A 70,423-nucleotide genomic window follows, 5' to 3' on the forward strand; every position below is an offset into this window, starting at 1 on the left:
GACCCATGCAGACTGCAGACCTTCTCTTATCTGACCTCTCAGTGCTAGCCCTACCCATCACCCCATGAACACGTGCAACCATCAGCTCACTCTACGCTTCTGTCACCTACCACTCCTCCCTGTCCATTGTGAACCCTCCCACTAGATTTTAGTCTACAAGGTGTGTTTCATAAATTTTACTGAATGACTAAATGGTGACTCAGGCTTGGACCTAGAGTAGGGGCTCCTAAAAAACAAAAATCCAGGACTGGAGAGATGACTCAGAGATTAGGAACACTGGCTGCTCTTCCAGAGGTCCCGAGTTCAATTCCCAGCAACCATATGGTGGCTGACTGCCATCTAGTAATGAGATCTGGCGCCCTCTTCTGGCCTGCAGACATATGTACAGGCAGAACGCTGTATTCATAAAACAATAATCTTAGCCCCCTCCCAAAAAAGCTAGGTGGAGGAAGATGCAGGCGGATCTCTCTTTGAGTTCGAGGCTAGCCTGTTCTACAAGAACTGGTTTCCAGGACAGGCTCCAAAGCTACAGGAAAACTCTGTCTCGAAAAAACAAACAAACAAAACAAAAAAGCAACAAAAAACAGGAAAAAAAAACCCTTTAGCTCAAAAGGGCACCCCTCAGGTTATGGGGATGTAACTTAGCTGATGGAGGGCTTGCCTAGCATGCAAGAAGCCCTGAATTCCATCTCAGAACCTCATAAAGAGGGTGTTGTGGCCAGTGTCTATGATCCCATCACTTGGGAGGTAGAGACAGTAGGATCGGAAGTTCAAGGTCATCCTCAGCTACGTGGTGAATTCCTGGCCAGCCTTGGCTACATGAGACCCTCTTTCAGGGTGGGGGGTGGATGGCTCAGCAGTTAAGAGCACTGGCTGTTCTTCCAAAGGACCTGGGTTCAATTCCCAGCACCCACATGGCAGCTCACAACTGTGTGTGACTCCAAGATCTGACACCCTCATGCAGCGCATGCAGACATACATGCAGGCAAAACACCAATGCACAGAAAATAAGTAGATAAATAAATAATAAAAAGAGAGAGATCCTCTCTCGGCAAACTACAAGACGCTCCCTTCAGTTCCTGCTTCCTAGACACCCATGCCCCTCAGTGCCAGCGTCTTCCTACGCCTGACTCAGTTTCCACCCTAGCTCAACCTCCTAGCTACAAGCCAGTCTCAGCTATCCACTGGCCTCTGGCCCCTGAAGCTGGGGAAATTCCACAAGCTTCATCCAGGGCTGGCCACTTAGAGGACATTTCTCAACCCCCTTGGGGACCCGAGGCAGAATCTGCAGCCAGCTGGGTGGACAAGTGTGAAGGGCACGAGGCAAAGGGACTTTTCTCTTTCTACGGGGTGAAGTTCCTCTGGCAACTCTCCTAAGTCTATCTGGGCCTCAGTTTCCCTTTTGAGGAAAGAGTTCGCGGGGGCTGCCCAACTTGGGAAGGAAACTTACTGGTGCCTTCTGTTCTCTTCCGTTTTTACCTGAAGTGTTCCTTCCTCAAGTGTTTCTACCTATCCGTCAGTATTGCTTTTCTTCTCTCTTCTTCCTCCCTTCTTAGGATTGAACCTAAGGACTCCTGCGTACCAGGGAGACATCTTCCACAGGCCTTCATCCTTGGCCCGCAGTTTATTCTTTCTTTTTTGTTGTCTTTGTTTTATTTCAAGACAGGGTTTCTCTGTGGTTTTGGAGCCTGTCCTGGATCTTGCTCTATAGACCAGGTTGGTCTCGAACTCACAGAGATCCACCTGTCTCTGCCTCCCAAGTGCTGGGATTAAAGATGTGCGCCACCACCTCCCTGCTCTCTGTTTATTCTTAATATCGAGACCGAGTCTTACCATAAGTTGCCCAGGCTGGCACTGAACTCATGATGCTCTTGCTTCAGCTTCCCATAGAGCTGGGAGGACAAACTGCTGACACCAGGCCCTACCATGTCTACTTTTTTCTCTCTGTTGCTTCCTCTTTGTCTCCGGGTCTGCCCTCCTGTCCCCATTTCCAGCTCTTCCCGCCTCTTCAGTGTCCCGTGGGGGCCCATAGCTCCTCCCCATCCCACAGATGTCCTGGAACTGGCGTGAGGTTATTTTGGGAGTGTTGGTGGCTCCCCTGGGTCTTTCCCAAGCGCCTTGGCGGGATGAGGCACTTTGGAAGCCAGTGGACTCTGCTGTTGCCTAAGCAGGCAGGCTGTGCTGCCTGAGGCTGAGGGGAGTGTGGTTCAGGGACACAGCCCAGACTTCCTGGTGACAGAGGCTCAGGCAGTGGCCAGAGCCTGTCCCTAAGGATTCCAGGGAAGGGCTCATTCCCAACCACGGGTCCAATATAAAATTTATTTTCTTTCCCTTTATCTTTTTGTTACATTTTATTTTTTGAGACAGGATCTCATGTAACCTAGGCTGACTTCCAACTTGCTACATAGCCAAGGATGACCTTGACCTTCAAGTCTTCCTGCCTCTACCTCCCGAGTACAGGAAGGATGGGTGAGCCCCAATCAGGCCCAATTTATGCAGTTTCGGGAATGGGACTCAGGGCTTTAGCCTTGTTAGGTTTCACTCTGTTAGACTTCCAAGCTGTCTACCAACCAAACCACACCCTCAATCCCATTTCTTTTGTTTGTCTTAAATACGACTGTATAACCTAGATAGACACGGACCTCAAAGTCTGCCCTGCCTCTGTCTCCCAACTGCAGGAACTGAGGATGTGAACTGTTACAACCGTCACGTACATTTTTTTCTAATGTTTAAAAAAAAAAAAAGATCTGCAAGTGCAAGAGAGACACCCCGGTGGGCAAAGTGCTTGTCGTGCAAGCATGAGTGCCTGAGTTCGATTCCCCAGTGCCCCTCTAAAAGCCAGCACGACACACCTGTAACCTCAGTGCTGGGGTGGGGATGGGCAGAACCCCGAAGCTCCCCAGCTCACCGTGTTAGCCAATTGGTGAGCTTCAGTTTCAGTGAGATTCCCTGCCTCAAAAACAAAAGCACGAGGAAGGCAGAAAGTGACAAAGGAAGTCACCCGACATGGGCAACTTCAGACATGGACACACACACATGTATATACCACACATCCATGAACACACACTTAAAAATTTTTAAATATTTTTTTATTTTATTTTACATGCATAAGCATTTTGTCTGGTCACCATGTGCATGCGCGGTACCTGCAGAGACCAGATGAGGGCATCGGATCCCCTGGAGCCGGAGTTACAGACAGTTGTGAACTGTCATGCGGGTGCCGGGATCTGTGCTAGAGTCCTCTGCAAGAGCAGCCAGGGCTCTAAACCACTGAGCCATCTCTCTAGCTTCCTCCCCCAACATTTTGTAAGTGCACAGGATAGATTTTAATTATATACTTCGCCTAATGCAGTATGTCAAAACTTACCATTTAAACATGTCATCAATATAAAGATCATTACTGAGATAATTACCGGAAGATAGTAACTGCACAAATCCGTGGGTGTTACTGGGACATTTCCGTTCATGCATGTGTCATGGGCTGATCTCGCCTACCTTCCCATCAAACTCACTTCCTATCCCATCCCCAGCTCTTACCATCCTCAATGTCCCCTTCTTTATGCTTTTTGGTCTTTCTTGTTTTTGAGGCTTCCATATTTTTATTTGTTTGTTTTTGTTTTTTGAGATAGGGTTTCTCTGTGTAACAGCCCTAGCTGTCCTGGAACTTTCTTTTGTAGACTAGGCTGGCCTCAGAGTCACAGAGATCCGCCTGACTCTGCCTCCCGAATGTGGGGATTAAAGGCGTGCGCCACCACCACCCAGTAAGGTTTTCATGTTTGAAAGAATTTTTTTTAAATTTTCCTTTGTTTTTTTTTTTGTTTTGTTTTGTTTTGTTTTTTCGAGACAGGGTTTCTCTGTGGTTTTGGAGCCTGTCCTGGAACTAGCTCTTGTAGACCAGGCTAGTCTCGAACTCACAGAGATCCGCCTGCCTCTGCCTCCCGAGTGCTGGGATTAATGGCGTGTGCCATCACTGCACGGCTTTCCTTTGTTTTTGAGACAAGGTTACACGTAGCTGAAGCTGGCCTTGAACTGCTGATTCTCAGGTGTGGTGATCAGTCAGGCCTAGTGATACATGACTGTGATCTCAGCACTCCAGAGACTGAGGCAGGAGGATATCAGAGAACTAGCTTGGGCTGAAGAATGAGACCAACCTTGTCTCAAAAAAGGGAGGAGAGGGCTGGCCATGTGGCACACTGTCCTTTCCTGGCATGCATGAAGCCCTGGGATCCATCCCCAACACCACATGAGCCAGGCAGGGAGGTGCACACCTGTGATTCCAGCACTCGGGAGGTGAAGGAAGGAGGACCAGGAGAGCAAGGTTGCCCTCAGCTATTGTGAGTTTGAGGGCAGCCTGGGCTATGTATGATTCTGTCTCCAAAGGAAGAAAGGAAGAGATTATTGATATAAACTTGCAAATTTTTGTCCTGATTTCAGAATCTAAGATGTGTTATACTCTCACATCTCCATGGAACATTCTAGATGCCTTATGGATACATTTTGTCAGTCTCTCTTTGCAATACAAGCCACATGAACATAGACAATTGGCCATGTTATCCCAATGTCTACTCATGCACGAATGCAGTCGGTGCCCTATAAATGACCTGGCAAGGCTGTATGAGACAGTGTGTGTGTGTGTGTGAGAGAGAGAGAGAGAGACCTTTGCACTCAACAATCTGAATTTCCATTATTCACATTCAGTAATGAAGGAAAGAAGGAAGGAGGGAGGGAGGGAGGGAGGGAGGGAGGGAGGGAGGGAGGGAGGGAGAGGGAGGGAGGGAGGGAGGGAGGGAGGAAGGAAGGAAGGAAGGAAGGAAGAAAGAAAGAAAGAAAGAAAGAAAGAAAGAAAGAAAGAAAGAAAGAAAGAAAGAAAGAAAGCTGGGCATGGCTGTGCTTACCTGTAATTCTGGTGCTGTGGGGAGTGGAGACCAGAGTGTCACTGAGGCCTGGGGCCACCATCCTAGCCCTGGGGTCAGTTAGAGACCCTGTCTCAAAGGAATAAGGCTGCAAGTGACAGAAGACACCTGACTGACATCATCCTCTGGCCTAAGCAAGCATGCATGCTCTTGTGCATGCACACACACACACACACACATGCTCATGTATGCGTGCACGCACACACACATTAAAATAAATCTTTAAAATAAAACAATCCTTCCCTCTGGTGACCTGTGTCCTCTGTCCCTCCCGGTTCTGGACCGGTTCTTAGAATTCCCGTACCTGCATCTTTAGGACAACATGAAAGGGATCCTCCAGACGCTTGTCTCTGATTGTATTTGCAGCTCTTCCTTCCTCCAATCCAGTCCCCAGGTCTGTTTATAGCCCTGGCAGCCTGCGGTGTCCCTGGAGCCCGGCATGCATCTGGAGAAAATATCTGGCTCCCTCCAGGTCAGATGTTAGAGGGCGGGCATGCCCTGCCTGCCCAGCTGGCCCTAACCTATCTTCTACTCTTGTATCTGTGTTCTGGGCAACTCTCTGTATGCCATACCCAGGGGGTAGACCTCAAAGATGGCCGCACCTACGGCTCATTCACTGTTAGCATTGGATGAATTATTTTTCACAGCCCAACTCTTGTGCTTTGGATGGTTGAGAGGGACTCCCTCCTCCAACCCCGGCCTCCATCACCATCCTCTCCTGCCTTGTGCCATAACTGACTTGGACATTTGGGCGTCTTCCTTTGACTTGGCTCCTTACTGCCCCCTGGAGGTTGTTCATATCAACATGCCACCAGGGAAACCTCTCACATGGCCCAGCAGTGGCCTATTTCTTCATCCATGAAGGGAAAGGAAGGTTCTAGTCCAGCAGTGCTGTGGACAGATGTGAACACTCTTTGATGATTGCGAAGTTAATGGATTATTGATGAGTTTGGCCCAGAATCTGACAGGTATAGCCAAGAAAAGGGATTCTTCTTCATTCTGCCCTCCCCAGGGTCTTTTCATATCCTGGTCTCATTATGGGAAACCCTTGCGGTCAGCTATAACGCCATCTCCTCCAGGAAGTCTTCCCAACAGTTCACCTCTTCTTTTTATTTATTTATTTTCCTTTTTCTCTTGAGATATACATACTGACCCTATACATACCAGAACCCCTATGTAGACTGGGCTGGTCTCAAACCCATAGAGATCCGCCTGCCTCTGTCTCTCTAGTTCTGGGACTAAAGGCATGCACTGCTACGCCTGGCTTTTTCTTATTCCCTCTTCCTCTTGTTTTTCTGGTTGTCCCTTTTCTGAGAAAGGGTGTCACTCAGTAGCCCAGGCTGTCCTCCAACTTTCAATCCTGCCTCCGCCTCCTGTGTGCTCAGATTACAGTTCTGGGTCACCACACTCAGACTGTTGTTGGTTTGACACCTTCCCCCCACCCTCTAACTCCTGTTCATTCTACAATACCCACCCTCAGTGACTCCTCCTCCTGGAAGTCAACCCTGATAGACCGCCCCATCCCATGAGGAGCTATACTTCTGGGGGATAGTCCAGCACTGTGTTTAGGGTGGGGACTCAGGCACATGGGTGGCTTCACATGGTTGGCCTAGCTGTGGGTCTATGCTTATACCTTTGCAAGACTATGAATTTCAGAACCAACCCTAAAGGCCGTCATCTACGTAAACTGCCCAGCAGGTACCTCACAGAGAGCAAGCCTGGGCTATGCATAGTGATCCTTCCTTAACAACAACCTGGTTGGAGGGGCACAGATCCATAACTCAGCTGAGGAGGTTGAAACAGGAGGATGGAAACTTGGAGGCCAGCCTGGGCTACATAGGGACATTCTTTTTTTAAAATTTATTTTTAATTTTATGTGCATTGGTGTTTGCATATGTGTCTGTATGAGGGTGTCAGATGCCCTGGAATTGGAGTTACAGACAGTTGTGAGCTGCCATGTGGGTTCTGGGAATTGAGTCTGGTCCTCTGCAAGAGCAGCCAGATGCCTTAACCGCTGAGGCATCTCTCCAGCTCCCTATAGGGGCATTCTTAAAAAAACAAATGAACAAAAGAAAAAAGAAAGCATGATGAGAAGGCGAGGGTGGAGAAGGGGAGGAAGAGGAAGACAGAAAGGAGGCGAGAAGAACGGATGGAGGAGTAGAAGAGGAGAGTTGGCTTCGTGCACTGGGCAGGGTCTGGTCAAGGTGGCCACCTCTCCCCTATCCTGGGTGGAGCTCTGCTCCTGCTTCAGAACCTTCAAAGTCAGCAGCTCCAGGCAAAACCGCACATCCGGGTGGAAGTAGGAGGTTGGGTGGTACCTAAATATCAGGTCTGTTATTCTCAGAACCACCTGACCTGGCAGCTGGCCCCACTGGACAGCATGTCACAGAGGAGCACTGCCCACCGCAGCATCCGACCTCACAAGAGCAACCAGACCAGGGCGGAGGCAGCCAGAGAAGGATCTGGACTCTCTGGCATTAGCGTGAGGCCACGGTGCATCACAAGTCTCTCCTTGGTCCATTCTGTCCCCTGGGCTGTAACTGCCTAGGTCATTGGGAGCTGTCAAACCCTCCTGCGCAGAGTCTGCTGGCCACAGGTCCCAGCCACTCAGAGGGTTCCCAACACAGACCTGCATAACAACATGGGGTGGAACCCAGATACGGGCACAAAGCTGATCTCCTCAGAGTTGCCTGGGGTTCCCAGGGTCTACAGAGCTCTGGAGACTGGGCAACAGTCGTCCAGCTCTTCTACAGCCCAGACCGCATTAGGGAACCGCTGGAAGGGAGGTTGAGGCTCACAAAGGAACGAGACAGCTGGAAGCAAGCCCTTTGGCCTCCCTACCCGAGGCAGCAACACGTGGACCTCCTGTCCAACAGGCCTGGGTCCCTCACCATGCCCAGGCCTCCCCTTGGTGGTTCCTAACTCGGGCCTCTAGGCAGCCAGACCCTGAGAACAAGGTGCCAGCATCAGTGGTCTCCTCCTAGAAATAATGGAGGTAGGATGACTGATCCAACTCCACTGTCCAGCTGCATCTGTCTTTGCTCACCTTTCTTCACCAAGTGGACAGGCACAGTGGGGGAGGCTAGAACTGGAAAGCCCAGTGTGAAGCCCAGAAGCCAAGGGGCCCCTGACTCAAGGTAGCATGGCCAGAGTTAGAATATGTTCCGCACTCCTGGCTGTGGGCTCTTCCCCAGCAGTGAGCCCTGAGCCCTGACCAGCACCGCCTTGCAAGTCCGGAGAATTTAAGATGGACATCTCGTCTCAGCACCACTACACAGAAGACAGGAAAACGGGGAGACCATGAAACTGGCCTGTAACCTCCCACTAGGCCCTGTAGTCCAGGGGTGTTGAGTGTAAGCTTTTTGAGAGTCTCTCACTGGGGCTTCCCGACTGATCTGGGCCTCCTGTCTGGCTAGAGAACTCCAGAATCCTCTGATCTCTGTCTCTCTGGTGCTGAGATTACAAGCCCAGGCCACTCACTGTGTTCTGTGTTTTTTGCCTGGGTGCTGGGCGTCAAACTCAGATCCACGTTCCTCTGGGGAGGTGAGTGTGTGGGGTCTACTCACAGCGGTTAGCCAGGTGAAGGGGGCTGGTGGGGGGGGGCGGGGAGGGGGGAGAAGAGATGGACAGGGCAGGCCCTGCAGGCTCACCCTGTGGAGGGTCTGTTGCCCTTGGCTGCCCCCTGCAGGCACAGCCAGTCCTGCCCCCTTCCCTACAGCTGAGAAATACTAGGTTGCTGCACTGCCCAGCTGGTGAGGCATCTCAGTGTCTGGCCTTGATACCCATCACTCCCTGCCAGACAGTGTCCATGCAGCGGCGCCTCAGAAGTGGCAAAGCAAGCGAGAGGAGAATGGTGGTAGAAAGGACCCATGGGGACAGGAGGAAAGGGAGGCGAGGTCATCACACACTCATCTGCAGGACACACTCATCTGCAGGACGTAGTCCCGAGTCTAGCTACACTCTGGTACGGCTTCCATCCTTGGAGAGTCCCACAGGCCCCCACAGCCGCCCCCACAGACTTGGGCTTCTCTCCTCTGTCCTTGAAGTGGCCTCGAGGGCCCCAGTGGACCCTTCTTATTGGCTCAGCCTAAGAGGCAGCTGGCCAGGAGGGGCGTGGGGGTGTGGGAAAGGACCTCCCCATCTGTAGACTGGGGACTGGAATGTGCTGAGCAGAGCCCAGCCTAATCCCCTATTCATCCCCTTGAGGCCACTGAGCCACAGCACAGGGCAACCCCAAGGGGGGGATTGGGAGGGGGAACACAGTCCCAGCATGGTGGACAGTGGATGGATGGTCGGACAGAGCCCCTAAGGCCAGCCAGGGTTCCATAGGACAGCATGTCTCTCTCACCCTTTGAGACAGACGGGCCAGTCTGGGGCTCTGGTGTACTGCAGGGGTCATACCCTTCCTACAGAGATGGGCGCTATGTCCCCGGACGTGTATAAGACCCAGAAAAGTCACGGTGGCCGAGCCAGACAGACCTGAGGAAGTGTGTGAGAGGACCCAGAGACCCTGCTGAAGACAAACCCAGGGCAAGAGCTCTGCTACTAAGTCATTTCCAGCTCCCTCTCCAGCAGGGGTAGCCTGACCAGGGAGGGAAAATGGGGCACAGAGGCTCATGTGACCCAGACAAGGCCTCCGGAGGTGGGGCTCCTGTGCCCCGCCCCAGCGGGTTCTGCTATATCCCTAGCTGTCTGATCCTCCTCAGTGACTGAGGGCAATGGCATTGCAGGTAGGTAAGATCCGCTGCCGTGCGTACACGGTTTCATGTGCTGGAGAAGAAAGGATGGGGGCATCCAGCAGGCCACCTGGGGAACCCGGGGAACATCTATGTCTTCTCTTTAGATCCCAAGTAGAGAAACTATGGGGGTAGGGTTTCTGGACCACCCCACCCAGAGCAACATCGAGGTGAAGGCCTTGGGCTGGGTGGGAGTGAGTAACCCTGAATAAACAGTACACTTAGAGTCGGGTGGAGGCTGCAGCCCATGGGGTTCTGTTCCCTGTGCTTTGCCTGCAGTTTGAAGCCTTCTGTGCAGGAGGCCTGGCCCCGGGCTGGAGCCTGACAGTACAGGGACATGCAGATGCTGGAGAGGACAAGTAAGCGCCTTCCTCCCTTCCTGGGGCCATGGTAGGGACCCTCCAGCCACACTGCTGACCCTGAGCTTGCTCCTCGCCCACAGGTTTGAGATCAACTTCCTAACTGATGCGGGAGACATCGCCTTCCATGTCAAACCCCGATTTTCCAGCGCCACGGTGGTGGGCAACGCCTTCCAGGGAGGACGCTGGGGACAGGAGGAGGTGTCCAGCGCTTTCCCACTGACCCTGGGAAATCCCTTTGAGGTGATGGGGCCTGTGGGAGGAAGGAGAGGTGGGGATGGGGTACCCAAAGCCAATGGAGAAGAGGACTGTGGTGGATATTTATGTGGGTTGGTGCAATGGCCTCCCTGCTGGGCCTGGGTGGCCTTCCTTTCCTCAGTTTCCCTATTTATTCACTGGGATGCTTCTCTTTGGCTGCCAAACTTCCTGTCTTGGAGAAAAGTGGGGTCCCCACCTGCGAACTCAGGTAGACCATACTGTGCTTTGCCAAGTAGTCGGGTCTCTGGGGCTGGGGCCTGGGGTCACCCCTGCTCTCCTCCCCGACCCCTGCAGATGGAGGTGAGCGCAGATACAGAACACTTCCACATCTACGCCCAGGAACACAAGGTCCTCCAGTTCCCACATCGCCACCGACCACTGGCCGCCATCACCAGAGTGCGGGTGCTCAGCGACCATCCACTGGCCCAGGTGGAGCTGGCCAAACGGAGCCTGAGCTGGGGGTAATGTGCCCACCCTACCCTCCCATACACCTCATCAAGGGGACTCCTATTCGTCCGCACCCTGGGTGGTCACAGTATGCCACCCTCTCTTGGCCTTCCACATCTGTCCCCCACACTCACCCCCAGTCATCCACATCTGGTCAGAGTGAGCAGAGGAAGTTAAGATCAGAACCTTGGACTCTTGCAGGGATGGGGGCTATTGAGCGGACCACAGCCTCCAAGAGCCAGCCTTGGCCACCCCGTGTCCTCTGCCACCTGAAGCCATGCCCTCTGGCTGCAGGGGAGCTGAGGTTTGGTGTGAATGTCTCAGCTTTACCTTCAATAAAATATAAGCAGGTTACAGAGCTGGCTGCTGTGAAGGTGGGGACATGGGGCGGGGCTTGCCAGGGCAGTGGGCTGCCTGAGACCAATGCCTCTTCAGGCACTGCCCAGCCTCCTCCCCCCCCACCCATTGTCCCTAAGACCCTGGAATCTGGGGTTGGACTTCAGAGGAAAACCTCTGACACTCAGGGTAGAAAGGAGACTCTGGGCGGGGTCTTGAACACACGTTGGGAGAGTTGGCACAGGGCTCTGTCTGACCCAGTGAAGACATCACTTCAGAGGCCCTCAGGCTTCCTGGAAGCTTCCTCCTCCCCCTGCTTCCCTTTGGAGTCCGTCCTGTTTCCGCACGTCCCACCTGGAAGGAGGACGTGCTCCCGTCCCTGTCGCCTTCTGTGTGTGTATGTGTGTGTGTGTGTGTGTGTGTGTGTGTGAGAGAGAGAGAGAGAGAGAGAGAGAGAGAGAGAGAGAGAGAGAGCCAGGCATAGAGTAGTGGGAGGAAGGGAGGACCCTGAGGGCCATGGACAGGAACCAGCCTCCAAGCCTCCAGGCTCCGCACTTTCCACGTATCCTCTTTCCAAGCTGCCCTGGAAAGCCCACGCCTGCCTGAGAAGGGCCAAGCCCTCAGTCACAGCCCAAGAGCTCCCAGGGGCTGGCAAAGGGGTTTCTGGGGCTCACTATGCCAGGAGTCCTGGTGTCTTCCACAATGTGAATTAATTTTAAGATGCTAGCATAATATTGTCCTCTGCTCATCTCTTACCTGCCCAATTACCAATCTATATACCCAGTTATCTATTATGTATATTGTTACACAGATATATATATATATATATATATATGTACATGCACACACGTGTGTATGGCACATGTGTAGGTGCACACCCCTGAGTGTGTGCATAAGGAGGCCAGAGCAGGACCCATGTCTATCTGCCATTTCTTTTTCTTTTTTTTTTTTTTAAAAAGATTTATTTATTATGTATACAACATTCTGCCTCCCTATATGCCCACATGCCAGAGGAGGGCGCCAGATCTCATTACAGATGGTTGTGAGCCACCATGTGGTTGCTGGGAATTGAACTCAGGACCTCTGGAAGAGCAGGTGGTGCTCTTAACCTCTGAGCCATCTCTCCAGCCCTCTATCTGCCATTTCTGCCTTATTGCTCTGAGAAAGGGTCTCTCCCTGGACTGGAAGCTCGCTATTCGGCTAGGCTGCCTGGCCTGAGAGCTCTAGAGATCCATCGTCTCTGTCCTGCAGTGCTGGGGTTACAGGCATGTACAGCCATGGACAAGGCTTTACAGCGGTGCCGGGATTTGAACACAGGTCTTCATGCTTGTAGAGCAAGTGCTCTTACCACTGAGTCATCCCCCAGATTATTATTGTTCTTCATTCTCTTTAAATATCTGTCTGTCATCTATCCATCTGCTATTTCTCTCTATAGCTGTATCATCTATATTTGTAAATCTTATTAGCTAGCTATAATTTATCATATATCTTTCTATTATGTATTTATTGTTATGGTTTTTGTCTCTTTAAGAGACAAGCCATGCCCACTCCCCGTGACCCCTGCCCTCCTCTCGCCATCTTAGATTCTCACTGTCCCTCTTGGCACGTGCACATTTCCTCTCTCCCATTCCCTTTCTCTGTCTCTCTCCTTTTTCTTCTCCTTCTTCCCCCCTTCTCTTTTCTCTAAGTAATAAATATCCAATTTTATTCTGTATAATGTGTCTGCCCATGTGCCTTCTACCTGCTGCCTGCTCACACCCACCTGCCTTGCTGGGACCAGCCTGCCCGCCATGCACCAGCCCATCCAGGACCAGCTCTGGGGTCCAGCAGCCGTCTCTGCCTGGGACTAGCTGCTCTGTGGGCCGCCAGGAATCTTGCAGCATTTAAAAAATTTATCATCTATTATTTAACATCTATTCCTATTGTCTGTATCAGTCATCTTCCTATTTATGTTTTGGGGGATGGGTGGAGGCGGTGTTTTGAGCCAGGTCTCCCTGTGTAGCCCTGACTGTCTTGGAAATTGCTCTGTAGACCAGGCTGGCCTTGAACTCATAGATCTGTCTGCCTGTGCCTCCCTGAGTGCTAGGATTAAAGGCATCCGCTGCCACTGTCCAGCAATCTATAGTCTATTTTATGCTTGTCTATTGACCTGTCTGTCTGTCTGTCTACCTACCTATCTACCCATCTGTCCACACTTCCTCTCCACCTGGGAACACCCTGAGCCCAACTCTGCCCCAGGGTCTAACCCCAGTACCAGAAGACACTGGGTGGAAATGGGATCTTAGGTGAGTTCGTGTGAAGAAAGTATTGGACAGTGCTGACCCAGGCAGGGAGCAGGAAGGGAAGCCCTGGACTTTGGAATGGTAGCCCAGGTTGAGTCGGAGCTCCACTTCACCCTACGGGGGAAGCCCTGGATCTCTGTCACAGTAAGGCGGAAGAGCCCATGACCCACAGGGTGCCCTGAAGCTTAACCGTGTCAATTCAGGAGATGTGCTGAGTGAAAGAGCTGCACTCAAGTGCTGTCTAGGACGTATAGTGGGGAAACTGAGGCTAGGAGCAGGAAGCCAACAGGAGCCAGGGAGGCACCTGGGTCTACAGCTGAGCAGGGTTTACAGAGCTGCTGGCGCCGACCCCCAGGTGAAACAATGGCGGCCCAGACTCCAGCTGTGAGGTTTCCTGTCTCTGCTCATTTCCCTAGCCTGTGTCCTGGCCCAGCTGGCCTGGGCCCCCTTCCTGCCTCCCCTTAGGAGCTCTGGCCTTTGTGTCAGCCCCAAGGGGCTGGGGGCTGTCCACAATGTGTCTTTCTTGGGCAGGCTTTGGCTTTGGTAGAGTGTGGAGAGGGTGGAAGGAGGGGCCACGTATGTGACCCCCTCAGGTTGCCTGGGTCCTAGGACTCTGAGCGCCTCTCAAGGTGGGTGCCTGCTTGCAGTCCCAGGCTCTCACCTCATAGCCTGAGCTGGCTTCTTACTCAATGTCTCTGAACCTCAGTTTCCCCACAGAGCAAAGCACCGCCTCTTCATCAGCATTACATAGTGCAAGCGTGGAAAAGCTGCAGAAGGTGCCAGGCTTGTATCTGACAGGTTCACAGCAGGACAGCCTGACACAGGTCCACGGGGTCCCCAAAGACTTAGCAAGGGGCTGGAGAGATGGCTTAGTGGTTAAGAGCATTGCCTGCTCTTCCAAAGGTCCTGAGTTCAATTCCCGGCAACCACATGGTGGCTCACAACCATCTGTAATGAGGTCTGGCGCCCTCTTCTGATACACACAGACAGAATATTGTATACATAACAAATAAATAAATAAATATTAAAAAAAAAGACTTAGCAAGAGAGGTTAGGTGACCTGTGCTCGAGGTTGCTCAGAAGTGAGAGAGTGTGTTAGCGAAGAAATTAAGAGCCGGTTATGTGCACACTCAAACCTGTCTTTGCTCAATGAACCTGTGTGAATGAGTACACTCATCTGTGTAAGAACACCCACATGCATGCACACCCCCCCGTGCACATGCGCAGACACATCCATGCACACATGTCTACGTGCATGTACACTCCTCTCTATGCCTCCACCTTGGTCTTCAGTTAACTGTGCATAGACCATTATGGGAGGACAGATCCCACTACAAGGGAGGGAGGCCTTTAGAATGGGGTGCAAGGAGCTGGGGTCCCAGAGCACCCTGCTGCGAGCCTTGCTATCACATCTGCTATAGTTCTCACTGTCCTCCGTGCACAGCACGGGCCCAGCACTGCAGCTAGGTCAGCTGAGCAACTTGTTTCCTTGGCTGGATGACACCACACCCAGGAAGCCTTCGCTGGTCTCCATTCAGCTCTTGCAGTCTGGGTTTTCCCCAAGTGCCACCCTTGTCCAGAGGTCAGAGGCCAGGTCTAAGCGCGGCTGCAACCCAGCTCCACTGAACTCTGGGAATATGTGTTGAATGAAAGAGCGAATGGAGACTTCCCTGGAGGAAAGCATCAAGCATTGAACGAGCTAGAGTCCTCTCCTGTCCAGGGCCACGGGACTCTAGGAGCGTTTATTGTGAGATGCACACAGACACGCACACGTGCAAGCAATGGGAAGGTACTCAGTGCCTTTCTCCCGAGGCTTTGTGGCTCTGGCTTCCTCTCTTTCCAGGGTGGCACCTCCTTTCCACCCCAGACACTGGCCCCAGCTGTGCCCCAGGACCTTTGCATCGGCTTTCTCTGCACTTCCCTTTGTATTTTTAGCCTGGCTAACTTTTTCATATCATCCCATCCTTTTGGGGACACAGGATAGGAAACACCCTCCTGTCCCTTCTCCCCATATTCCACAGGACAGGAAATACCCTCCTGTCCCTTCTCCCCATATTCTAGCCCCTTCCTCAAATCCTAAAGTCTGTGAGTAACAGACTGACCAGCAGAGGGTGGGACGGCAAAGGCTTGTTTCACTCTCTATCTCCAGTTTCAAAGATGTTCTTCCAGCCAGTGTTGGTGGCGCACGCCTTTAATCCCAGCACTCAGGAGGCAGAAGCAAGTAGATCTCTGTGAGTTCAAAACCAGCCTGGTCTACAGAGTGAGTTCCAGGACAGCCAAGGCAACCCAAAGAAACCTGTCTTGAAACACCACAAATAAACAAACAAGCAAAAAATGCTCCTCCACTATCAGGATAGTCTAGCTGCGTTCCTGAGCCTGTCGCCCCTGCAGGAGCCAGGACAGACCTGGTGGGAGCCCCAGTTTTCTCATTTATGTGCTTATTTGGAGACAGAGTCTCATTCTAAAGCCCAAGTTGGCCTCAAGCTCATAGCAGTCCAGTCCTCCTGTTTCTGCTTCTTGAGTTGTGGGAGGATGGGATGCTTGGCTCAGTTTGATCTTAAACATGATGCTAAACCGGGCGGTGGTGATGCACACCTTTAATCCCAGGACTCCAGACGCAGAGGAGGCCAGCCTGGACTCTGTAGAGAGAGGGGACAGCCGGGGATACGTGGAGAAACCCTCTCCTGAAAAAAACAAAACAAACAACAAACAAACACCAATTCTGCCAGGAAGAGCAAGGACAGTGGCCAGCAAGTGTCGTGGACACAGACCACCAAGCAATGCCTGATTTCATCCCACTGGACAGCCAGAGGTTAGGCCATCTGCACCCTGTCAGGCCTGAGGTCACCAGGCCCCACCAGGGCCTAGAGTTCCTGCTTCAGACTCTGTAGTAGTTGCCCTCCATGCTTACAGCTACATGTGGAGCCTGGGTTCTGTCGCATTTTAACTGGAACATGCAGGCACTGTGGGATGTCCTGGAGGACCGTAGTGCTACCCCCAGCATGGCACTCTCCACCTAGAGTGAAGGAGGACCGGAGCTTTGGCCTAGGGTCAGTGCATTCGATCCCAGGGTCCCACATGGCCGGAGAGAACCAGTTCTCAGAGACTGCACTCTGACTTCCATACACACATCATGGAAGAAGCCCCACAGACACATACAATAAATAAGTAAAATTTAAGATTAACACCAGGTATAGTGGTGCACACCTTTAATCCCAGCATTCAGGAGGCAGAGGCAGGAGGATCTTTGTGAGTTCGAGGCCAGCCTGATCTACAGAGTGAATTCGGGGGCAGCCAGAGCTACATAGTGAGAATCTGTCTTGAAAAAAAAAAACCAAAACCAAACAAACAAATAAAAATAAAGAAAAAGAAACCCTAAGATGTCTATAAAGGAAGCCAGTGACCAGAGGAAGACTGGAGAGCCTTTCCCAGCTTAGCTTCATCTAACAGAGCACGCATGAGCACAGCCCGCCATCTGTGTAAAATAATAAAAATGGCATGGCAGATGCCATGCAAACATCCAATCCATGTGCCTGGGCACCTAGGGTTTTCGTGGCTTTTCACTCAGCTCAGTAGCCCACTCCCATTCTCAGGGTGCCTTCCTTCCTTCCTTCCTTCCTTCCTTCCTTCCTTCCTTCCTTCCTTCCTTCCTTCCTTCCTTCCTTCCTTCTTTTCCTTCTTCCCTTCCTCCCTCCTTCCCTGCCTCTCTCTCTCTCTCTCTCTCTCTCTCTCTCTCTCTCTCTCTCTCTCTCTCTCTCTCTCTGTTCCTCTCTCCCCTCCTTCTCTCTTTTTGGTTTTTTGGGGACAAGGTCTCACTATGTAGTCCTGGCTGTCCTGGAACTAGCTCTTGTAGACCAGGCTGGCCTCAAACTCACAGAGATCTGCCTGCCTCTGCCTCCCGAGTGCTGGGATTACAGGCGTTCGCCACCATACATGACTTGTTTTCTTTATTTCTAACCATGTGTTCTTGGTCACAAGAATCTGGATGTATCGTTTTTCCATTTATTTATCTATTTATTTAGTAGCGAGGCGAGGTGGATGCATGCACAGGGCATGTGTGGAGGTCAGAGGACAATTGGCAGGAGCCATTCCCTCCCTTCACCTGTGGGCACCAGGGATGGATGTCTCCAGCCATCAAGTTTGGATGCCGGCACCTTTACCTGCTGAGGCATCTCACCAGCCTAAACCCAGATATTTGAACAGGTGCCCCTTGAGCATCATTCCAGGCTCTGGCCTGTGCTATTATACCAGGACTGGTCAATACATAGGGATCAAAACCATCTCCAAGCAACAGGAGCCTGAAGGGGCAGATGCCAGAAACAGTCTGTGATGGTGAGACTGCACCCTGGTACAGAAATGATCACCTCCAGAGAACCACTGTGCTCCTGGAGGTTCTCAACCCGTGGGTCGCAATCCCTGCGTCAACCTCTACCAGTCACAACAGTAGCAAAATCAGTTATGGAGTAGCGACAAAAATAATTGTGTGGTTGGGGTCACCACAACACGAGGAGCTGTGTTAAGTGGTCAAAGCATTGGGAAGGTTGAGAACCACGGCTCTAGAGCAATGACGGCAACTCCAGTCCATTTTGCGAGCCTGCGCCGAGAGGATGATCACCCGGACTCCACCTTGGCCCAGGCTGCTCACCTCTCACCCCTGCCCCCATTGTTTCTCTGTTCAAGTGCATCAGTCGGTGCTTCGGAGACAGACCCGGAGTCATCGGGCGCATCTATCCGTTCCCCTACCCAGCTCACTGGTTCCATTGTATCTCTGTTCGATTTTGTCAGCTTGGTACAAACGGGAGTCCCTCAGGAAGAGGGGACTTGTGCTGAGGAGTCGCCTCCGCCTCCGTCGGACTGGCCTGTTGGACACATTTATGGATCGTTTCCTTGACTGAAGGATTGGTGAGGGAGGGTTCAGTCACTGTGGGCAGTGCCGCCCCCAGGCAGGTGGTCCTGGGCGGTGTGAGAAAGGGCTGAGCAAACCAGTCTGCCGCGTTCCTTCAGGGGCTCTGATTCAGTTTCGGCCTCCAGGTCCCTGGATGAGCTCCTGCCCTGACTCCCCTCACTGGCGGACTGAGATATGATCGGGACATGGAAGCCAAACAAACCCATTCCTCTCCCAAGTTGCCTTTGGTTGGTGTTTATCACGGCAACAGAAAGCAAACCAATACATGTCTGTTCTCTAGTTACCTACATACATGTCTGTTCTCTAGTTACCTACTATACATACATGTCTGTTCTCTAGTTACCTACATACATGTCTGTTCTCTAGTTACCTACTATACATACATGTCTGTTCTCTAGTTACCTACTGTACACACGTGTCTGTTCTCTAGTTACCTACTGTACATACATGTCTGTTCTCTAGTTACCTACTGTACACACGTGTCTGTTCTCTAGTTACCTACTGTACATACAGAGGCGCTGGGTTCTGTCCCAGCAGAGCACAATCCAGGTGTCACCTCAGGCTGTAATCTCAGCACTTCTGAGGCAGAAGGAGGAGGACCAGAAGTTAAAGGTCATTCTCAACTACACAGGAAGTTCAAGCCCAGCCAGGGTTACATGAGACCCTATCCAAAAAACAAACAAACAAACAAACAAACAAACAAAAAAACAAACCAAAAACAAAGAAAAATCTTAGGACAGGTCACTGTAACCTGTTGGGGCTGGTGGAACTGGGGCAGACTCTGTTTCAAGAGCAGAAAGTCTCCTGTGGGAAATCCAACGCAGGGGTAAGTCCCAAGCATAGCTCCTATCGGGACAGGGGTCTCTAGACCAGTGGGTAGGTACTGCCAGTCCTCAGAGTCTGCAGGGGTATGTATTCACAGGCCCCACACATCGGGTGTCCTGCAGAAGGGACAGAAAAGCTGGCAAGTACAGTCTGAAAACACCTTGGTGCCCATAAAGAGGGAATCTGATATGATAAGCTATCTCTGTGGGGTGTGAGTCAGTGGTAGAGCCCCTGCCTAGAATCCCCCAGTGAGGGCCTGGAGTGTGGCTCAGGGGTAGAGCAGCTGCCTAGAATCCCCCAGTGAGGGGCTGGGGTGTGGCTCAGTGGTAGAGCCCCTGCCTAGAATCCCCCAGTGAGGGCCTGGAGTGTGGCTCAGGGGTAGAGCAGCTGCCTAGAATCCCCCAGTGAGGGGCTGGGGTGTGGCTCAGTGATAGAGCTCTGCCTAGAATCCCCCTGTGAGGGGCTGGGTGTGGCTCAGTGATAGAATCTGCCTAGAATCCCCCAGTGAGGGGATATGGTACAGCCTGAAATCACCATTCACAGTTCAAAGTGAGCCTTGGTTATACAGGGAGTTCAAGGCCAGCTCCACCTACATAAAACTCTGTCTCAAAAAGATTAGAGAAAATAAAATAAATATAATCATTAGGACAATAGTTGCCGGGGGTCCAGGAGGGAGGGACAGTGGCTCCTCTGCAGCTCTGTGGCCGGAAGTCCAGCTCCCTGGCAGCTGCCAAAACTATTGAACTCCACAGTACAAAGAGGCACCTTCACTGTATGCAAATTTTTAAAACATTAGCCAGGAAGCCAGGGGAGCGGGAATGGAATGCAGCCTGCACAAGGGATACTAATTGAATTACAAACGTGTGACATCATTCGTGAACAGGGAGGGAGAAAGGGGCTGAGCTAAGCAATTTGGGACACTATTTTGTCCAAAGGCTGTAAGACTCGGGAGGGCCCTAACCCTGTCCCAGCACCAGGCTTGGGAGGGTGAGGCTGTTTCTCACAGGCGACTGTGGCTTAGCGGTTCCGAAACCCACAGACTGGGATGGAATGAAGAGCGAGATAGACACGGGGAGATGAGGGGAACCACTCCGCTTCCCATGCCAGAGAAAGGGGAAAAAAGACAGACTCAGACAGATTAACAAGGAATGCTGCGACAACAGGACGGCCCCAGGCAGGGGACAGGCTGGACTCCTGCCTTACCCCGTAGGCAGAAATTAATGCAGGCGCCATCAGAGACCTTAAAGTAGTGGCTAAAACTATTCAAGTCTTAGCGGCAAAAGAGAAATGTGGGGTGGAGGGTTATGACTTCATGAATAGAATCCCAAAAGTTCAGGCAATCAAGAAACATGAGAAGTTGAGCCTGATCCCAGTTTAGAACATGGGTGGACCAAGGATTCTACCAGGAGCATGAAGAGGCAGTTTATACAATGGGGAAGATAACTGGAAGTCAGGTGACTAGGGGATGCTGGATGTGGGGGAGGACGAGTCAGGAGGTTTGTTTGGTTTGGGGTTATTTACCTATTTATTTATTATTTTTTGAGACAGGGTTTTTCTGTGTAACCCTGGCTGTCCTGGAACTTACTCTGTAAACCAAGCTGGCCTCAAACTCATAGAGATCCACCTGCCTCTGTCTCCTAAGTGCTGGGATTAAGGTGTGCACCACCACACCTAGTTGAGGCAGGAGGATTTTTACAAGTCCCAGGCCAGTGTGGGCTGCTACACAGTGAGACCCTATCTCCCAAATAAAACGAAACAATATGGGCGTGAATCGCAAGCCAGGCAATCCTGGCACTCCGGAGGCAGGGGAAACAGCTAGGGCTGGTACACAGAGAAACCTTGACGCAGAAAATCCAAACCAAGATAAACAAACAAATAGAAGCTGTATATGGACTAGAGAGTTTGATGGCTACAGTCAATGATCTGCATTAGAAATGAGTTAAAAGGGGGGATGTGGTGGTGCAGGAAGACACCTGGGTGCACACATTAACACACATGTGTGTGCGCACACGCGAGGGTGCACGTGCACACATACACACACACACAGAAAATAGCCTTTCTGATATAATATATATTTTTTTAATTTTTTTTTTTGAGACAGGGTCTCTCTGTGTAGCCCTGGCTATCCTGGAACTCACTATGTAGACCAGGTTGATCTCAAACTCACAGAGCTTCACCTGTCTCTGCCTCTCGAGTGCTGGGATTAAAGGTGTTACCACCACGCCCATCCTTTCTGTTCTATTCTATCATCATGACAGCATTCAGCATAGCTGGAGAGATGGCTCAGGGGTTACTGCCCTTGCAGAGGACCTGAGCTCAGTTCCCAGACCAGTCCAGTGACTCACTACTACCTGTAATTTCAGCTCCAAGGGATCTGACACCCTCTTTTGGCTTCTGAGGGCCCCTAAACACACATGGCACACACACACAGACACACACAAATGTAGAAAACTTACATTTTATTTTATTTTTTTAAAGATTTATTTATTTATTATGTATACAACATTCTGCCTCGATGTATGCCCGCATGCCAGAGGAGGGCGCCAGATGTCAGTACAGATGGTTGTGAGCCACCATGTGGTTGCTGGGAATTGAACTCAGGACCTCTGGAAGAGCAGCCAGTGTTCTTAACCTCTGAGCCATCTCTTCAGCCCTAAAACTTACATTTTAAAGTCGCACAGTAGATTGGGATAATTTTAGTACAATTGGGATCGGAGATTGAATTCTGAAATCCAGAGCTCCCTGGGGACACTGGAACAGTCTGTGACATTAAGAACAGAATTCCCAATGTCACTTTAAAAATATTTTATTTAGCCGGGCGGTGGTGGCGCACGCCTTTAATCCCAGCACTCGGGAGGCAGAGGCAGGTGGATCTCTGGGAGTTCGAGGCCAGCCTGGTCTACAAGAGCTAGTTCCAGGACAGGCTCCAAAGCTACAGAGAAACCCTGTCTCGAAAAACCAAAAAAAAAAAAAAAAAAAAAATTTATTTATTGAAGGCACTTGCCACTAAGCCTGAGGACCTGAGTTTGATCCCCAGAACCCACACAGTGAGAGGAGCAAACTGGCTTCCACAAGTTCTCCTCTGACCCCCACACATGCTTTGCAAGGGTAAAGCACTTGCCACATAATCACGAAGACATAAATCTGATCCCCTAAACTCCAGGTACAAAGTTGTACAATGACACACATTTTCCATCCTGGTGAGGTGGAGAGAGGCCAATCTTTAGCACTCGCTGGCTAGCTGCATTAGCCTGTCTGGTGAGTTCCAGGCCAAGGATCTCCAAGTAAAGGTGGAGAGTGTCCCAAGGAATGGCAACTGACATTCTGGTCTCTACGTGTACATGAACACACGTGCGTGCACGTGAACACACGTGCGTGCACACCTGCACATGGAGAAGCAGAGATACCAAGGTCCACTCATGAGTATGTGTCTTCTTGCTTGTGGCTCCAGATGGGTGTCCAGGAGCCAAGCAGCAAACATTCCAACCTGGGGGAGATACAGAAATCAACCTTGGAGTCTGTCCCCTCTGGAAAATGGGGTGACAAGTATGTCCCCGAGTCTGGAGTTTGTGGGACCCAGGGCCATGTAGGAGAGCACACCCCTTGTGGCACATGTGACAGTGTAGTCAGATGTAATGCTGTCTCCTGTGTGCCTGGATGCCGAGCCCAGACCCCTTTCCTGTTGGGTCCCCACTGTCCCCTGCCCATTTTCTCAGGCCAGTCACCTCCAGGAAAGCATCCCCCAGGGCCAGATACCTGCTGTGCAGAACTGTCTTTTGTTTTTTTTTTTTTTGTTTTTGTTTTTGTTTTTTTTTTTTTTTTGGTTTTTTCGAGACAGGGTTTCTCCGTGGTTTTGGAGCCTGTCCTGGAACTAGCTCTTGTAGACCAGGCTGGTCTCGAACTCACAGAGATCCGCCTGCCTCTGCCTCCTGAGTGTTGGGATTAAAGGCGTGCGCCACCACCGCCCGGCTCAGAACTGTCTTTTTAGCAGCAGGTGGGGCCTTCACTCTACCAGGGCATTCAAGGGACCTGAGTCCCACTTGCCCCATTTAGCTATTCATGGGGGTCCCCAGGGCTTGAGGACAGAAACAGAGCAGGCCAGGACCCTAAAGGGCAGGAGATAGAATATTGGGGGACCATGAATGCTTGCAGGCAGGAGGGACCTGCTGGAAGTTGGAGTTTGGGTGTGACTGAGGTGTCTGCATACCTGCCCGGAACAGAAAAAGGCTGGGGCAGGGACAGGAGCAAGAGTTGGAGTCTAGGGAACGTGGGCATGGCACCGGGAATTATCCTTCTGTTAGTGATGTTCAGAGGGCAGTGTTGGCCTTTTCAGCGCCTCCCTTCCTAGGTGAGACTCCAGGCCTCCCCTCTTCACCCTCACCCACGTGATTGGCAGGCAGAGGTAAGGAGGACAGAAAGTCCCAACTTCAGCCCTTCCCCACCCAGCACCCATGATCCCCACAGGAAGCCTTGGAACACTATAGATACTGCTCAAGGATAGCACTGTTCCTCAGTCAATGGACAGGAAAGAGTATCCACCAATCTTACACCCATCCTGCCACCCATGTTTGCTCAGGGACATGTATGTCCCTGAAGTCACACACCTGCAGCCTGCTAGGTCCCTGGTTATGGTTGGCTCAAGCAAAGATGCTCCTCTCCGAAGATGGCATCCCTGTGGCCCCTCTGAATCATAGTTGTGTTTTGTTATGGGAAAGGCTGTGTTTGCAGGTGACAGGGATGGGGTTGCTCCAGCCTTGTGTTCATTAGAATCTTATCTCCAGAAGAAACCGAACAACCATCATCTTACAGAAGGAAGAGTTTTGTTTTATTTTGTTTTGTTTTGGCTTGTGATTACAGAACTTACAGTCTGTGTTCAGCTGCTTCTGTTTCTGGGTCATCGTAGGGTGGAATATCATGGTGGATAGACATGGTGGGGAGGGACAGATGGAAGAAGGAAAAGGGGGAGGGAGGAGAGGAGAGGAAGAAAGAAGGGGAGGAGGAGGAAGAGCTGGAGGAGGATAGGCCAGTGAGATGGCTCAGTGGGAATAGGAGCTCGTCACCAATCCTGAAGATCCGAGTTCGATCCCTGGGACCCACATAGTGGAGGAAGGGACCTCACTCCCAGAAGATATCCTTTCCAATTCAACCCATAGCAAGCCCCATGCGTGTCTGGACCTCTTCAGATAGGGAAGGCTCATGATGCGGCCTTGGAAAGCTGTGGCTTGAACCACGGCAACCAGTCTCCAGAGCCTTCTTAAGTATTTGAGTGACTTTGATTGAAAAAATACATATTTAGAGAAATAGTTTCATTTTTTTTTAATTGTGTGTGTGTGTGAGAGAGAGATCACACACTCATGAGAGAGCATATTTTTCTGTGTAAGCACAGGGACACAAAAGCCATTGGCACGTGTGTGTCTGGTACCCATCAAGATCAGTTCCCCTGGAACTGGGATTACATATGGTTGTGAGCCATCATGTAGATTCTGGGAACTGACCCTGCAAGAGTAGCCAGTGTTCTTAACCACTGAGCGATGCATCTCTCCAGCCCCCTCTCAACTTACCTTCTTATAAAGGAATTATAAAAAGGTTCTGAAAATGGCAAGGACACTGAAGACCCACAGCTGGGGAGGGAGGTAGGTCACTCTGGGCTCTGGCTGAGTTTCTGCTAGTTTGGGGAGACAGACAGAGAGTGGGAAACGGGCACAGCCAGTGGCCGGATGGAGCAGCATCCAGACCTCAAGAGTCCAGGGGAGGCCCGGAGGGGACCCATTGTGCTCTGGCCAACTGCCTAGAACATCCCGGATCTTGGAAATGGGAGCCACCTCCTTCTGAGAGCACACCAGGCCCTGTCTTTATAGAATGGGCAATACCAGGGGTGGGGGTGGGGAATCAGGCGGCAGAACCACGATGTGTCAGGAGGTGAAGTTTGCCACCAACAGTCGGTGACCCAGGCTGGATCCCCCGTCTGTGCTTGTGGCTTGAGGACCTTGGAAACCATTCAGCTGCCCTCCCTCCACCCAGCTTCTCTCCAGCCAAGAGCCCCCTTCCTTCACCATGCACTCTGCCACCCTGACAGCCGGCCATTCAGAGCCTGTCAGCATGGGCCCAGGGCCAGCTCAGGAGACAAAGCTGTCCCCAGGGCCACAGCCTCACTGACCCTGGATGGGTAGTTGGCACCGCTGCTTGGGCAGCCCCTCACCATGGACACCACCACCCACGTTCAGCTCAGAGGTGGCCATTGTTTCCCTGCCAGTGTGTGGCAGGCACCCAAGAGCCCAGGCTGGCACAGCCATGGTGGTGTCTCAGGCCACGGAACGGAATAGAGTACTTTCCCACGCGCTAGGATCCAGTGGTCCTAGGAGGGTGAGCTGGTAGGGTTAGGACACAGGGGCATGGAGAGGAAGTGTGTTAGCCATCAGTACCGGGAACTAGTCAGTGGTCACTGTACACAAAAGCCCCCGTTCACCCCTTCTTTTGAGGCCCACACAGTGCTTCCCCCACTCATTGTAACTTGAGTGACACTCTCTCTGGTCCTCCACATCCATCCAGAGGGGTCATAGCTCTCCTATCTCTTGTCTCCTTCCTAACTCACCCCAACTTTCCTAGGCCACGTTGTCTTGTGCATAGAAAACTATGGGGCCTGGTCCCATATGGCTCAGACTGAAGGGTCCCTGAGGAATCTTCCAGGCTCCCTCTTTCCTCACTGGCTGAACTGCAGCCAGGCTGCTGGGCTGCATCTGTGGGGCCCTGGGTCTCAGGTAAAGGATGCAAGGGTGGGTCCGTTTATGCTAACTTACACAAGCATCAGGACCAGGCAGACGGCAGCTTTTCCTTAGAATCTCTGGGCCCAGCAGCCTGAGGTGGAAAAGTCGTCTGAGCTGGGTTCAAACCTGCCTCTACCCTTTCCAGCAGTAATCTGACTCTTGTATTTATTCTAATCTGTAGTGTGGAGCTGCGGGCTGCGTTCCTGCCGCCCCAGCTCCTGGGCCGCCTGGCTAGCTTATGTCCCAAAATAAAAACACACAAACTGTATTTTTTTTTTTTTTTTTTTTTGGTTTTTCGAAACAGGGTTTCTCTGTGGTTTTGGAGCCTGTCCTGGAACTAGCTCTTGTAGATCAGGCTGGTCTCGAACTCACAGAGATCCGCCTGCCTCTGCCTCCCGAGTGCTGGGATTAAAGGCGTGCGCCACCACCGCCCGGCTCAAACTGTATTCTTTTAAACACTGCTTGGCCCATTAGCTCTAGCCCTTACTGGCTAATTCTCATATCCCGATCAACCCATCTCTAATAATCTGTGTAGCACCAGTCTTACTGGGAAAGATTCAGCATGTCTTACCTGGCGGCTTGTTTCATCGTGTCTGCCTCTGAGAGGAGCTGCCCTGCATCTGAGCTCACTTCCTCTTCCTCCCAGCATTCTGTTCTGTTTACTCCACCTATCTAAATTCTGCCCTATCAGATGGGCCAAGGCAGTTTCTTTATTAGCCAATGACCTTCCTCCATCACTAATCTTTAATTTTGAGGGTTTTGTTGTGGTTTGGTTGTTTTTTGGGTTTTTTTATTTGTTTGGGTTTTTGGGTTTTTTGGAGGGGTTCTTTTTGTCTCCCCCCCCACCAAGACAGGGTTTCACTGTGTGACACCTTGGGTTTCACTGACTGTTCTGGAGCTCACTCTGTAGACCAGGCTGGACTCAAACCCAGAGATCTGCCTGCCTCTGACTCCTGAATGCCAGGATTAAAGGTGTGTGCCACCATGCCCAACACAGATGAATATTTTAATTAACCCAGGGGAAAAAGTTGGAACTTAAACTAAGACATAACAGGGAAGCCCTATGCTAAGCAGGGTCCAGAGAAATTGGAAGGTTCTAGAACTGTTACTGTTCAGGAACCCAGGGAGGATCCAGAGAGCTCCATGGAGATCGGGAGCCAGTTGAGGACTCAGCAAAGGAAGGGATGGAACATTCCAGAAACAGGATAGTCTCTGAGTAGGAAGCAAGTTGTCTATGGGACAGTAGTTCTGAGATTCCACAGGATGGTAAGTGCACACGGGGGGGGGGGGAGGCTTTGACTCCCAGCAGAAGGACTCTGGTTTACAAAGGGATCCCACTTTTAAAGGGGGCTCCCGGCAGCTGTCCCATGGTGAAAAGGTGGGATTTCAAGCTCAGAGACCCTGGCAGAGGAACCTAGGAGGAAACACCAGTGTCTTTGTGGCTACTACAACCTCATCTAGACAAGTCTGTGCTGGAGGTTAAGGTGGAGGCCAGCCAATCACAACAGAGAGAGTCATGTGTTCACATGCTGTGGGGATGACTGGAGTCACTCTCAGAGAAAGGTTCAAAGGACATCCATGAGCCACAATGTGGCAGGTATCCAGCAGGCTTGATCTGAGTGAGGTCAAGCCAGAGGATCCCTGGAGTCCTCAAGACAGGGATTGAACAGTGACCCCAATAGCAAGTAACGAGTTGGTGTGAGCTTAGGTCCTGCAAGGGCTTCTGGGAACAGCATCCCTCGGGGAGCCTGTCTGGATGGGGGAATACATTCAACAAAGTGTCAAGAGTCACCCTGGCCTCAGAAACCAGGATAGAAGGGCCCCAGTTGGGGACAGGAACCTAGTCTGTTGAGAGGATCCTCTTGACCTAGGAATCCAGCAGTGTGAGCTGCCACTTCCTGTGCCATTGGTGGCGTATCGGGATCACACACCTCACCAGACACTGCCTCTTAGAGAATGGGAGGGTGGATTCAGGACTGGAGATGGCAGGGGCCCACTTTGCCTGCAGCCTGACTGCTCCGTGCAGATTAGTTTAATGGTGACCCCGATCAGGCTCATTCTTGAGTCGAGGCTGCCCCCTACTGGACAGTGATACAGTCCTTAAACCAAGGCAGCATCCTGATGGATGGTGCAATGGAGCACGGGGAGGCCTCAGCCTGCCGGGCCTCTCCCAGGGAACCACTAAACGGACTTTAAAGATGCTGGACCTGCCCCCAAAAGGGCCTGTCCTGAGGGGCCCTGGTTGCCTTCTTCGCAGACATCTGGCAGCTGAGGCCACAGACCTCGCGGGTCAGTGGGAGAGAGGGCATCAGTACTGACTTGTTCCTTCCCCATGATGGGGAGGTTGTAGGGGTCGCTCCCAGGGCTCTGGGACCAAGGGTCCTTGCTTCTGACACAGGCACTCAGCCGTGGTTTCTGTGTGACCTCGGACAATCCATAACCTCTCCGAGGTTCAATTTCTCCATCTGTACGTGGATATGATAATTCCAGTATGGTAGCCACAGGCCGTGTGTAAAGATATGCTGAGAGTGAATATGGACTGGTCTTTGAAGGCACAGCAACCCCTCTAAAAACACAGAAAGGGAGCCAGGTGGTGGCGCAGGTCTTTAATTCAGGCGCTCGGGAGGCAGAGGATCTCTGTGAGTTTGAGGCCAGCTTGGTCTACAGAGCAAGTTCCATGACAGGCTCCAAAGCTACACAGAGAAACCCTGCCTCAGAAAAATAAATTAAATTAAATTTTAAAAAATCATAAAGGAAAAGGAAAGGAGATGGGAGAGGGCAGGGAGGGGAGAGAAAGGGAAAAGGGGAAATGGGCTGGCTCAGGAGGTAAAGGTACTTTGGGATTCCTGTTTGGTTTTTAAACTTTATTTTAATTTTTGTGCATTGATGTTTTGTCTGCGTATATGTGTGAGGCGGAACCACTGAAAGTGGAGCTACAGGCAGTTGTGAGCTTCCATGTAGGTGCTAGGAATTGAACCCAGATCTTCTGGGAGAGGAATCAGTGCTTTTTAACACTGAGCTATGTCTCCAGCTCATGGTAAAGGTCCTTTGGGCTTCAGTCAAACCTGAAGACCTGAGTTTATCCCTGGAGCCCACAATTTGCACTAATCACTGAAGCCCACGACCTTCACAAGTGAAATACAGCAAGCATTCCCACTCCCACACACTAATAAGTGTAAAACAACATGTGTGTGTGTGTGGGGGGGAGTGCACACCAGGTGTGGTAGTAGATGCCTTCCATCACAGCATTCAGAGGTTGAGACAGGAGGATAGCCATGAGTTCCAGGCCAGAGTGGGCAATAGAAAGAGACTGTTTTGTAAAGAGAAAAAAAAATTAAAGCCAGAATATAAAACATATATTTTTTTTTTTTGGTTTTTTTGAGACAGGGTTTCTCTGTGGTTTTGGAGCCTATCCTGGAACTAGCTCTTGTAAACCAGGGTGGTCTCGAACTCACAGAGATCCGCCTGCCTCTGCCTCCCAAGTGCTGGGATTAAAGGCGTGCGCCACCACCGCCCGGCCCTATAAAACATATTTTTATAAACAATGAAAATAACATCAAAACAAGGTGTGAAATATCCTAACAGTAATTTTTCTAGGAATTAAAAATTTAGATTACAAATTTTGGCTTGATTAGATCACATATATTACCAAGGTTAGTTTTACTTAATTTTTTTTTCTTTTTTAACTTTTGCTTGTGGGGCTGGAGAGATGGCTCAGAGGTTAAGAGCATTGCCTGCTCTTCCAAACGTCCTGAGTTCAATTCCCAGCAACCACATGGTGGCTCACAACCATCTGTAAAGGGGTCTGGTGCCCTCTTCTGGCCTGCAGGCATACACACAAACAGAATATTGTATACATAATAAATAAATATAAAAAAAAAAAAGAGAAACTTTTGCTTGTGGTTGTCAGAACATTTTAGGCTGGAATGTCGCTAGCTCAGCTGGGCTTGATGATGGCACAGGTCTCTCATTCTACCCACTCAAGAGATTCACAAATTCAAAGACAGACTTGGACTGGACAAATTCCTGAGGCCCTCTCTCAAGAAAAAAGTAAGAAGAGAGCTGGAGATAGTGCTCAGTGGTAGAGCCCCTGCCTAGAATCCCCAGTGAGGGGCTGGGGTGTGGCTCAGTGGCAGAGGGCTTATCTAGCATCCAGGAGGCCCTGGGTTTGACCCCACAGCACCAAACAAGAAACGAAACAAACAGAAATCATGTTGCTCAAAAAGTTGTTGGGAAGAGTGGACAAAACCACTTGTCCATCCAGAAACCCTGAGCAGGAACAGCTGGTCCTGTCCCTACTAACATGAGGTGGTTACCACATGGAGGACTGCCTTGACATGCTTGTGTTTTTCTGAAAACTTTATATTCTGCATTCCGTCTATCTGTCCTGCCTTTCTTGAGATTCCTGCCCCCACACCTAGACCACAGTCACTGGTTGGGGACCATCTGCCACCTTTCACCTGGGCTTCAGCTTCCTCTTCACACACTAGAGACGGGTAAGGATGTGCTGGGAGCCCCCCTTCCCCGAGCCACAGCAAGGTGGGGAGAGCTCACTCAGTCCAGCCGATCCTCACTGCCAACTCCAACCCTGCGTGACAACACAGAAGAGTCCACGTGTGGTTGCATTCCTGGGAGCTGAGAAGTGGGCCCATCAACTCCTGGAATCTTCCAGAGGATCCCACGCGTGAGGTCCTTGGCTTAGTGCCACCACTGAAAGGGAAGTATCCCAGCATGCACGTGTGTATAGGGTCTAGAACTGTCCAGCGAGGAGGTGGGATGTCAGGAGAATGTGCTGGATAACTAGTGTCTTTTGTGGTTTTACAGCTAGGGACTGTCACTAAGAGATGGGAGGCTGCAGTGGGGATTTTATGACTTGAATGAATTCGTGCAAGATTGAGCAAAACAAAGATGAGGTGCCATTCCGGCTGCTGCAGGCAGCTGGGACATGTTACACTCTGCTCCTGTAGGCATCAGGTAGGGTACCACTCCACCTGAGAGGTGGGACACCCTGGAGTCCAGCCTTGAAGAGACGAGGCAAGTGGGTGAGGGGACAGGCCTGCTAGGGGTCCCTGACTCCAGTGATGGACTTTCCCGTTCATTCCAGAAAGAGTTGCAAGTCTGGAGTTTTATGTGAAATGTCTGGACTCTTAAAACCCTGGAGGGTGTTGGGAACGTGGTTCCACTGGTAGAGTGTCTGCCTAGCTTGTGTGGAGCAGAGTTCCACCCCCAACACTGCATAAACAGGCATGGTCCACACTCCTGTAAATCAGCACTCAGGATCGAGAGTTTGGGCTTATCCTCAGCTATATAGTGAGTGACAGGCAAGCCTGGGTATATGAGACCATGTCCAAATAAATAAATAAATTCAAAACATTAGAAAAGTCAAGAAAGAGCCGGGCGGTGGTGGCGCACGCCTTTAATCCCAGCACTCGGAGGTAGAGGCAGGCGGATCTCTGTGAGTTCAAGGCCAGCCTGGTCTACAAGAGCTAGTTCCAGGAAAGCCAGAAGTGTACACAGAGAAACCCTTTCTCGAAAAAAAAAAAAGAAAAGCCAAGAAAGGTCCAACTGTGGCTCAGATCTCCTCAAGGGACCACAAGGACGGCCACCAGGCTGTCACGTACAATGGAGCCTGACCAAGTGGAACGAGGGGGACAGAGACCCAATCCCACTCATCGGGCCACTTCCTCAGACAAGGCAAGAGGTGACACAGGACATTTGCAGCCACTCTTTTTTATTGAGTTTCCAGGGTTGTCTTAAAAACGAGAGCCCTGTTGAGGAGGAAAGGTGAGCATGGCCACAAGTCCCAACCTGGGAGGGTCTGACAAGGGGAGGGAGAAGCAGGGATGGGAGGCCCACATCTCCTGTGGCCCTGAGAGTGTGAAGTTCATGTCTGAGGTCTAAGTTTCATTGTGGGAAGGAGTCCCAAGATCTGTGTCCTCCTCAGGGATGGCCGTCTGGATCCTAGCTTCACGCCTTTTCTTCCTCTTGGGGCAGGGATGAGGCAGCTTCGGGGGTTGTCTAAGGTACCCCGATGTGTCAGCAAAGGGCTAAGGATGATGCCACAGTGGACATCATCCCCTACCACACGTGTCTATGGAAATGGCTCAGAGGGTAAGAGCACTTGCTCTGCAAGCAGGAGGACCTGAGTTCAAGTCCCCAGCTCACATAAAAAGCCAAGGTCTGGTGGGGTCAAGGAGGCACAAGAGGTCAAAGGCTCCCATTGAGGCTGAACAGAGATAAGTGAGAGCCGAAACTTCACGACCAGAGGAAGATGGCAGAGGTGTGCATGTCCTCAAGGGCAGTGGTGACCTTGAATATACAAGCGAGATGGGGTCTACCGAGAAAGGACTGGGCTAGAAACCACAGAGCTTCTATCTGTGTGTGTGAAGCAGGCTCCCTTCTGGTTTGCAGGGGGTGCAGGCTTGAGGGGAAGCATGGTCAATTGCTGGTGCAGAAGAAGCTGTGGTGGACAACATAGCTGCATCATGGCACATCTGGAGCCCATGCGTCCATCTGGCTGGACTTCTCATCCTGAGAGGCAGCATATCCCTAGCCCAGCACAGGAGTCCTCGCTGTCAGCCTGGAAGTCATCACAAACCAAGACAAATGAATCCAGTGGCTCAGCAGAGCAGATCCCTCTTCTCCGGACCTCTCTCCCTAGACTGTTGCAGGAGTCCAGCTCAAGCCAAGGCGACGGGTGGAACCCAGTTATTAGAATGCCTGCTTAGCAGGCACAGAACCCTCAGATCTATCCCCAGCGCTCAATAAACTGGTGTAGGAGGTTCTTCTATCTATATATTGCTTTCATTGGTTGAATAAAGAAACTGCCTTGGCCTTTTGATAGGGCAGCACTAAGGTAGGTGAAGTAGACAGAACGGAATGCTGGGAGGAAGAAGGGCAGAGTCAAAACACCATGGTTAGCCGGGCGGTGGTGGCGCACGCCTTTAATCCCAGCACTTGGGAGGCAGAGGCAGGCGGATCTCTGTGAGTTCGAGACCAGCCTGGCCTACAGAGCTAGTTCCAGGACAGGCTCCAAAACCACAGAGAAACCCTGTCTTGAAAAACCAAAAAAAAAAAAAAAAAAAAAAAACCATGGTTTTCCTGCCCAAGTCAAACACTGGTTAGACTCATGCCGGTAAGTCACAGTCAAGTGGTGATACACATTAATGGAGATGGGTTAAACTAATATGTGAGAGTTAGCCAGTAAGGGGCTGGAGATAATGGGTCAGGCAGTAATTTAATTAATACAATTTCTGTGTTATTTGGGGGGGGCGGTGGAACGTGGCCCACGCCTCCTACAACAATAAACCAGGCATGGTGGTGCATGCCTGTAATCAGATCAAGGCCATCCTTGTCCATGCTATATAGTCAGTTTGGGGCCAGCCTAGGTTACCTGAGACCTTGTCTCAAAAACAAAATTGGGGGGCTGGAGAGATGGCTCAGAGGTTAAGAGCATTGCTTGCTCTTCCAAAGGTCCTGAGTTCAATTCCCAGCAACCACATGGTGGCTCACAACCATCTGTAATGAGGTCTGGTGCCCTCTTCTGGCCTGCAGGCATACACACAGACAGAATATTGCATACTTAATAAATAAATATTTAATTAAAAAAAAAAACTGGGCATGGCACAAGTGTAACCCTAGCCTTGTAACTCCAGCTCCAGGGGATCTGACTCTTCTGCCCTCCTCCGGCATTGGCACTCACCTGTGCACACTCACACACAACCTCACACCTACACACAATTTAAAACAACATAAAAGAGAAGGGTCCTGGGCTAGCTCTCTATCATCCTGGAAAGTTCTGACCCCCAAAGTCTTGGGCTGTCAAGGTAGCCAACTTAGATGCCTCTGAAGGCCTGGCAGGAAACATGAGGCAGGAGGGGCTGGCCGGGTGGGCTCCAGGGGCAGCAGTAATGTCATGGCCTAGGGGTGTGTACCCACCCTCAGACACCCACATCCCCCTCTATGGGAAAGCCCGTTCCTTTTTATCCCAATGTGTGTGTGTGTGTGTGTGTGTGTGTGTGTGTGTGTGTGTGCAGACGTACACCCATGTATACAGGTGCAGTTGCCTGTGTGACTATGTCCCAGGTTGTCAGACTTGGCAGCGAGTGTTTTCAGCCATCTCGCAGACTCTACCTCTTTTTCTTCCATTCTTTCTCTTTATTTTTAATCTTTATTTGTTTTTTATTTATTTTCTGAGACAGGGTTTCACTTTGTAAGCCTGGTTGGCCTGGAACTGACTATGTAGACCAAACTGTCCTCAAACGTATAGAGATCCATCTATCTCTGCCTCTCGAGGGCTGGGATTAAAGGTTTGTGCCTGGATCCTTGCCGTCACTGAACCCGGAGCTCCCTGGCTGAGGAGCGAGTCCCACGGGTCTGCTGGAGTTATAGTGGCTTGCCCTCTATGTCCAGCTTTACATGAGTGCTGGGGATCTGAACTCAGGTCCTCATGCTTGCACAGCAAGTACTTTACCCACTCTGAGCCGTCTTCCCAGCCTAGTTCATCGCTTTCTATCTTCCCTATTCCCAGTATTAACACTACATCTTCTGGTCCCATAGTTCCTATGAGGGGTGGCTCAGTCATGCAGGACCTAAGTCTTACCAGCAGGGGGCGATGGAGACGCCAGCTCCAAAGCCGTTCTACGGACTCCTGGGCGCCATCCAACCCTTCACAGCATATATAATAAGGGATGAAGGTGAGTTATTATGGTCCCTACCTCCTCATGGGTGATGTTGTTCCAGAATCTTCTTTTGGTTGTGCCTTAGAGGTCTGTCCCCGGGGAGCGCGTTAGAAATTATGTTCACGGTTCCAAGGAATGACAGTCCTCAAGGAACAGACAGAAAGGCAGGGCCCCGGCCATCTTGGCAGATAAGGGGCCGGTGACTCAGATGCAGGCACCCCCAGATCTCCTCTGCTGCTGCCTGAGCACCCTCCAGCATCCCCCTGCTGCCTCCAGTGTGTGGGGGGACTGCTCTAGGAAGTGTCTCTTTCATATTTCAAGAGCACTGCTTGCTGCCTAGGGTGGAGCTGTGCCCCTGTGTTGGGCTCCGGTCGATGCCAGGGCCGCTCCCTGGGACGGAGATGTTTTTCCTGAGAAGTTAATGTTTTCCTGTCTCCTCCCTCTGGCTCTGAGCCTCTCCACCAAGCTGGCCAACATCATGGGGCCCATTTCTCCCGCCCCACCAGCACGTGAGGCTACTTTCAACTATTTGGCCTCTCTACCGGCTCCCGACTTTGCCATCAGCGTCCAGGGGCAGCCATCCCAGGTGGCCTGAGGCTGAGCCTATGTGTTGTCTCTCGGCCCCTGCCTCGTCCTATCCTGGCTCTTCCAAAGGTGGGGCTGGGACATGGAGCCCAGGGCCTACTGGGAGTGAGTTGGCCGTGCAGATCCAGTCCCGTTGGATGCCTGCTGGTGGGCGGGGCTCCTGGTGCTGGGTTTTCAGAACTTCTGGGTTCAGAGCAACAGTGTGGGCTGTGTAGTCATGCCAGCCGGGCCTCAATTTCCCCAGCTCGAATCCTTGCCAAAAATCCACAGGATTCCTTCCGGCCCAGTTCAGAATTGTCAAACACAAGTCACTACTCAGGCTTGTGTGCACCTCTAGATTGTTTTGGGGAACAATGTCCATTGATGGGGGCCAAGGATACCCAGCCTTCAGGCTGAGGTCACATGAAGTGGAACCAGGGTAGGACAGCAACTCCCCAGAAAAGAGAGCACCTTTCTTGGGTATGGGAGGGGGGGGACAGTGAGCCACCAAATAGCCCCTGGGGACAGTTTGGTGGTTGTTTTTGGTTTGTTTTTAGCTTTAGTCCTTTAGTGTCTCTGTCTTTCTCTCTGTCTCTGTCTCTGTGTGTGTGTGTGTGTGTGTGTGTGTGTGCGCGCGCGCGCGCAAGTCAGGGAACAGCTTACAACTTTCAGGAATTGATTCTCTCCTGTACACTGTGGGTCCCAGGCACCTGACCTCATGCAATCTGACTTGGCCACAAAAGCCTTCATCTCCTGAGCCATCTCACTGCCCACCCAGGAAACAGGTTTTAAAAGACACAAATAAATGCACCTGGCCAGAGTTACACACCAAACAGGGCAGACCAAGCCCCTTACCACTGAACATACCCTGACGAGCCGCGGTGGCTCTTCCCAGCTCGAGTCTACCCACCAGCCCCCCTCCTTAAACCAAGGTTGGAGCTCTGGGCTCTGGAAGAAGTTTCTGGAACACGTCGGAACCAAAACATGTTTTGGCCCCCGAACAAACCTTTGAGAGGCTCTGAGTGTTTTCGAAGGCAGCCCAGAGTGGAACCTGACTCTTTAAAAGCCGAGCTTTGCAAATCTGTGTCCCAAGTTTTCAAAACTCAGAATTTGTCGGGAAACTGACTACAAAGGCAAGAAGCTGAGGAATAGAAGCAATTGAGATAGCAACAGCTTCCTTCGCCTACCCCCACCCTGTGTTTGCACACTGCTCTGAAAGGGGAGTGAATTTACCGAGTTCCCGTGGCTGAAATGGAGTTGACCAAGTTCTTGCTCCACGAGGACACACTTGGAGCCATCAGAATATAGACATCCTGGCATTTTGACCCCATGCACATCTCTTACAAGCCATCCCCTCAGCCAGCTCTCCTCGGGTATGCCATCAAAGGCAGAAAAATTCATTCTAAAACCAGACACAGAGCTGGAGGGATGGCTCCATTGATAAAGCGCCTGCCTGGGAACATGAGGAGAACCCACATTTGATCCCCCCCAGAACACATGTAAGAAAGCTGGGGCTACTAAACAGGGAGTCCAAGGCTAGAGAGAGACAATGTCTCGTAAAACAAGGTAGGGCCGGGGAGATGGCTCTGGCTCGGTGGATGTTTATCGCACAAGCTTGAGAACTGGAATTTGGGTGCCCAGAAACCATGGAAATGCCTGGAGGCTGGGGATCCTCAGAGAGAGTTGGCTAGTGAGGCGAGCCAGAGTTGCCAGATCGGGGCTGGATTGAGAGACCCTGTCTCATGATGGAAGTTGATTCCCAACATCAACTTTGGATACGCAAAGGCACAAATGCATCCACATGCACGCATGTGCATGCACACACAAGTGTGCAAAAATACTCATGCACACATGCATGCATACCACATACACACATAGAAATGGAAAAAGAAAGAAGAAGTAGACAGCATGCCTTCCTCTGTTTCAGTAGGTCCTCATGTATTCCAGGGCAGCTTCAAACTTCACAGTAGCTAAGGGTGACCCTGCGCTCCTGATCCTCCTGCCTCCAGCTCCTGTGTTCTAGAATAACAGTTATGCATCACCATGCTAGCTTAGGCGGTGCTGGGGATGGAACCTGGGCTTGTATGTTAGTCAAGAGTTCTACTGACTGAGCCGCATCCCCAGCCCAGAGGCTGTTTTTCACAGGAGCATCAAACACTTGGTCCTCGCTGCCAGCATTTTTTCCTCTATGAGTACAGGGATGCCTCGTGCTTCAGGAGATGGTTGAGGTGCCATCACCCTGGATGGGACACCATGCAGAGGTCTGCTCCTAAGTGACTTATCTCCGACCGGGACTGGAGGTGTCACTTCCTGTCTAGGAGACCCACAGCCTGTGACTGACACAGAAGAGGTGTGAGCAAGTTCTTGGGTATGGCGCTGCACCCATGCACCCTTTACCTGGCCCCAGGAGCAGGGACTCAGTGACACAAGGTGTGGTGTCAAAGCCAGCAGGAAGACAGCAGAGTGGCCATTCAGCTGAGAAGCTACTGACAGATTTCATCCCAGATCTTCGGGTTAATAAAGAGTCGGAGGGCCAGAGTGGTGGCCAGATGCATGAGGTGTCTGTTGTGCAAAAATGAGGACCAGAGCTCAGATCCCAGTGCCCATTAAAAAAGACCAGACAAACAGGCATGGCAGTGGGGCTGGAGAGATGGCTCAGAGGTTAAGAGCATTGCCTGCTCTACCAAAGGTCCTGAGTTCAATTCCCAGCAACCACATGGTGGCTCACAACCATCTGTAATGGGGTCTGGTGCCCTCTTCCAGCCTGCAGGCATACACACAGACAGAATATTGTATACATAATAAATAAATAAATATTTAAAAAAAAAAAACAGGCATGGCAGTGCACCCCTGTCATCCCAGCACCGGGGGGCAGAGATGAGAGGACCAGCCCCATGCTCCTGTGAATTCCACCATGATACACTGAATACTCTGAACCGTCAGCCAAAATAAATCCTCCATCTGAGCTGACAAGACGGCTCGGCAGGTAAAGGGGCTTGCTGCCCTGTCTAACATGAGTCTAATCCCCGGAACCCACATGGTGGAAGCAAAAGAACCAACCCCTGCAAGTCAGCTTCTGAATCTACAGGGAGGTTGTGGTATGCACGTGTGTGTATGGGCACAGGCAGGTACATACCCACACAAAATAACTATAATTTAAATTTATTTATTTTTATTTTATGTGCATTGGTGTTTTGCCATGGGTGTCAGGTCCCCTGGAACTGGAATTACAGACAGTTGTGAGCTGCCATGTGGGTGCTGGGAATTGAATCCAGGTCCTCTGGGTCAAGACCAGTCAGTGCTCTTAAGAATTGAGCCATTTTTCCAGTCCCAAATAAATGTAATTTAAAAATCAAATCTTTTCTCAAGCTGTCTCTGTCAGATGTCTGGCCACAGTGTTGTAGAAGAACTAGCCATCTCCCTGGTGGTTTGAAATGAACTCTCCAATAGAAGGCCTTGGTCTCCCTGACTGGGTCTTGGCAGAGAAAGGAAATGGTCATAAATATTCATCAGCCTTTATGAATATTAATGATACTATTAAATTTTTTTAATACTGATGAGTATCCAATGCCTGCCTGCACAAACACCACCTCAGAAGGTTCCATGCCATTCCTTTTATTTCCTTTTTTCCTCTTTTCTTTTCTTTTGGTTTTTTGAGACAGGGTTTCTCTGCTGTGTTGCCCTGGCTGTCCCAGAACTTGCTCTGTAAACCATGCTGGCCTTGAACTCACAGAGATCAGTTTGCTTCTGCCTCCCAAATGCTGGGATTAAAGGCATGTATCATCACAGCTGGCTCCATTTTCTTTTCTTAATGGGACATTTTCAACCCATGATGATAAAATGGTAGTTTATCAAATACCAACATACTAATTCAACAGCATACTCAGGATCCTGTGTGTTCAATTAAACACCACACATCTAACTTTTCGCTGGGGGATTCTAAGCAGGAGCTTTACCACTGAGCCACACCCCAGCCCCTCACTGGGGGATTCTAGGCAGGTGCTCTACCACTGAGCCACACCCCAGGCCCTCACTGGGGAATTCTAGGAAGGGGCTCTACCACTGAGCCCACTTTTAATGTTTTATTTCTAGATAGTGTCTCACTGAGTTGCTCAGGTTGCCCTTGCCTTGAATTCACTCTGTAATCCAGGCAGGCCTTTAACTTGTGGCCCTCCTGCCTCAGCATCCCAAGTAGCTGGGATAACAGACCTACATCACTAGGTTGGGGCAATGGCTGTGAATCTGACAGCTAGGATACAATCAGCTTTGCTTTGAGCCTCCGACCTGACAAGAGCTTACCTCTGAGCCCATTTCTTCAGGGAGCCCTAGATATGATGTCAGTGCTTACCCTTCTCAAATGCATCCCCACTTCATCAAAGGACTTAGGGGCTGGAGAGATGGCTCAGAGGTTAAGAGCTCTTCCAGAGGACCTGGCACCCACATGGCTGCTCTCAGGCACCCAAAACTGGATTCCAGGGCATCCGACGCCCTCTTATGGCTTCTGTGGGTACTGCACGCGCATGGTGCACAGACAAACGTGTAGACAAAACACATACATAAACAAATTTTTAAAAAATACTACAAGCAAAGCCTGTGATGACTGGGGATGGTTTGGCTATGTCACCCAGGGGTCTTGTCCTCAGGGGCCAGGGAGTTCGAAGCTGAGCGAACCAATGCCCTCGGAAGAGGCACAAGGACCACAGCCACACTCTGTTTCCTGTCTAGTGAGATCCTTCCCTCTTGCACATATTCCAGCTGCTACCACCTCCCTGAGGGCCTCACAGGGTCTCACCAGGCCCTTAAAAATTAATGAACCTCAGAGGGTTTGTTACAGTAACAGCAAACGGAGACAGCTGGCTTCAAATTTAGGCTGTTGTCTAGTGAAGACACTTTGAGACTGTCCCCCTCCAGGGGAGGTGAGGCTTGGATATCCCATCAACTCCTGGGCCCCTTCTTGTGTGTGCTGTTGCCTGACCCAAAGAATCACAAGAGCACAAGGGTGTGGGCGCCACGCTTTACTCCAGCTCTCTCCCACTTTCGTATTAAATATATCTGAAATATATTAATCTTAGAAAACAGTATTAACAGTGTCCTATGAACACAGGCTGCGGAGTAAACAAATCCAGATTGCAAAAGGGTGGGGTGTGTAAAACCCTGGAGTGTGAGGTGCTAGGGTCTTGACTGTTCTGTGGTCTCCTGTTGAGAAAGGTGCGGCACCCTCCACCTGTCACACCAGAAGGCCAAAGAAGCCAGGAGAGACCCCATCCTCAAAGGACTGCCTCACTACGACAGTCATTCAGTTTAATGGGATAGCGTGGGTGCTTATTTGGTGCTGGGGAACTCAGTCTCTGAGCAGGTTTTCTGGCTTGGGATAGCCAAAGAGAACAAAGTCAGCCTCGTAGAGTTTATAGAGCTGCTGCCTCCAGGCCAGGGGGATATTGGCAAACCAATCCTCCTCCCAGCTGCTGGCCGTCCTGTTCCGGTAACTCGGGGGGAAGTGGAGCTGGGAGTCCACTTTGAGGGACCTCAGGAGTTGGGCAGCATCCTCATCCAGGGTCTCCAGCTTCCCCACGAAGTCATAGTCTATCTGGCATGGGTGGCAGAGGCGGTACACCTGTCGCCAGTGCTCGTTGAAGGGCGCCAGCTTCTCGGTGTGGGGGTCTAGCAGGTACTGGATGAAGTTGGCAAAGGAGACCTTGAGACCGGCGCTGAAGGCCTCGCTCACCGAGGCGGGCAGGCTTGTGTGGTTGGCATACAGCCGGAGCATGGGCACCGCGAACTTGCGGTAGAATTCCTCGTTCTCCAGCTCGAACTTGCTGCGGAAGGCCGAGATGAGGCGCACGAAGGGGTCGCGCACAAACAGGAACTTGGTGTATTTCTTCAGCTTGACCTTCATGAGGTGTCGCGAGAACTTCCCATAGCGGCGCCAGAACTTGTTGAAAGTCAGGTGCGTGCTGGTGTTGTGCACGTGCTCCCGGGGGATGTCCAGGGGGTCTCGATAGGGGCTGCCCCGGTCCAGCAGGCTCTCACTCAACACGATCATCACTCGCTTCCAGTTGGTACAGGCTACCTTGGGCACGTAGCAGTAGATGACCCCGTGGCGATCGTCCACGATCAGGTGGTTGAGTTCATAGTTGGGGATGTCATCAAAAGAGCGGTCCTTGGTGGGGAATGCCAGGCTGGCATTGGCACAGAAGTCTCTCAGCAGGCTCCTCCTCTCAGCCTGCTGCCGGTCCCGGTCTGGGTTCTGCTGGGCATCATGAGTGGACCAGTCGTAGCCTCTCACATTCTCCTCCATGTGGTCCAGGACCGGCTTGCTGGGGGTGAGCACGGGGGGCTGCTCAGTTTTTCTTCTGGAATGGTCCTTCTGCTTTGCATCGGAACTAAGTATTGTGTCCAAAAACTCGTCCACATCGGAAGTGAATACATTCTCACCACCCAGTCCTGGGGTGGGCAGGGACTCCAAGATGTGTGGTCTGGATAGGGACGTGTGTAGATAGAAGTGGGCAGTGCCCACATTGTCCCAATAAACAATGATCAAAAGAATCATGAGGACCGACCCCAGTACCAGCCATAGCCGGAAGAGCCGAGGCTTGGTCATGCTGCCCTGGGCAGGGTCCACACCTGGCCCCTCACTTTAGTCCTGTGTACAGCCGGGACATGGTGCTGGGAGATGAACCTGGAGAGGCCAGAACACACCAGTTAGAGGTTCAGAACAGCGTGAGTTTTCTCGCACATGGAAGGCCTTGGGTGGCGGGTATTTGCTGACATTGGGACCCCCCCTCCAATACCCACCAAACAGCCTGCCTGCAGGTCAAGTCTCTAGCCTCCATGTTTGGGGCTTCAGTTACTCCAGCTTTGAGGGTCACCAAAGTAAATAGAGACTCTTCGTCCCTTAACTAAAAAAGGCCAAAGATGTCCGGGGGTGGAGGGGAGTTTATTGGGCGAGCATGAGGACCTGAGTTAGATCCTCAGAATCCACTTCAGCCACGTATGGCTGGCACATTGGTGCAAGCTTTTTATCCCAACACTCTAGAGGCAGAGGCAGGAGGATCTCTGTGAGTTGGAGGCCAGCCTGGTCTACACAGTGAGTTCTAAGACAACCAGGGTTATGTAGAGAGACTCTGTCTCAAACAAACAAACAAACAAACAAACAAACAGAATAAAAATAAAAAATCCAGGTGTGGAGGTGTGTGCATATAATCTCAGTGCTTGGGATGCAGAGACAGGAGGACTCCTGGGGTGCAATGACCAGTCTGTCGAGTCTAGTACGCAAGTCTCAAGTCAAAGAGAGACCCTGCTTCAAAAGAGAAGGTGCATGGTCCAAGGGACCCCTGAGATTGACCTATGACTCAAACACATACCCTACACACATGTGCACTCCCCCACACCCACTCACATACACCCACTTACAAACCCTGAGATGTCACCTGAAGTTGACCTATGACCTCTAGCCTTCATATACACATTTTCTCATATGCATACATACACATAATTTTTTTTAATATTTATTTATTATTTATTATGTATACAACAGTCTATCTGTGTGTATGCCGAAGGCCAGAAGAGGGCACCAGACCTTATTGCAGATGGTTGCGAGCCACCATGTGGTTGCTGGGAATTGAACTCAGGACCTTTGGAAGAGCAGGCTATGCTCTTAACCACTGAGCCATCTCTCCAGCCCCACATAAATTTTTTTTAATAAAAAAAAAAAAACGAGAGAAAATGGTTTCCCAGAAACTAAACACACAAGGAGATGGCAAGGAGGAAGGGAAGGAGGTTGACAGAAACATCCGCTGCCAGGAGGTTACGGCTGAAGTTTATACAATGTCCAAGCTATCCTTCCTCCCAAACCCCTTTCATTGTGCATTCTCAGACCAAACAAGTGCATCTGAGCCAGGCCCTGCTGCAGCATGCAGGAGGACACCAGCAAAGTGACCCACCACTGGAACAGCCTGGCTCCCATGCAGACAGAGTACCCAGAGGGCATGGACCTGAAGCCCAGGTCATGGGCAAGTGATTTGGTTCCCAGGTTCCAAAGCTGGTCCCCAAGGAAGTGCAGCTGTCCCACCACTGAGGCCAAAGTCATGCTCACAGTAGCCCAGCAACAGGAAAAATCGGTCCAGTGACATCCATTCCTCTTAAGCTAAGCACCATGGGAATGTACAGTGGGGACTTCGAAACCACCCTTCACAGAGGTACGGCATTCCCGTTCACCACATGCCATGTGGTAGTCATGGGGCCAGAGCAGACAGATGATCTGCAACCTTCACCACAGGAGCAAGAGACACTGTGGCAGCGCCCGCATGGTGATGTGATAGCCTGGACCTTGACTGCATCTGGATTCAAGAGCTGGGAGGAGATGAATACCTGAGGGTGACCTCTGACCCAAACACACACACCCTACACACATGTGCACCCCCCACACACACACTCATATACACCCACTTACAAACCCTGAGATGGATTTTCACAGTAGGACCTAGAGCTGGGCTGAGTCCACCATGACTCCCATCCCCACTCTAGTGGGAGGACAGGGGACCTGGAGACAGTGCTGCTTGGTACTCAGCTTTCTCCGTCCCTCTCCACCAGTACAGAAAAGATTAGTCATGCAAACATTAATCAAAAGCAAGCAGAAGCGGCTCTATTAATATCAGATGAAGAAAATTTCAGAAGGAAAGAACTTAGTCAAGACGAGGAGAGACATTGCATCATCACAGAAAACTCAACCCACAAAGAAGACATAACAACCACAAATACATATTCATCACATAATATAGCTTCAAAATACATAAAGCGAAAATTCAGACTGGGGATGTAGCTCAGTTAGCAACTACTGAACCCTGAGTTCTATCTCTAGCACTGCATAAAAACAGGTGTGGTGGCACATGCCTGTAATCTCAGTAATAGAGTAATAGGTGGAGATGGGAGGGTCAGGAATTTAAAGTCATCCTGGGCTACATCGTGAGTTTGAGGATAGCCTGGGCTACATAAGACCATGTCTCAAAAAGTTATTTCATATATATTTATATTTACATATATTGTATGTATATGTATATATAGTTGAGTTGTACTCGGGAAAATTCACAATTATATTTGGAGACTTTAACTTTCTACTCTTTTCTTTATATTTGATTTTGTTCGGTTACATGTATTTGTGCGTCCGTCTATGTGAATATCTTCATGCAAGTGAAGATGCCCTCAGAGGCTGGAAGAGGATATCAGAGGCCCTCGAGCTGGAGTTACAGCGAGTTGTAATCCACATGATGTGGGTTCTGGGAACCAAACTTGGGTCCTGTGCCATGACAGTACACCCTGTGAACCGCAGAGCCACCTCTCTAGCCCTGACATTCCGGTCATGATAACCGAGAGGAGCACAGGACAGGGCGTCACTGACACACAAATGCTTCCTGATACAATTTATTTCACTTGTCACCTTCAAGCAACACAACATTCAGCACAGGCCAGAGGTAGACACAGTTAACGGAACTGAAACCATCTGGAATTATTTAGTTACAATGCTATAAAAAACAAGATAACAGTATCAGAAGGGTAATAGAAAAGCTTCGAACACAGGGGAATCAAAAGGCCCACTTCTAAATTAATCTGTGGGCTACCACAAAGGGAATTTTGGTTGGTGCTTGTTGAGATACTGTTTTAAAGGGAAGTTTTGTTGTTTGAGACACTGTTTCAAAGGGGATTTTTTTTTGTCATTTGAGACATTGTTTCAAAGGGGATTTTTGTCATTTGAGACATTGTTTCAAAGGGATTTTCTGTTGTTTGTTATCCGAGACACTGTTTCAATGTACAGGCTCGACTGCTCTCAATCTATCAGCAATTCTCTTCCTCAGCTTCCCTACAGCAGGCACCAGCATCCTTGGCCTCAGAAGTTTTCTTTCAGTGCATGCATGACTACATGCATGGGGGTGCATGCTCATGTCAGAGCGCAAAGGTGGAGGCCAGGAGACAACTTCTCTGGAGCTGATGCTCCCCTTCCATCTCGTTTTGAGACAGGACCTCTCATGTTAGTTAGTCATCGTGTTTATTACACAAGCTTCTGGCCACTTCTTTCCTCTCTGCCTCCCTTTCCACCTTCTGAGTTCTATATTAGATATACACCATTGCATCTGGCTTTTTATGTGGGTTCTGGGGGGTCAAACTCAGGTCATCACACCTACACAGCAAGCACTTTACCCACAGAGTCACCTCAGTCCCTTCAAAGAAAGATTTTAAAAGACACCGGAAATGAAAAATGAGAACACAATGCATCAAACCCCATGGACTCCAGGGAAGCAGGGCCCGAGGTATTGGAAAGTGAGAGGTGACAGATCCGTGATCTAAACTCAGTCAGGTGTCAGGGCACACACTTGTAATTCCAGCAGAGCAAGAGGATCTCTGTGAGTTCGAGCCCAGGCTGCTGAATATAATGAGACGCTGTTTCAAACAAACAAACTAAAACAAGTAAACAAATAATAAATAAAAGCTCCCACCTCTCATAACTGGAATCCATGAATGAAGAAATGACAAGAGCAGGGCAGAAATTGGGAAAATGGAAAATAGGTAAAATAAAGAAATTAATGAGGCAAAAACCTAATTTTTTGGCAAGGATGGTAGTGCCCCATGTACTGCCCCCTGGGGGTGGCTGAAGTGATAGGACAGGCGAGACTGAGCTCCACAGTCACACCCTGTCCCTAAGTAATTCTAGAATCAGGTCTGCTGCAGAAGGAAACTACTGAAGCCACAGCTCACTCTCCCTACGATGTCTCAAAAGGTCACAGGGCTGACAGACCTGTTTATTAAAAATGTGTGGTGGGGGCTGGAGAGATGGCTCAGCGGTTAAGAGCATTTGATGCTCTTGCAGAGGCCCAGGGTTTGGTTCCCAGTATCCACATGGCAGTTCACAAGTGCCTGGAACTCGAGCTCTAGGAGATCAGACACCCTCTTCTGGCCCCCATGGGCACCAGGCACACAGACATACATGCAGGCAAACTTCTCATATGTGTAGAATCAATAAATCTGTTTGAAGAATTTGTGGAATGAAGGAAAGCATGAAAATAAGATTGACATTGAATCTTACTTGGGTTCTTATAGGGAGAAAGACATGGTACCAAATCCCAGAGTTTTCCTTTAATGCCACACTGTGGGTTTTCACACATGATAGGTAAGTACTCTCTGGCTGAGCCACACCCCAGCCCCTCACTGGGGGATTCTAGGCAGCAGCTCTAACACTGAGCTATAATCCCCACCTAATGACTCCTTTCAGACAGTCAAACCCCATCATTTCCTCATCCAGCTTTGAATTGTCCCAGTCAAACAATGCCGGGTCCACTCAGGGCCAGACCTGGGCCAGCTGCAGCCCCCTTGTGACTTTTTACACCAAGGTGAAAAACCCATGGACTCTTTCCACTAAGACACACATTCTCCTTCCAGTCTGAGAGGCCAGAGTTCATTTTTAACATCAAGGCAGTCCTCTCTTGTCATGTCTGACCTCAGACAAACCACATAAACAGCAGTCACAGAAATGAGTCAGCTGCAAACAGGAGAGGGTTCTGTGACAGCGGCCCTTTGAAGGGGCCACTCTGCCACTTTAAAGTCACCTCTCACAGGACTGCAAGGAGGAAAAGGCCTGCCAGGTTAGCGCCACCAGCAGCCAGCTCCACTTTATTTCATTTTTAAGTAGTTTGGGATCTAGGAATGTCTAGCCTTGTTTCCAGACATCTTGGGGGACAACTGTGCTGCCTTCTGTGAGGGTTGGGGAGTCAGCTGGGAGCGCTGGGACAGAGAACCACAGCCATGGTCCCTGCCTGCCTCCAAAACAGTCAGGGACCACAAACGACCTCAGAGAGTAATTTTCCATTTAAAAAATAAGGGCGTTATTTTCAAATCCAAAATCTCCCAACTCCTTCAAAACAGCAGTCAACAGAAGGCCCCGTGTGCTCTGAAGCAACAGCAGCAGCCGACGGGGCAGCTCAGCCAAAGGTGCTGCTATCAGGTAGACAGACTAGCAACAGCGGTGGGACCTGGGCTCTCCCTCCAGCAGGATGCAGCAGAGGCTGTGAGACTTTCACAAATCTGGGTCCCTTGTGCTCCTAAGTGTCCTGATAACCCGGGGCAGGTTCAATACCAGACTCAACAGCAGGGAGGTGTGGTTGTGTGCAACAGGGCCATCAGACACTTCTCTCACCCACCACACACGTAACAATGCCACAGGCAAGTCAAGCACCCAGAGGGCAGGTGCCATGTGGGGACCCAATTGTTCCAAACCACCCATCACACCAACATGGGCGAGGAGTTGGGGACAGAAGGGCAGCCAGCGGCAGACACTGCAGTGGCCTCTGACCCATCATGTCTAGTCACCATTAGCTAACGGTGATGTTGGAAGGCAGAGTCACACCTCCATAAGGGCAGCATCGCTCTTTTAGAGCTCATGACCATTAGGCAAGAATGTCAAATAACACAGGAGGGTTTCTTTTGTGTGTCAACAGGACTAGAGCATTGGAAGTCCAGATATTTAGACAAAGGTTATTCTGGGACTGGAAAGATGGTTCAGTGGGTAAAGTGTCAATCCCAAAACACAACTCTCCTCCTATAAGGGATAAATAGTTTATTTGGGAGCCAAATGAGTGATCAAGCCCTGGCACAGATTCCAGGCTCCAATGTGGTAACAGTTTAAAGTTGTTAATAACATCAGAACAAAGGAAGTTATAAATCAAGGGCTTAGACACACTGTTTCTGTTAAGTTTTGGTTTTTGTTGTTGTTTTGTTTTTTGAGACATGGTTTCTCTGTGTAGCCCTGGCTGTTCTGGAACATGCTCTATAGACCAGGCTGCCCTTGGTGCTACACGCTTGGCATCCCAGTAGTCAGGATGCTGAGACAGGAACATCACAAGATAGGGGGTGTACTTTGGGCACACAGAGAAATCCTGTCTCAAAAAGGAAGGAAGGAAGGAGGGAGGGAGGGAGGGAGGGAGGGAGGGAGGGAGGGAAAGAAAGTGCTCTACTACTGAGTCACACCCCAGCCCCTCACTGGGGATTCTAGGCAGGGGCTCTACCACTGAGTCACACCCCAGCCCCTCACTGGGGGATTCTAGGCAGGTGCTCTACCAACCACTTATCTGTCCCCCCTCTTTTTCCTTTTCATTTTGATACAAGGTCTCATAAAGTACCAGGGCTGGCATTGGACTCACTATGTAGCCAGGCAATCCTGGAATTTGCCATCTTCTTGCTTCAGCCTCTCAAGCAGCTGAGATTATTGGCATGAGTCACCAGGCTGGGCTTATATTAGCCAACTTTTTCACACTCAGTCTCTTTGTGCACACACACTCCCATCTCTGGTTGTTTCCCTGCAGAACTCTACCTTACCAACTACCAATGTTTTCTTTGCCACCTAGACTGGGGGTCTCTTTGTCTCATCACACTGAGTCCTCTGCCACTGAGTAGGGCATAAGAAGCGTGGAGGAAGGAAGCAAAGCTTGGCTGGGAGGGAGGGGAGTAGAGGCCAGCTCCTGTCTGACACAGGTATGTCAGGGAACAGCTCTCTGTCACAGAACCCCAGGGACTCCAGATTCTCATTCCTTCCCAACTGAGTCACTCTGGGCTCTTTGAGCTTTCTCTAACAGGCTTATTGAGGAATGACTGACATAGAATAAAACTCCCCCTTCCTGTTTAATGTGTAGTTTAATATGCCACTGACTGGATTTTGGCATATGTATACTACAATTAATATTCCCCGCTGAGCGTGGTGCTGCAAACCCATCATCCAGCACTCCGGAGGTGGGGGCAGGAGGAAGAGGAGTTCAAGGACAGCTTGCAGCACACAAGATCCAGTCTTTAAAAATAAATAAGAGAAGATGCACCAGGTGGTGCACCCCTTTAATCCCGTCACTCAGGAGGCAGAGGTGGGCAGATCTCTGTGTGTTCAAGGTCAGCCTGGTCTACTGAGCGAGTTCCAGGACAGTTTTTCCAAAACTACACAGAGAAACACCCTGTCTCAAAATAATAATGATAATAATAATAAGAAGAATAAAATAAATTAAATTAAAATAAATAAGTTGCTGCCAACCTCTGACACTTAGCCATGGCAATTTCCAGTTTTCTAGAAGGTAAATGGAATCATATACCAGAGAGGCTGTGCTTGTATGGCTTTCCTCAGCATAGTGCTTCTGAGGTTCACCCAGGCCATCATTTACGTCAGGAGACTGTACCTTTTCTTATTGCTGGGTGGTATTCCACAGTACTGTACCAGAGAGAGGGCTCAGCAGGCAAAGGCACTTGCCTCCAAGCCTGACAACCTGAGTTTGACCCCTGGTATTCACATGGTGGAAGGAAAGAACCGACTCCCTCTAACTCTGTCATATGTATATGCACACACGTGCACATGCGCATACACAAATATATGTAATAATTTTTTTAAATAAAAAACCACTGGGGATATAGGCCCATGATAAAGTACCTGTCTATAGTCCCCCACTGAGGGACTGGGGTGTGGCTCAGTGGTAGAGTACCTGCCTACAATCCCCCAGTGAGGGGCTGGGTGTGGCTCAGTGGTAGAGCCCCTGCCTAGAATCCCCCAGTGAGAGGCTGGGGTGTGATTCAGTGGTAGAGCACCTGCTTAGACTCCATCAGTGAGATTGTTCAACAGTAAAGACATTTGCTGGACAAGCCTGGTGGCCTGAGCAAGAGGGAAAAACTGAGTGCACTGACTGCCTCCCCTCACATCACAGCATACACACAGTAAGAATAAATTAAAATTTTAAATTAAAAAATAAAATAGGGACTGGAGAGATGTCTCAGTAATTAAGAGTACTGGCTGCTCTTAAAGAGGATCCAGGTTCAGTTCCCAGAATCCACATGGCGGCTCACGATCATCTACAGAGAGTTCCACGCCTTTTCCTGGCTGCTCAGACATGCATGCAGAAAAGATATCCATTTACAGAATTTTTATTTTTAATTTTTTTAAGGTTGAAGGAAAGGAGTGACACCAAAAGTTGTCTTCTAATCTTCACATGAGTGCTATGGTACACACACCCAAACTCACATGAATTCATATGAACACACATACATGCATGCATGCACACACACGCACATGCATACAAATCTTTCATTTATTTTTAATTAACCCTATATACTAAGATGGCACGTGCAAATAAAACTGCAATGAATAGTCACATTGATATGAATTTATGCCATGAAAATCGAGAGCTAAATGGGCGGTGGTGATGCTTGTATTCCCAGCATGCAGAGGGTTGAGGCAGGAGCATCAGGAGTTCAAAGGCAGGCTAAGTTACGAAGTGAGACTCTGCCTCCATAGAAATGGGAGGACTAGGGAAAACTTTAATCTGTGAAGCCTGACTTGCCATCATGTGGACCCCAGTTGCAACTTTAATATCTATGAGAAAGCCAGGTGTGGTGGTGAAGTTTTGTAATCCCAGCACTGGAGAGAGGAGACGAGAGGACTTGGAGCTGTTTGGTGGCCACCCTATCTGAATCCATATGACCCCAGGTTATTGAGAGAGAAAATGACTGGAAACAAAAACAAGATGGACAGCGCCTGAGGAATGACACCTCGGGTCATTTGGATGTTGTACACACACACATACACACACGTAGGCACACATATACATGCACACATGGGGTAGTGTGTAAATCAAGATCAAATTTGGTCTTTGACCACAAATGACTTCTGTAGAGCTGGGCCTCAAGTGCAGAGGTTATCAGTCATGTTATCCCCACCACCACCACCCCACTGCGCTGATCAGACTGCAGCTTTCAAGTATACAAGACATCAATGCAGCCCAGCGCAGGTCAACAGCTCCAAACCAGATTGGGAGTTCTCCAAAGATAAGGACCATAGCTAATATACCTTCAACACTCCAAGTTCAAAATTCAAGTTTGTGTTGCCTGATCTGAAGATAAGGCAAATATAAGCCCTAAGTCAATGCACACACATGTCAAAGATATTTTCCATCACCATCAGACATGTCAGAAAGATCAGTTTAAGACATGTTTGGGTGGGGTTGGAGAGATGACTCAGTGGTTAAGAGCACTGGTTGCTCTTCCACAGGTCCTGAGTTCAATTCCCGGCAACCACATGGTGGCTCACAACCATCTGTAATAAGATCTGGTGCCCTCTTCTACATATGTGCATACATGTAGGCAGAACTGTATACACAATAAGTAAATAATTTTTAAAAAAAAAAAAAAAAGACATGTTTGGGACCAGACCTGGCACAAGCTGTCATCCCAGCTACTCAAGTACAAATTCTACCTGGGAAATAGTAAGTTCAAGAACATCCTGGGCAATTTAGCAAGACCTTGTCTCAAAATAAAACAATCAAAAGGGGTTGGGACCCAGGGTGTGGTGTTGTACGCCTTTAATCTCAGCAGAGGCAGATAGATCTTTTTGAGTTTAAGGTGGATCTTTATGAGTTCAAGGTGCCAGTCAAGGTTACAAAAAGAGGGTTGAGGAAGTAGCTTACTAGAGCCTCTGCCTAGAATCCTCCAGTGAGGGGCTGGGGTGTGGCTCAGTGGCTAGAATCCCTCATGAGAGACTGGGGTGTGACTCAGTGGTAGAGCACCTGCCTAGAATCCCCCAGTAAGGGTGGAGGGTATAGCTCAGGGTAGAACACTTGCCTAGAATTCCTCAATGAGGGGAACAGAAAACAACAGTAGACCATGCTTGACTTCCCTGTGGAGCCTGCCCATAGCCCCTCCCCGCCTAGGCCCCTCTACCCACCCAAGCTCTCACAGCCCTGACTTGTATTGCTCCAATGCCCTGCCCCTCTCTCTGCTTCTACCCTCCTACCTTCATATCTCTTTCTCCAGTCTCCCCTTCCTGGTGTCCCTGGGTTCCATAGTGGTGACCAGGCCTGTTTATCTTTCCTCTTGGTCACTCCTGTATAGCAACAGAGAGGTTCCTTGTCATTCATCAGTGGCCTGGTGGGACAAGGCTCCGCTGCACCGATGTCCCTCTGCTGGGTCAGTCACGCCCTGGGGCACTTCAAAGCTCACTCTGTTCCAAGGCCTTCCTAGTCACGCCTCAGAAAGTGGGGCACAGCTGCAGGCCCCCAACTCTGTCATCGCCCACCGTGTAACCATCTCTTCTCTCAGCACCCGTCACAGATCTGTCACTGTGTAGAGACCATCACCACTCACACTAAGAAACTCTGGGAGGGAGGACCCATCTTATTTATCCCAGCACATCCTCAAGGCACAGGGCACCCGGGGTTCACGTGAGGTAGGTGACTACCATTCTCTGCCATCCTAACTCTGAAAGTGGGTGCCAAGCGAGAAAGGGTCACTAGCACTCCCGCCACTTGTAATTATGCTTAAAAACTCCTTTACAGGAGCTGAGAGGCTCAGAGGGTAAGAGTGCTTCCTGCATAAGAATGAGGATATGAACTTGAACTCTCTCATCAATGTAGAGCTGGACATGTCTACACATGTACCTGGAAAAGCAGTGCTGCGGCTGGGTGGCGGACAGGAGGGTCCTGAGGCCTTGCTGGCCAGCCAGGCCAAAACAGCAAGCTCCAGGTTCTGCAAGGGCCAGCTCACAGGCTGCTCTTCCAGAGGACTTGGGTTCGAGTCTCAGCATTCACATCAAACAGGTCACAACTGCCTGTAGCTCCAAGACCAGGAGAGCCAACAGCCTCTCATAGCTTCCGTGAGCACTTGGACACAAGTGAGCATCCATACACATACGCATGGATAAAAATACATCTTAACGGAAACGAAAAGGGGCAAAGATGACCAGAGCTGAGACGGGACACAGAGAACAACGAGAATAATGAGGGAAAATGCGCAGGAAAGCCCCACCAGCTAGCAAGAGCAGAACACAAGCCGACCAAGGAGGGGAAGTTCCTTGCTCCAAGACAGCTATGCTTGGCTGAGACTGCTGCAATCTGTAGTGATGGAGCCTGGCAAGTTCCTTAGCAACCAGTATCCCTTCCTCTTTCCCTATCTTCACAGCTGCTTCTCCCTCATTCTGCTCTCTCTGAGATACGAGCTCACTATGTAGCTCAGACTGGCCTCGGACGAAGAAATCCACCCACCTCTGCCTCCTGCAGGCTGCCGCATATGCCCAGCTTTGATTGCCAGTTCACCCAGTTCACCCTGTGCACCTAATCCTCAGTCACTGCCCCCCAGCCCTGGGCTTTAGGTCTGACTTCCCTCATCTCAGCAGGTGACGTCACAGGGTGTCCTCTCTCCTCCGGCCCCTCCCAGGCATGTCATGACTCCAATTAGAATAGCGGCCGGTGTTCACACACAGCCACAGCTATGGGGGAGACTATCCGCAGCTGGGGCTGCCGGGACGGTAGTTATTTTTCTTTTCCCTCCCGCACAACAGTTTGTTTTCCCAGGAACTAATAACAGTCTTGTGTTTTCGTTTGCTTTGTTGCCTGTGTTCTCAGGACTAATCCAGCCTCAACCCTGCCAACCATGTCAAGACCCCGGCAGCTGTTCCAGTGCACAGACCTATGAGTCCATCCCCTCCGAACGCAGCCTCTCCCGGAGTCCCGCGAGCTCCTGGGTCAGGAGCACCTGTGGCCATGTCACCCTTCTGGTCCCCTGGCCACCTCTGCCTGCAACGGCTCTTCTCACCCATCTCCAGGGAGCACACTGTCCCTCCAACTATCTTTTTATGTCTAGGCTCAATACCTTACACAGGGACACAAGCTGGCCAGTCACCCTCAAGTTCAGGAGAGACAACTTTGGACCTTCTATCAAGGGCCGAGACTGTGGACTATGCTTGAGGACAGAGCTCAAGGGAACAAGGTTTTCCCTCGGGAACTGTCCGCTCACTGACTTATTTTTGGTGTGTGTGTGTGTGTGCACAGAGACCAGGGGCTGATGTCTGGGTGTCTTCTTCAGTCACTCTCCACTTCATGTTTTGAGACAGAATTTCTCACTGAACCTGGAACCCATTGATTTTGCCAGACTGGCTGCCAGTGAGCCCCAGGGATCCTCCTGTCCCCACCCCCTTCTCTGCCAGCACTGAGCCTTGGGTATACATGGCCATACTTGGTTTTTACATGGGTGCAAGTGATCCATACTCAAGTTCTCACGCGTGCACGGTCAGCATTTATCCACTGAAATAGCTATGAAATCTTTTGTTAAGTTTTTTCTTTTTTTGAGACAGGTTCTCATGTAGCCCAGGCTAACCCCAAACTACTTGATAAGCAACGGATGACCCTGAACTTTTAACCCCCCTATGTTCCTATTCTCTCTCCTCCCCCGGCCCTCAGTCAGCCTCCCAAGTGCTGGGATTACAAGTGTGAACTACCAGGCCCACTATAAGTTGGGCTTTTTGAGACAGGGTCTCACTATGTAACACAGGCTGGCCTCTCCCCTCCTGCCTCAGCCTCCCAAGCCCTAGGAAGACAGCATGTGCCACCACACCTCCACCTCATCCTGTACGGAGTTATTAATTATTTATGAGTTCTTCTTCCTTTTCAGTTTCCAAGACAGGGTTTTACCATGTAGCCCTGGAACTCACTATGCAGGCGAGGCTGGCCTCGAGCTCACTGAGGTCCACCTGCTTCTGCCTCCTTAGTGTGTGCCACCACTTCCCGGCTCATTTATGAGTTACTTTAGAAACAATCGAGTATTCGAACCATGGACTGGCCACTGCTACTTCTAGGTCTCTTCTCTCGGGTCCTCCAGTTGTGAGGCTAAAGGGAAAGGCTGGGGGCACAGGTGGGCTGCCCAGCCTGGGAGCCAGATGCTCTCACCCGTGGCTCTCCCTGGTGCTCTGAAGGCAGCACCTCCCCCACTGGCCACTGGGTTTGTCGTTTCCCATTTGGCAAGTTTCAGGGTTTCTAAATAGTTTTAGAAACCTCCCTGGCTAACAGCAGGAAGTATTATGTGAGAGGGTTAGCTATTTCAGCCGCATGTGGGGCCAGCATCAACCATCAGCAGGGGCTGCACACACCAAAGGGGTGTGAAACTCACCATTAGCCCCTCTAGCTCTAGCCCCTCCCCAGCTCCTCCTCCCCCTCTTCCATTTCCATCTCCTCCTCCTGCTCCTCTGGTCTCCACCTTATAGGGATCACAGGCTTCCTTCTATTTGAAAGACAAACTTTTTTTTCCCCCGGGAGGGGTAATGGTGGAGTCTCAAGGTAGGGTTTCTTTATATAGCCTTGGTTGTCCTGGAACTAGCTCTGTAGACTAGGCCGGACTTGAACTCAGAGATCCACCTGCCTCTGCCTCCCCAGTGCTGGGATTAAAGCTGTGCACCACCACTGCCCTACTGAAATACAAACTTATTAAAAAACTGGTAGTGAAGATGTAAGCTGTTTTAAAACGATGAGAGTCCAGGGCTGGGGGTGTGGCTCAGTTGGTAGGGGGCTCACCCAGCATGCACAGAGCCCTGGGTTCTACCTCTAGCATTGCATAAACCAGGTGTAGTGGCTCATGTCAGGAATGCTGGCACTTGGGAGGTAGAAGCAGTATGATCTGCAGTTCTGGGCCATCCTTAGCTACAGAGGTGAATGAAGGGTTACCTGAGACCTTGTTTCAAAATCTATATAGTGAGCTGGGCAAAGCGGTGTATGCCCTTAATCCTACCACTCAGGAGACAGAGCAGGCATATCTCTCTGACTTCGGGGCTAGCCTGGTATACAAAGCAAGTTCCAGGACAGCCAGGGCTACACAGAGAAACCCTGTCTTGAAAAAAATACAAACAAAAAGAAACACACATATACATACACACATAAATACACACACACACACACGCTTTCTCACCTGATTTTTTTTTTTTTCGAGACAGGGTTTCTCCGTAGCTTTTTGGTTCCTGTCCTGGACCTAGCTCTTGTAGACTAGGCTGGCCTCGAACTCACAGAGATCCGCCTGCCTCTGCCTCCCTAGTGCTGGGATTAAAGGCGTGTGCCACCACCGCCCGGCTTTACCGGATTTTTTTTTCAGTATTATGAGTGAACAGGCTGTTTTCACCCCCAGCATCTCCTGGCCTGCCGTCCTAGAACAAACATTGCCCCCGCCCAGCCCTTGCGATTGTGTGGTAATGACCATAAACTGGTAAGTGCACAGTCACTGAGTGTGCACTTCTCTCCTTCCTCAGGTTCTGAGCTCCTGAGGTTTCAAGCCTGAGCACACACACCTCGTGCTGAAGGTCTGCAATGTCACACCTTCTTAGCATCTAAAGTTCACACCCTGTCCCACGCCTCTCCTGGCACCCAGCGTGGTGGAGTGGCTGCCCCACCCCAGATCTCACGTCACTTCTGCCTTCTGCCCAGTTCCTACCATATCCTAAGGAGAGCCTCGCTGCCCAAAGAAGCCCTTAGGGACTTCGGACTCCTCATCCTCTCCTTAGCTACTGTGTTATACCCACGCTCCACGATGACACGCACTACATCTCCCTAGACCCCGAATTCACCTGCCCTTCCCTCTAGGATCATGGCTTTACCTCTAACAGACCTGGTCCTCGCTCATGCCAGACCTTGACTGCAATCTCCAGCAACCGAACTTGGGCTCCAGCATGGCATCCAGGTCCTTCTCAAGCAAAAATAGGTCTTTTCAGGGCCAGGAGGATGGCTGAGTTATAAAGGGCTTGACTCGTTGAGATCCCCAGAAGTCACAGAGTAAAAATAAAAATACCTGGCATTGTGCCATATGCCTATAACCCCAACACTGGGGAGGCAGAAACAGGGGGGATCCTGGGGCTCACCGATCAGCTAGCCTTGCCAAATTGGTGAATTCCAGACCTCTGTCTCAGTGGAGGAGGTGGTTAGCATTCTGGCTTTCAACGCACCTGCACACAAGCCCCGCCCCCCACAAGGGGGCCTTAGTCCCCCTGCTCTACCCAAGTCTCATCCCCTATGAGCATCGCAGCTCAATGTCTCCTGCATTAATTAGCTGCTTCTTCCTGTCACACTTGGTCTCTTCTGTTTGGCTAGTTTCTTAGAGACAGGGTTTCACATAGTCCAGGCTAGCCTGCAGCTGCCTTCAGTTCTTCAGCACCACGGTTACAGGTATGTGCCACCTTTTCTGGCGTCCTCTGCATAATGCGAACTTCTTTCACACAGTGGCACTTGAACTGTATCACCGGATCGAGCATACCTGAGCCAGGTGGACCTGAGCTGCCCAGGGCCCGTGGTTTCCAGCAGGCCACCCAATTTAGTGGTTTGCCCATGCAACGAGAAACTGATGACGCAGGACCACAGACACCGGACGACAGTAAACAGTCACTGCCCTCCGCCCCCCTGCAAATTCGGTTCCAAATCCTAGCAACTCATGTGTAAGGAAATTAAACATGAAGATTCTCGGCAGACACAGTCTCACCCTGTAGCTCAGCCTGGTCCGGACCTCACTATGCAGCCCAGGCTGCCCTCAAAACTCACAGCAATCCCTTTGCCTCAGCTCGAAAGTGTTGGCACCACACTCGGCCTCAGGCAACTCTCGAAGTGCACTATCATTCCCTGCAGGCAGGAGTTTCCTGATAATCTTTTTCCTCTCCTTCGCATCCAGACACAGGGCCCTAACTCGTGTTACCAAGCCTGGAGGCACACCATAGAGCCTCAGCAATCCAAAGGCTCACAGCACCACTCCACCCCGAGGCTCACATTCTCATTCAACCTGGGGCTCCCATCGCAATGTGGGATTATAAAATAAATAATTTAAGAAGGTTGCAAACATTACAGTTCTCCATGCAACAGCCAGGCGGATGTGCGGAGCCCAGGGTCTGCCAGCAATGTCTTCAGATGTCTTCGTGGCCAGAAGCCCAAAAAGAAGATAGGTCCTACTGTTAGCCACTAATGTTCAGCTTCCTATGGCCCACCAGGCATGAGGCTGCTGCTGGGGGCAACCGCAGCAATGCTCAGCCCCATCTATGAGCTGGGGTCTGCACTGCTGTCTGTGGCCAGCCAAGTTCAGGGGCAGGAGGATGCTCAACGGACTGGGGTGAGATGTGGAGCCAGTGCTTGCTCTGTGCAAAAACTCGCTTCACAGACAGCCTCCCGCAAGGTCTTGCCGGGACACTGCAGCACGCCAGTCCCAAAACAATTGCTTTCTCGCCTGTCCCCCCACATAGCCAGAGACAAGACTGATGTGCCCCCCCCCCCAATCTCAGAGTCAGGCGTTTCTACTGCAAAGGAGATTGGCCAAGCGACCACACCCTCTTCCACGCATTCTGCACGGCTTCACAAGAAGATGGCTCAGAGAAGGTGTCTGCTGGACCAAGGTCACAAAGCCAGCTGGCCAGAACCGGGATTCGAACCCAGGAGCACGTGGGAGCTGCCAAAGCCGTGCAGAATGGGGTACGGATTTGCATCGCCCACCCGTGGGCCCTCGCCCCCACCCCGGACCCGGGAGTCCCTCGCACACTTCACTCCACTCGAGCCTGCGCTCCTCACCTAGCGCCCGCTATTGCCACCGCCGCTCCAGCTGCTGCTGCCGCTTCTGCGGGCGATGTCGCCTCCTCCCGCTATCCGCCCCTCCCGCTATCCGCCCCGCCCGAGGCGCGGCCCCGCCCCCCAGCACGACCCCCTCCTCCATCCTCTCGCGAGAACTAGCTAGTGGGACTACGCCCGTCCTTGAGGCGCCTGCGCACTCCTCCCCACCCTCGCCCCACGCCAGCCCGTGCCATGTGGCGCCTTATTTACGGCCAGCGATTAGTCCCACCCACCATCCACTGGGAGCCCCGCCCCTTCCACAGCCACCAATCCGGGGTGGGGGCGTGGCTGATCTCACGAGGCGGGGCCGGTCTAGCGATTCGAACTCCAGCGTGGGCAAAGCTGGCTGACAACCGCGTCAGAGTTTATGGGGCTAAAGAGAGAGCATGCAGGTAAAGCTCTTAGTGAAAGCCAGGCATGGTGTCTCAGGCCTGTCACCCCAGCTACATCGGGGCGCTGAGGCAGTAGGATGGAAAGTTCCAGGCTAGCCCTACTTAATGAGATCCTCTTCTCAAAAGGCAACCAAGGTTTGGGGAGAGGGCTCAGGGGGTAGAGTGCTGGCCAGGCGACTGTGAGAACCTGTGTTCAGAGCCCTACCACCCACGCTCATGAGCCAGGCTCCGCGGTGGCTGCCTGTAATGCCAGCGATGCCAAGATGGGCAGAGACAGAGCGATCCCTGGAGCTTGCTGGTTGCTCAGCCCACTCTATTGGTGAAGTTTCAGACCAATGAGAACTCTGTCTCAAATAAAAGTTGGAAGGTGCAGAGGTTATCTTCTGCCCTCCACACACCGCAAGGGACCACCTACACAGAGCAAAGCAAGCATGGTGGCACCTGGAATCCTAGCACTGAGCAGCCTTCTCAAAACAGGGGACTCTTTCGATGCCAGCAGACTCTCCCGGAGCCCAGGATAGAGACCTCTTTTTGTAGCAATCTGACAGAATGGCAGAGGGCAGAGCCTAGCAGGATTGATTATATTTCAGTGGTGGGTGATTCCCAACTTACTACTAGGACTCAAATCTTACAGCTAACTACCCTGAGTTGCCTAGTGTGCGCATGACCGGCTCAGGCTCCTATGCGGTTCTGGAGGCCACAGCAGGAATCCAGGTCCCAAGCAGGCTGGTTCTGATAGAGTTCTTGCAGAAAGCTTGTGGGAGGCTTTTCTGGTCCTGTGTGCTTCTGCAGGCAGGATCAGGAACACCCCGTGATCTCATTTTATTGCCACTCTACTGACCCAGTGCCCAAATAAGGTCACTTCTGAGGCACTGGGAGCTAGAGAGCCAATATCTCTTTCTTTTGCGGGGCGGTGAGGGGTAGGGATGTAGCGGGGAGATAGAACACAGTAAGTTTCAGGACTGGTGTGACTGAGTAGAGTGCTTGCCCAGCTCTGGGTTCCATCCCTATTAGTGCGTAAACAATGCATGGCGGCACATCTTCAACTCCAGCACATTCCGGAGGTGGAGACAGGAGGATCAGGATCAGCTTTGGATACACAGTGAGCCTGAAGGTAGCAGTGTCTCCAAAACAAAGTATAAATGTCATGAAATATGTTCATTTTTGTTGTTGTTGTTGTTGACAGGATCACTCTATGTAGCTCTGGCTATTCTGGAACCAGGCTGGCCTAGAATACACAGAGGTCCACCTGCCTCTGCCCCTGCCTCCTGAGTGCTGGGATTAAAGGCATGCATCACTATGCCTGAACAATACGCCTGCATTTTATTTAGGCAGGTGTTACGGCACTCGCTTATAATTCCAACGCTTGGGCAATGGAGGCAGGATTGCAAGTCTGAGGTCAGCCTGGGCTACGTAAATGTTATTTTCTATTACATATCAGCTGGAATGGCTTATGCCAGTATAAACACTGACAACTCCAAATGCAAGTGAAACGGCAGAGCAAGTGGGTGGCCTTCCATGGCAGGTGGAAGTGCAGCATTGTGTGCCTCTGAGAAACTGTGTGGCAGTGCCATACAAAACATACATCTTCCTGGGGCTGGGCAGGTGGCTCAGTGGGGAGGAGCAGTGCTGGCTGAGCATGCATTTAGGATCCAGTTTTGAACCCCAGCAACCATGTGAAAGACTGGGTCTGGCCCCATGCATGCCTACACCCTCAGTGTCGAGGAGAGGGGAGGAGTAGAACCAGGAGGCCTGAGGGAGCTTGCCGGCCAACGCCCTAGCTCCAGGTTCAAATGGAGACCCCTCTCTCAAGGGACTAACATAGAGTGTAATAGATCAGCATTGGGAATATTATGTTAAGGCATGTTACTTTTGTTTATGTCGCTTTTGTTTAACTCTGTGAAGCTGTGATACTTTGTCTATAAAACCTGATGGTTTAATAAAGATCCGAACAGCCAATAGCGAGTTAGGAAAAAGGACGCTCAGGGCTGACAGGCAAAGAGTATATAGGAGGAGAAATCTGGGAAAAGGTTGGGAGGAGTAGTAGCCCAAGAAGGAGGAGGACATCAGAGGCCAGCCACCCACCTACACAGCAATCCTTGGAGTAAAAGTAAGATTTAAAGAACAGTCCAGGCAGTAGCAGCACACACCTTTAATCCCAGCACTCGGGAAGCAGAGGCGGGTGAATCTCTATGAATTCGAGGCCAGTCTCATCTACAAAGAGAGTTCCAGGACAGCCTCCAAAGCTACAGAGGAAAAAAAAAAGGAAGAAGAAGGAGGAGGAGAAAGGAGGAAGAAGAGGAGGAGGAGGAAGGAGAAGAAGAAGAAGAAGAAGAAGAAGAAGAAGAAGAAGAAGAAGAAGAAGAAGAAGAAGAAGAAGAAGAAGAAGAAGAAGAAGAAGAAGAAGAAGAAGAAGAAGAAGAAGAAGAAGAAGAAGAAGAAGAAGAAGAAGAAGAAGAAGAAGAAGAAGAAGAAGAAGAAGAAGAAGAAGAAGAAGAAGAAGAAGAAGAAGAAGAAGAAGAAGAAGAAGAAGAAGAAGAAGAAGAAGAAGAAGAAGAAGAAGAAGAAGAAGAAGAAGAAGAAGAAGAAGAAGAAGAAGAAGAAGAAGAAGAAGAAGAAGAAGAAGAAGAAGAGGGGGGGGGCTGGGTCTTATCAGAAAGTAGGCTGAGCAAGCCAGGGGAAGCAAGGCAGGGCCTCCATTGATCTGCTTCAGTTCCTACCTTCAAGCTCCTGCCTTGATTTCCCTGAGTGATGGAATGTAACCTGTAAGCTAAAATACTCTCCACTCCCACCCCTGCCAAATTGCTTTTGTTCATTCTTTATCACAGCAATGAAAAGTAAGCTATAACAGCACATGTGTGTGTGCAGGGTGTGTGTGTGTGTGCAGGGCTGTGTGCCTGCAGGGCTGTGTGCATGCAGGACTGTATGCAAGGCTTGTGTGTGTGGAAGAAGAAGAGGAGGAGGAGGAAGAGGAAGAAGAAGAGGAGGAGGAGGAGTGTCGCAGCCCCCCTTGTCCAGCAAGGATGACGCGACCACCGGAGCTCTTCTCACTGCAGTTTTTATTCAGGGACCTTTTGACAATTGTAAAATTTCTCTCTCTCCCCCAGCCCTTAAGTAGGCCTGGGCCGCCAACCCCAGATTGCCAGGTGGGCACTGCCCATAGGTCCAAGCATATGTAAGCAGCTGACAATCATTGCATGATAATAGCATAAGTCAGGCCTAGTTGATATTAGGAGTTGATTATCACAGAGAGCACTCGCTTTCGGGATTGCGGAGGGCGGGAGCCAGCACCATCAGGTGTGACTCCACGCAGCTCTCTACATTGCCATCAGGTGTGGCTTCACGCAGCTCTCTACAGTTCCCCCTTTTGTTTTGTAAAGCTACAGGCAAGAGTAGAGGTCTGATCTCTGTTAAAAATGGAACATGTACTAGTGTCTGTCCAGGTGTCATCCACCCAGAGAACACTAGACCTGTCCAGTGTCCCTTTACAGAGGTGGGAGTTAGACACCAACCCACGTGCAATCAGACTTGCTCTTCTTGAGGTTGATGTATGCTTACCTCAAGTGCAGTGTGCAAGCCTCGCATCCTGTGCTCGCTTCTATCTCTTTTAAGATAGCCAAACTTGGGGAGACTGTCCTGCTTCAATGGCCGTGAAGGCCTGAATGATCATAACTGCATTGCGATGCTGTGAAACCCTTATGTGACAAATGCACCATAGGCATACCAGGGAGGCAAGCACCATTAAGCCTGCTAGGGCTCCTACTCCCGCCCACTCCTTCAGATGATCCATGGAGTGATTCAGGAGGATAGTCCTTCTGTCAGGCTGGTATCCATGCGTGTGGAATCTGCAGTCGCAATCGTCATCTGCAGCTTTTCCAGTTTTTGAATTCACCAGACCAATTACCTAAAAGATATCTAGACAATTCTTTAGACAGATTAGCTGCATGAGTCATATTGAATGCTGGTCACACACAGCCCCGGATGGATAGAAATGTCTGACAGAGTAGGGTATGAATTTGCCTCTCTTAACATACCCCAGCTGCCATACCCCCGTGGCACATTCATTCTTGTCAGCTGAGTGCATGGAAGACACCTTCTCCCTCGTGCACCTCTTTGGCTTCCCTAGCAGCTCAGCTGATCCTGCTTCTGCTAAGTGACCATATGCTGCATTCTTGGCACTGCTGTGGCATCCGCCAGGCTAGGTACCGACTGCTGAGACAATGTGCCTTCTACCACAGCCACCTACCTAGCAAAGCTCTGCTCCAGCTGCCTTTCTGCCCCAGCTGCATTCGTTCTGGGTCCAGACTGGTGCATGGAGTGGAGCGGAACTCAGGAAAGCAGGTTTGCTGCTCTGAAAAAACCCCACTTAAATTATCTTATAGGGAATTTGGATGTTGTCAATCTCTCTGGCTACTTCCTGCTGAGCGGGGACGTTGCATTTTTACTGCCATTTTCAGCCTCGCTTGGACGCAGGTCACAGCAGTGACTGGGGAGAGGCCGAGACTCTACCTCTCAAACCGAGCTGGAAGGTGGAGGCGTGGCAGCACAGCCCTGACCCCATGGGGGTGAGACAGATCCCCTCTCAGCCTGTTGCCTGGGGCAGGGACAGAGGTCCAGGCCAACAGATCTTATCACGGTTGTGTTGCGCTTCTATGCCCTGAGGCACACGCTGGGAGTAGCCTAGCGCAAGGCAGGTCCTGGGTGTTTGCAGCTTCGCAGACCCTCAGCGCTGCTTGGCCTTGGAGCCGCAGCTGCTCACTCCACTGCAAACTCAGGAGGTCTCGGTAATTCAAACCGCATGAATCTAACTCCCTTCCTTAGCGTACCTTGTTCAGCAGCAAAATTCAGATCTCTACCAAGCTTGTCCCAGGATGACACATTAAGATTGCCAGAGACGGCAAACCAAGGAGCAATTGTGTCACATTCAGTCAAAAACTTTTCCAATGCGCTCCTTAACAGCTCGTTAAGAGCCAGAAAAATCAAGTGTGCTGTTGAAGCGCCCATTCTAAAATCCCATTCTTTATTTTCATTTTAAACCGTCCACTTTGGTCGTGGCCCTCACTTTAATCCGTCCGCTATAGTCGCGGCCCTATTACCCCCACTCTCCCTCTCTCCCTTCTACCGGCGAGAGTGGAAAACCCGCTTTTTTCGCGGATCCCCAGTCTTTACCTGAGGATTATCCGGTGCACCCCCTGACTGCAGCAAGTTCTGGGCTCCACGGAAAGAGGTTTGGAGGATCCCCGTACGCGGCACCACTTGTCTTGTCCCCGTATGGGCCACCAACTGTCGCAGCCCCCCTCGTCCAGCAAGGATGACGCGACCACCAGAGCTCTTCTTGCTAAGCAGTTTATTCCAGGACTTTATTCACAGCAATCTTTTCTCTTCTCACTCTTTTCCTCTCTCTGTCACTCTTTTTTCCTCTCTCCCCCAGCCCTTAAGTAGGCCTGGGCCGCCAACCCCAGATTGCCAGGTGGGCACTGCCCATAGGTCCAAGCATATGTAAGCAGCTGACAATCATTGCATGATAATAGCATAAGTCAGGCCTAGTTGATATTAGGAGTTGATTATCACAGAGAGCACTCGCTTTCGGGATTGCGGAGGGCGGGAGCCAGCACCATCAGGTGTGACTCCACGCAGCTCTCTACATTGCCATCAGGTGTGGCTTCACGCAGCTCTCTACAGAGGAGGAGGAAGAGGAGGAGGAGGAGGAGGAGGAGGAGGAGGGAGAAGAAGAAGAAGAAGAGGAGGAGGAGGAGGAGGAGGAGGAGGAGGAGGAGGAGGAAGAAGAAGAAGAAGAAGAAGAAGAAGAAGAAGAAGAAGAAGAAGAAGAAGAAGAAGAAGAAGAAGAAGAAGAAGAATACAATGACAGAGGCCAAAGGGTAGATGGGAAAATATAAGTTAAAAAAACAAGGCCAGAAACAAGCCAAGCCAATGCAGGCTGTTTATAAATAAGAATTTGGGAGCTGGGTGGCAGGCCTCCCAAAAGAGTCCAAAGAAGATAATAACATCATACTACCACAGATCAGGGCACTTCAGGCCTTTACTGCTGCATGCACTGGCATGGGCATACACCCTGAACACACACACACCCTGCACACACACACGCCCTGCACACAAACAGCCATACACACACACACACACACACACCCTGCATACACACGCCCTGCAGACACACACACAAGCCTTGCAGACACAGTCCTGCATGCACACAGCCCTGCAGGCACACAACCCTGCACACACACACACACACACCCTGCACACACACATGTGCTGTTATAGCTTGCTTTTCATTGCTGTGATAAAGAATGAACAAAAGCAATTTGGCAGGGGTGGGAGTGGAGAGTGAGTATTTTAGCTTACAGGTTACATTCCATCACTCAGGGAAATCAAGGCAGGAGCTTGAAGGTAGGAACTGAAGCAGATCAATGGAGGCCCTGCCTTGCTTCCCCTGGCTTGCTCAGCCTACTTTCTGATAAGACCCAGCCCCCCTGACTCAGTGGTGAAAGCACCCACCCATATCTGGCTAGGCCCTCCCATATCAATGGACAATCAAGACAAAGCCCCCACAGACATATCCACAGGGCAATCTTTTTTTTTTTTGTTTTGTTTTGTTTTGTTTTTCGAGATAGGGTTTGGAGCCTGTCCTGGAACTAGCTCTTGTATACCAGACTGGACTTGAACTCACAGAGATCCACCTGCTTCTGCCTCCCAAGTGCTGGGATTAAAGGCGTGTGCCACCACCGCCTGGCTCCACAGGCCAATCTGATGGAGGTAATTTACTTTAATTTATTTATTTATTAAGTATACAGTCTTCTGCCAGAAGAGGGCACCAGATAGCATTATAGATGGTTGTGAACCACCATGTGGTTGCTGGGAATTGAACTCAGGACCTCTGGAAGAGCAGCCGGTGCTCTTAACCTCTGAGCCATCTCTCTAGCCCCTGGAGGTAATTTCTTAACTACAGTTCCTTCTTCCCAGGTGTGTCTAAATGTGTGTCCAGTGACAAAAATTATGTCAGGCATATGCACACACATGCATACACGCGTGAGCGCATGCATGCACGCACGTGTGCGCACGTGCACACACACACACAAATACACCTTCCTGATGATTCCACAAACCTTCTTCTAGCTATCCATCTAAGGAAAGTCTGTAAATGAACATCTTCATGCTTTTCATCATGGATTAACAAAGCCAGTTTCCATAGTTTAGTGATGATCATGCTTGCCTAACACACAGGCGACTCAAACTTGAGACAACCCAAATTTTCTGTGCCTTTTAAATCTGTTATTGCATTTCTGTCTGCGTGTATGTGTTTGCTGTGCATATTGAGGTCAGATGACAATTTGCTGTATTGGTTTCTCAACCATGTAGGTTCTGGCATTGATCTGAAGTTCCCAGGCTTGGCAGCAAGTGCCTTTAACCCTTATACTCTTCATTTCTCCTCTATTTGCAAACCCACTTCCTAGAGAACAACATGCAGAAACTTTCTGACTCTGAAATGGCAACATGGTATCCATAAATTTACAGGTGAAGAGGTAGAAGTTCAAAGAACTTGATCAACCAGCTGAAGGCACACAGTCCTGTAAGTGACAGAATTGGACCCTAATCCTATTTTTAGACTCCAAAACTTGAGCTACACAACTATCCAATGGCTTCTGGGTAGGGAATGCATATATCAGTAGAGGTCAATTGGGGCTGGCTGTGCCCTGGAGTTTCCACAATACAGATTCTTCTTTGTGTGTGTGTGGTTTTATGGGGGGTGGGGTGGGAGATGGAGGTTGTTTTGTTTCAGTGCTGTGGATGAATGGGTTGGGGGCGAGGACATAGCTAGTAAGTGCTCTGCCACTGAGCCACACCTCAACCCCTCAGTGGGGGATTCTAGGCAGGTGCTCTGCCACTGAGTCACACCCCAGCCCCTCACTGGGGGCTTCTAGGCAGGGGCTCTATCACCAAGTCATGCCCCCAGTCTCATGTCATGTCATTTTCCTAAACTCCAAGCTCCGTTATGTAACTGGGCCTCCCAGGCTATTCTTCCGCTCCATGGGGCCCCAAGTGTGTCTTATCTTAGACAGAGGTCATGTGCCCAACTGGTTTCATAACCAGGGTTGCAGCAGAGGAAAAACATAACTAACTGTGGATCTTGCAAGAATGATCCAGAAACTATCTCTTGGTACTAAAGAGGGCTTGACACACCCTGGGCTCTGGATTGCTATGAGGGTGCAGAGAGTAAGAAAAAGGAACAATCAACAGATGGGACCACATGAAATTAAGGTTTCTTCACAGTTAAACAGCAGGGCACACGGATACCCACAGAATGGGGGATCTGGAGCTACACTTCAGACAGGGTATTGATATCTAGAAGTTACAAAAAACCTCACAGATTTAAATACTTAATGAAATACAACTGCCTATTAAGAAATGGGCTAATGAGGCTGGGCAGTGGTGGTACACACCTTTAATTCTAGCACTCAGGAGTCAGAGGCAGGTGAATCTCTGTGAGTTCAAGACCAGCCTGGTCTACAAGAGCTAGTTCCAGGACAGTCAGAGCAACACAGCAAAACTCTGTATCAAAAAAAAAAACAAAAAACAAACAAACAAAAAAACAGAACAAAAACAAAAAGAGAGGCAGCATTCAAAAGAAAAATACGAATTATTAGTAACTATTCCCAAAAGGGGTCAGCATTAACATTACTCTGAGATACCACCTCACCCTTGCCAGAATGGCTCTCTTTAAGAAATCTGAACTGAGGCCAGGTAGGTGACATACACCTTTAATCCTAGCATTCAGTAGGCAAAAGCAGGCAGATCTCTGAGTTCAAGGCTAGCCTGGTCTATAGAGTGAGTTCTAGGACAGCCAGGGCTACACAGAGAAACCCTGTCTCAAAAAGAAGAAGAGGAAGAAGAAAAACTTGGTAACATAGATCTAGAAAGATGGCTCGGTAGTTAAGAGCACTGGCTGCTCTTACAGAAGACCCAGGCTTGCTTCCCAGAACCCACATTACAGTTTATCCCTGTCTTTTACTCCAGTTCCAGAGGATCTGAAATCTTCACCTGGCCTCTCTGGACACCAGACACTCACATGGTACACAAGCAAAACAGACATGGATTATTTTGGGAACTTTTATTATATTTTTAAAATTGTTATGTGTAGGTGTTTTGGCTGCACACATGTCTGTGCACCATGTGCATGCAGTTCCCGTGGAGGCCAGAAGAGGGTGCTGGATCGCCTAGGACTGGAGTTACAGATAGTTGTGATGTGGTTTCTGGGAGTTGAACTCAGGACCTTTGGAAGAGAAGGCAGTGCTCTTAACCACTGAGCCATCTCTCCAGCCCCTAAAAATTAAATCCTAAAAAAAAAGAACTGACAGCAAATGACGGGGAAAGAGGAATAATTCACTGCTTTGGGAGGTGATGAGACCATCAGGGTGGAACCCTTGTGAATGGGGCATTTGTGCCCTCATAAACCAAACTCTCATACCCTCCTCCCACCTCAAAAGATCCTCAAGAATCTGCAACCCAGACACGCCTCGCCAGACACCATCTGCACCTCGGCCCTCACCGCAGCCTCCAGAACTAAGAGAAGTTGCAGTTGTCAAGTTTTGTTCTGGGAGCTGTGGACTCAGACACGCATCTGTGCAAGAGTCACAGAAGCACAGGCCAGTCTAGGGTGAGTCTTCAGCTTCCTGGTGTAGTGGCTTGTCCTCAGGAATATTTGAGCCAGAGAGGTCCTTAGCTGTCTGCCACCTAATGTTATGGCCACCAGTGTGCCTCTTAACCCATGAATTCATCTCCTTGCACACCCCCAAATCAAGAGCTCGGTCTTCAATGAACACCCCATTGGCCAAACAGATGTCATGTTTCTCTTCCTATCCAGGGGGTCTACAGGCCGCTTCCTCCCTTCCTTCTGTCCTTCCTCCACTGGTCCTCTTTCTCCTCTATCAACTACTGCTATTTCTCATTACCACTCTCATTATTTGGAGATGCTTGGGGACGGACCCAGAGCCTCAGGCAGGCACTCTACCATTGAACCAACATCCCCACACCTTTCCTCTTTTATTGTTTATGACATTTTGAGACAGGGTTTCTCTGTGTAGCCTGGCTGTCCTGGAACTCACTCTGTAGACCAGGCTGGCCTCAGACTCACAGAGATCGCCTGCCTCTGTCTCCCGAGTGCTGGGATTAAAGGTGTGCACCACCACCGCCTGGCATTATTGTTTTTAAATTTCATGTGTGTAGAGACACGTGTGCCACAGCATGTGTAGGGGCAGAGGACACCTTCCGTGTCAGTCCTTGCCTTCCACCCTGTTCCCCTCATATGCCAGCCAACTGGCCTACACATTTCCAGAAATCCTGTCTCCATCTTTTAGTCCCCTGCTTGGAGCACTGAGATCACAGACATGCATTATCTCATGCTACCAGCCTTTACACACGCTCTGAGGGTCCTCACAATTCCCTGGCAAGCGCTTTACCCACTGAGCCGTCTTTCCACCCACCTTTCTTTTTGAGTACAGCCATGACTGATGAGCTCCAGCCTCCAATGGGCTAGCGACGTGTTTTATAATAAACATTATGAAAAATCTTCACAATCAAAAAGTTTGCCTAAGCCGGGAGGTGGTGGCACACGCCTTTAATCCCAGCACTCGGGATGCAGAGGCAGGCGGATCTCTGTGAGTTCGAGGCCAGCCTGGTCTACAAGAGCTAGTTCCAGGAACCAAAAACTACAGAGAAACCCTGTCTCGAAAATCAAAAAAAAAAAAAAAAAAAAAAGTTTGCCTATGCAGGTGGCTCTGAGGGTTTGAGGCTAGTCTGGTCTACAGAGTGAGTTCCAGAACAGCTAGGGCTACACAGAAAACATTATCTAAAAAAAAAAAAAAAACAAACAAACACACACACACAAAGAAAGAGTTTGCCGGCTACTGTAGCCTTACAAGTCACCTTACACTGCTTCTAAAGGTTCTTAGTGTGGACTTGGGACCCACAGACCTGAGCTTGAGGGGCTTGAGATCCCAGCTGGTACACCCCAGTCACCTCACCATAGTTGAGGTGGGATCAACAGGGCTCACAGAGGTCCCAGCAAAGCCCCCAAATATAGAACCCCCCAACAGTTTGGAAAGTCCTAATGGGCAAGGGCTTCAAGGAAGTCCCAAGCCATCTTTCCTGGCATCAGGTGTCACAGTAGGGAGGGAGGGACGACCCCAGAATCCAGCTGTGGCATCTGTTTAATATTTCTGGGCCAGGTACATGCATGTCTAAAACCTGCTTCCTAGTCTGTGAAGCTGCCGCCCAACTCCACCTCCCAACACTAAGGAGGTAAAGTCACAGTCCACTTAGCCCTTGTCCCCTCTGTCTTGGTCCTGAAAGTTCCCAGCGTAAGACAGAAAGCACAGTATCCTCGTCTGCTGTCTGTTGCTGTGATAAACACCTTGCCAAAAGCAACTTGGGGAGGAGAGGGTTCATTTCAGCTTACAGCTGCCAGTCCATCATCAAGGGAAGCTGGGACAGGAACTCAAACAGGAGCAGAGGCAGAGGCAGGAACCACAGAGGAAAACTAC

At 50.4% G+C, this 70,423-nt stretch overlaps 2 protein-coding genes and 1 non-coding gene across 6 annotated transcripts; 1 reads left to right on the forward strand and 2 right to left on the reverse strand.

The window, feature by feature from the left end:
* Positions 1-9,052: 9,052 nt before the first annotated feature.
* Positions 9,053-9,160, reverse strand: LOC130872315 (small nucleolar RNA SNORA17). The gene has a single exon (XR_009056923.1). It is a non-coding gene; the product is annotated as a small nucleolar RNA SNORA17 (small nucleolar RNA).
* A 364-nt stretch (positions 9,161-9,524) lies between these two features.
* Grifin (galectin-related inter-fiber protein) lies at positions 9,525-11,058 on the forward strand. Its single transcript, XM_057765921.1, has 5 exons — positions 9,525-9,643; positions 9,929-10,008; positions 10,092-10,251; positions 10,561-10,727; positions 10,915-11,058. The coding sequence occupies exons 1-5, from the start codon at positions 9,632-9,634 to the stop codon at positions 10,928-10,930; spliced, it is 435 nt and encodes a 144-aa protein (XP_057621904.1). The 5' UTR covers positions 9,525-9,631; the 3' UTR covers positions 10,931-11,058.
* Positions 11,059-37,974: 26,916 nt separating this feature from the next.
* On the reverse strand, positions 37,975-58,544 carry Chst12 (carbohydrate sulfotransferase 12). Of its 4 annotated transcripts, XM_057766170.1 has the most exons (4): positions 58,438-58,490; positions 57,725-57,790; positions 51,876-51,965; positions 37,975-41,750 (listed from the first exon to the last, which is right to left on the reverse strand). In XM_057766170.1, exon 4 carries the CDS (start codon positions 41,670-41,672, stop codon positions 40,413-40,415), a length of 1,260 nt encoding a protein of 419 aa, XP_057622153.1. In that variant the 5' UTR covers positions 41,673-41,750; positions 51,876-51,965; positions 57,725-57,790; positions 58,438-58,490; the 3' UTR covers positions 37,975-40,412. The 4 variants fall into 4 exon arrangements, with proteins under 4 accessions (XP_057622153.1, XP_057622151.1, XP_057622152.1 ...); XM_057766168.1 differs by lacking the exon at positions 57,725-57,790 and having other exon boundaries at positions 58,438-58,543; XM_057766169.1 differs by lacking the exons at positions 51,876-51,965; positions 57,725-57,790 and having other exon boundaries at positions 58,438-58,544.
* Positions 58,545-70,423: the final 11,879 nt, after the last annotated feature.

Source organism: Chionomys nivalis, chromosome 3 (assembly GCF_950005125.1).
Source record: "Chionomys nivalis chromosome 3, mChiNiv1.1, whole genome shotgun sequence".
Lineage (NCBI taxonomy): Eukaryota > Metazoa > Chordata > Mammalia > Rodentia > Cricetidae > Chionomys > Chionomys nivalis.

Excerpts from the sequence above, each read along its gene's own strand:
- Chst12 (XM_057766169.1), bottom strand. The coding sequence starts at position 41,672 with ATGACCAAGCCTCGGCTCTTCCGGCTATGGCTGGTACTGGGGTCGGTC.
- Grifin (XM_057765921.1), top strand. Across the intron at positions 10,009-10,091 it reads GCAGATGCTGGAGAGGACAA|GTTTGAGATCAACTTCCTAA; the intron begins GTAAGCGCCTTC and ends CCTCGCCCACAG. Across the intron at positions 10,252-10,560 it reads CCCTGGGAAATCCCTTTGAG|ATGGAGGTGAGCGCAGATAC; the intron begins GTGATGGGGCCT and ends CGACCCCTGCAG.